Raw genomic sequence first — 60858 nt, forward strand, 5'->3', positions numbered from 1 at the left:
ATACTATTATTATTTTATTTTACACACGTGGAAAGTGAGGCACAGAGACGTTGAGGAACATACTCCAGGTCTACCCAGCTAGAAGCAAGGAAGCCAGGCTGGGAACCCAAGCAGACTGGTCCCCGAAACCAAGCCTCAGCAGGGAGGGAAACTCTTCTCCTCTTTGGAAAAGGGCAGAGAGGCTCTCATACAGATGGAAGGGGGTCAGGAAAGGGTCACGGTTCTGCGAACCTCAAAGAGTGTTGGGGTCCCATGGGTGGGCCATTGCATGAGCTCTCAAGGTGGGTCTTCCACCAAGTCACCCACCCCGAGCTGGCCCAGGATTCTAGCTTTCTCCAATTCACCTCTGCTGGTTCTCAGGCCAACTGGCCTCCTCCTCATGCCCGCTGGGGTATGACTGCAGCCCTTGCTGGTGGCTGTGGCTCCCAGGTCTGACCGTAGGCTTGGCACAGAGTGAGTGCCCGCGGTGTCACAGGACGGGGTCAGAAGGGCCCGGTGGTAGCAGAGCTAGTAGCATCGGTGGGGACTAGGAGTTGTTGTGGGGAGGGGGTGCCTCCCTTACCTTTGATGGCATTCATGACCCCCTTCATGGAAGGCCCATGTTCCTTCGGAGTTCCCAGACCCCGCAAATGGTGAACTCGCTCGAGTACAAACCAAAAGGCTGGTGGCTCAAGTCTACTGGAGATGCCTGGGAAGAAAGGCCTGGCAATCTACTTCCCCAAAAGTCAGCCACCTAGGCCAGCCAGGTGCAGGGTCCCAACTGCGCTCTGCTACGCTTCCTGTTCCTGACAGGGCCACACATCACACCCCAGCTGTCCCACTGAGGGCTGCTTCTCTGGCCACAGCTCCCTGACGTCAGAGCGAAAGAGGAAGACCCTGGGCAAGACGGATCGTGCAGCAACGCACTCAAACATGCGAACAATGGTGAGGATGGCAGGAGACAGGGCCGTGCTCTGCTCTGCTGTCCAGAGTGGCTGTGCGTCGAACTGACCCGACGACACCTAACAACACATCGCATCAGCGTGTTGAGGCACCTTGACCATCCGTGGACCACCAGCAGAAAGAACGCCTCAGTCTGAGAGGAACTATTGGCAGGAGGCTCCTCCGACACAGGATGACGAGACTTCGGCTTACAGACTGCACGTGTCATCAGGAAAGGCCAGTCCCTAGAGTGGACCATCCTGTTTGGTAAAGGGTAGGCAGAGTCAGCAAAAACGAGAGAAGGGCTCCATGAGGTGAGCTGCCACGTCTGCGACAGTGGACTCACGTGCCAGTGGTCAGGACAGCGCCAGACTGAACAGTGTCACAGTCTATGGTGCAGGACGCCACTGGGCACGGGAGGACCAACAACTGGGTTTGTATTTCAACCGCGTGGCTGTGTGGCCTTGGACAAGGCACGGCCATCCCGCTCAGCCTGCCGGCCTGCCCTGAATGGAGAAGATAGTGGCTTCGTCTTGCAGGGAGTGGGGTGGCGATTAAATGAGGCTTCATAGACAAAGGCCTTCACCCCTCACCCTTATTCTATTCAGAGGCTCTATTGTGAGGATTAAACCAAGCAGGCGCCCTGGTGGTGCAGTGGTTACAAAGGGGGTTACTAACTGCAAGGTCAGCAGTTGGAAACCACTGTTCGCTCTTGGGAGAAAGACGGGGCTTTCTACTCCCATGAAAAGCCACGAGCTCAGAAACTCACAGGGGTAGTTGTCCCCTGTGCCATAGGGTTATGAGTCGACATCACCTTGACAGCAGTGAGGCTGACATTGGGTCAGCGCGTTCTCGGCCTGTGGGACCCACGTTCTTTGGACTTCCACTTTCCCATCCTTAAAATGGGCACGTCGGTGTGGCACAAAGGTTAGGCTGTGCTCCTGGGCATCTGCGCCTGTAAAAACGACAGCCTGGGAAACTCTCCGGGGCTGGTCTAGTCTGTCATTGGGTCAGTCGGAGTCAGAAATCAATGGCACCCAACATGGAAGGGCTACATGTAAAAGGCTTAGCACAGCACCTGGCACTCAATAAGTGTTGGCTATGACTGTGCTGTGACCACCACTGTAACTGCACGGCAAATGTGAAGTTCACAGGTTCATGAACTGATTTCAACTCCGCTCCTGCCTGGGGCTCCCGGCCCAGGGGTTGCAGAGCAGCTGAGCTCATCCCTGTGCTGTGAGTTCAAGGCAGCTTTGACACCGCCCCCCTCCCCCAGCCTTTGGCAGAGCTGCCTCCACTGGCTTTCAGGAAAATGTCAGTCCTTGGCCTTTTCAAATGGCCAGCAAGATGACCATCCATCTGGACGTCATGAGGGCTCTTTGAGCAGAAGCAGGAGAGAGATCCATCGTCTCCATCTTCCGGGACACCTTGTTCCCCTTTTTGCCTTGGCTGCCAGGCATGATGTAGCCAGATGCTGTACCCCATGATAACAGTAACTGGGGAGCATGCGAAAGCAGGCATCTGCCCCTAGGCTCACTGCTGTGTTGCCACGGACTGCTGGCTGCAAACTCTGAGCCACCTTTCCTCAGCTGTAGAGAGATGATGCTTTCTTCCTCGAGGTGCGGCTTCCTGTGGGCTGGGTGAACTCAGTACGGGCCTTCCTCTTTCTGAGCTTCAGCTTTCTTTTTGGCAAAATGGGGATTATGGTCATGCTGAAGGCACAAACAATTAAAGCCCTTGGCTAGAACGGAGTTCGAGTCCACTCAGTGGTCTCTCAGAAGAAAGGCCTGGCTAACCGACTTCTGAAAATTCAGCCATTGGGAACCCTAGAGGACAGCTCTACGCTGACCCACATTTGGCTGCCAGGAGCCCACTCAAGAGCCACAGGTGTGACTTGCCTTGCTCCCAGAATGTGGAGAGGAGGGCTCGCCTGGTCGCCGCTGTGTGGTTCACACTAGGCAACCAGGCACAGCAAACAGCGTCTTTCCCCGGGTGAGCACCCTCTCTTGGGAAGGCTGGGTCTGGAAATAGGTGGTTTCTGAAGTCAAGACTTGCTGGAAAGCAGATTTTTTCTGGAGCAATTTTAAACCCAAGCTCTGTGGTTTGACTTCAGCCTGGACTCCAGCTTCATGAAGTGGGTGGAGAAGCTGGGAAGTTAGAGGGTCAGATACTTTCACTTCAGTGCCCGCAGTAGGCACCTCCCGCCCACCCCCACCCCACCCTCAGCTCCTGCACACCCTTCAACCAGTGCACCTGACGGCTCACAAGTGCGTGGGGCAGGCCTGCCGGGACGCGCCCTGGGGTAGAAACGTGGGGAGCCCTGCCAGGCCTCCCACTGCCCGCTGCTCTGAGGCGCTCTGCCAACACAGCACAACCAAGCTCAGCAGCCCCACCCAGGGGCCCTTGCCACCCAAGCTCAGCCCTGGTGCCAAGGGTGGGTGGTGGCATCTGCAGGATTCTAGATGTGGGTGAGGGCAGTGCCCAGAAGTTAAGCCCGGGAAGGGTTATGACCAGAGGCCTCTCTCTGGGCCCCAGGAGGCCTCTGGCTCCTGCCCTGCCCCCCTCCCAGGCCTCAGTGAACCATTTAGTGTCCCCTGGGCCTGGTTCTGAGATCCCCCTCACTCCTCTCCAGCCCCAGGGCCTGGCAGCAGGCAGAACTGTTTTCCTTAAGTTGGGGGAGTGAGGTTTGGAGACAGACATGCCTCCACACCCATCCTACCTCTGCCACTCTGCAGTCAAGACCCTAGGGCATGTGACCTTAGGCCCCGCATCCTCATTTGGAAAAGGGTATGAGACACTCATCCCCTTGGATATGGTCTGACGGTTGGATCAGGGAGGCAATTCAGATGTGCTAGGGGCCCCCATGCTGCAGCGCCCACCCTATCCTTTACAGTCCGCCCCTGTGCCTGAGACCCAGGCCCCTCACAGACAGACAGATGTATCTGAGATTCCCAACTAGCCCTCAACCAGAATTTGGGGGGAAAAAAACCTGTTTTCTTTCAAAATTCCCTGCCATCCAATCCATTCTGACTCATAAAGACCCGACAGGGCAGAGTAGAACTTCCCCTGTGGGCTTCTGAGACTGTAACTCTTTTTAAAATCATTTTATTGGGGGCTCTTTCAGCTCTTATCACAATCCATCCATCCATTGTGTCAAGCACATTTGTACATGTGTGGCCACCATCCTTTTCAAAACATCTTCTTTTCTACTTGAGCCCTTGGTATCAGTTCCTCGTTTCCCCGCTCCCTCCTCTACCCTCCCTCTCTCCCTCACACTTGATAATTTATAAATTATTATTTTTTATGTCTTACACTGACTGATGTCTCCCCTCACCCACTTCTCTGTTGTCCGCCCCCAGGAAGGGGGTTATATATAGATCAGTGATTGGTTCTCCCTTTCTCCCCACCTTCCCCTTCCCCTCCTGGTATCACTACTCTTAATATTGGTCCTGGATTAACCTATGCTTCCTGCTCTTATCTGTACCTGTGTACATGCTCTGGTCTAGCCGGATTTGTAAGGTAGAATTGGGATCATGAGACTGTCACTCTATGGGAGTAGAAAGCCTTGCCTTTCTCCCAAGGAGAAGCTGGTGGGTTTGAACTATTGACTTTGCGGTTAGCAGCTCAATACATAACCATTATGCCACCTGGGACGATAGGGGTGTCAAAAATGGGGTGAGGGGCATGACCCTGGTGCAGGGGGGACGGAGTAGGCCATTTGGTACAATGGAGGGAGGCTGTAGTTCTTTCAGGGCCAATCAAGCTGATGAGCTTCAACCATAATCCTCTCTGGGTCTCCATGGGGGCTGCAAGGGCTCTGGGACCACTGATCTTGAAGACGCCTGAGGGGAAATGTGGTATGGGAAACCCCTCCCCATCCACTCTTCCAGGGCATGACTCGGCTTCTCCTTGCACCCTCCAGGGTCAGCCATCCCAGAGCCGTCTGCCCACCTTCGAAGACCAGCTTTGGTTCCCTTCCACGGTGCAGTGCCCAGAACCAAAGAGACATCCCCCAGAGTGCTTTACTCAGCGTACACTGGAGCACCAAGCCCCTCCTATGTTCTAGAGACTATACTTTATGAATGCATCCCTGATAGTTTATTCTTTCTCCCCACCCTGCTGGCAAGGATAGGGTGGTTGGCTACTGACCATGAGGTTTGTGGGTTAACCCACTGCAGAAAAAGAAGCCCTGCAGGTCTGTTAGCATAAAGATTCCAAATCCAAACCACAGCCCTCAAGTCAATTTCAACTCATCGTGACCCGACAGGGGACAGTAGAACCACCCTGTGGATTTCCGAGGCTGCAACTCTTTTCTATTTCATTTTATGTGTTTTTTAAAGGGGCTACTGCATGAATTACTTAAAGTTTTACTGGTACTGCATTACAAGGTTGTGGCATTAGGAAGGTTGAGAACCACTGACTAGACGTTTCATTCTTGTGTGGACCCTGCAGATGGATTTGAAGCTTCCACGGTCATCCATAGCCTTCTGCAAAGCTAGTGTTCACAACTTAAGCGCTGATGTCATTCCCTCCTCTGGATTTGGATTTTAGTATTTACAATCCTGGATCACACCATCTGGCATGTTTCTTCAATATGGACTTAGTTAACACAAGGGCTATACCCCATTATGGAAGCAGACAGCCACATCTCTCTCCTGTGGGTCTGAATTACCGACCTGTACTTAGCAAATACTTTTAAGCACTGCCCCACCAGAGTTCCTCCATAAAGGTTGCAGTCTGTCAAACCCTGTGGGGCAGTTCTACTCTGCCACCTTGGGTAGCAATGAGTCAAAATTGACTCAACACCACCCAACAGCCACCACTCATATAACTAGTGATCATGCCAGGACTCAAGATGGTTGTCAACTAAAACTCATCTCTTCACATTTCCTACTCCTTCGTTTCTTCCTTCACTTCTCCCCTCCGTTCCTGTCTGCTCCCAGCACAGAGCATGAGTCTCTGCAGCCAGCTGTTGCCACTAGGTAGTAAGTACCTGCGTAGAGTGGAGTGCACAGAGAAGTAACACCCTACAGCTCCTGCATCCAGGATGTGATGGTGGGGACAAGATGCAATGCACAGGAACCTCTGAGGGTCGAGCCAATAACACAGATGTCCAAATAAGGCAACCCAAGCAAAGGCCAACCCTATCCTCCCCCCCTCCCCGAGAAGATGCACAATAAAGCTGAATAGAACGAAGTTTAAGAAATGGAAATGAAATAGATGTCTACTTGTAGTATTTAACTCACTACTTTAGTTCAAACAAAAAACCAAGCTCATTGCTGTTAAGTCGATTCAGAGTCATAGCGACTTTATAAGACAGAGGAGAATTTTACCTTAAGGTTTCTGCGGGGTAACTCTTGATGGACGTACACAGTCTCATCTATCTCCCATTGAGTGGGAGGTGGGCTCAAACCACCAACCTTATGGTGAGCAGTTGGACATTTTGCTGCACTCACCAGGATCCTGTAGTAATATCATTTTGTTTTTTGAAAAATCATTTTAATATAAGGTGCCATTGAAATGGCTCCTAAAAGGTAAGGATAGCAAGACACCGTCTTACATGCTGTGGGCAAGTCCCTGGAGAAGGACATCATGCTTGGTAAGGCAGAAGGTGGCAAAAGAAGGGTCCCCCCCGCCCCGACTCCTCACAGTGTGTCTGATCACAGACTGCCTTGTATTGCCTACTTATTTATTCTTAGCGTGGGCACCTTCCCAGTTACTTAACTTCTAACCACAACGTCCATGTGCGTTTGGGGCGCCCTGGAGGCCAGCACTGTTGAGGAAGGAGCGGAGGTACAGGTGAAGGGGGGCTTCCAGCTGGGAGGTTGGGAGGTTGATGCAAACAGGCCCTTTACAGTCATTTTCAGAGCAGCCCACTAAGTGGGTGGGCTGCACATCCCACCAGTGCCTGCCTGGGGTGCACGAGGCCCTAATGTTCTGCAGGTGCAGAAAAGAGCAGGGAAGGCTTCCTGGAGATGGAGGCTCTGAGGCGACTGTGAAGAGGGAGACTTCTCTAGAATGAACTGGGCGATACAAGTACCAGTTCCCGGAGTTCCCGGAGCAACCAGGCCGAGAGGGTCTCTGCTAGCTACTTCCCCTTTGCCACATAGCTCCAGAACATCATTGGCTCTTACCAGAGGGGAGAGCTGGGACACCTCTCTTTCCTGCTCTGAGCCTCGGTTTGCCCATCTGTCAGCTGGGGAGAAAACACATAGTTTACAGGTCCTGAGCGATACGCGAACATAGAAAAATAGAGGAAGGTCAAAGTGATTTGAAATTGTCATCTTGGACCAACTGAGCCCCATATTCCCATGTGTAAAATGGGTCCCAGTGAGCGCAGGGGCTAGTGGGTATCACTCTGCACCGAGTTGGTTCCGGTGCCTCGCACATGCCTGTAGGGGGTAAGGTGCTCAGAGAACACCTGAGGAGTAGAGGAATGAGTGAGAAGGTTGTGTTACCGCTTCTGCCGTGAACTCTCCAGCTCTTTCCACAGAGGAGTCCTTCCTGGTTGGCAAAGGACACTCACATACCCCACCCCACCCCACCCCCGAACGTGCCCCTGAAGCCCTGGAAACAAAGTCGTCCCATCACTGTCTGGTGTTTTCTCCGTGGCTTTGGCCGTTATATTCTGTTGTCACCACCACGACAGAGCTTCACGGGCAAGGACCTTGTCCGACCTTGATTGCGGCATCAACAGCACCTGGGGCAGAGGACATAGTCAACATTGTAAGGAACGAGTGAATGGCGGACTATCAGCAGTTCCATCTTCCCAACCTCCCAGGCCCATGCTCTCTGGAGGAGAACAGACTCCACTCCGACCCGCGGCCAAGCTGGCCGTGCCGGCTTCCAGCCCTTTACACGGCCTGAAGGGATCTGCTCGCAGTGTCCGTCCCTGCCTCCCTAGGGCTCCGCGAGCACCCGGGCTTGGAACTCCCCCGCGGCCCAGCGCCTCTCAGTGGGTTGGCGCCCAGTAGGCCTTCTCTGAGCCTTGAAATGAAGGCGTGCGTGCCCGGGGAGCAAGCCGGCGAGCCTGGCACCCCGAGTGCCCGGCTGCCCCGCGCGCTTTCCAGGCCCGGGCGCACGAGCGTTCCCCTCCCGCCGCCCGGTGCAAACTTTCAAAAGATGCCGCGGCCGCGGCCCCGCCCCTGCACGGTTGGAGGCTGCGGGCGGCGGGGGCGGGGCCGGCGAGTCCCGGCCGGTGGCTCCGCCTCCTCCCGCCGCCGCCGCCCGCAGCCTTCCTCCTGCGCCCGCCCCAGCTGCCGCCCGCCGGCTCGCCCGTGCAGCCGCGATGCCCCGGAGCCCGACCCCGGCCCCGGCCCCGGCCCCGGGGCCTCCGCGCAATTAGCCGCCGCCCGGACGCAGCGATGGGCAACACGGTGCACAGGACGCTGCCAGGTATACCGGGGACCCACGCCCGGGAGGCGGACGCAGGGGTTCTCCGCTTCCCGGCGGCGCGCCGGGGACTCCAGGGGACCCTGCCCCTCCTAGGAGCCGCCCGTACCCTGCGGTCTGAAGCCCCCTGTGCCTCTGGGACCCCGGTTCTGCGCGCGCCCAGCGGTTGGGCATTGCGCTCCGGGAGGGCGGGTACCGCGTCCCGGTTACCTTGGGGACCCCGTCCTCATTCTTTTGGCGTTTGCTCCGTGCGTCAGGGGGCCACGGGGGCGATGCTGCGCGCCCCCTCGCCTTTGTTCCAGCCCCAGGGCGCTGAGGAGGGAGCCCGGGGCGCTCTGGGAGGGCGGGGGGCGGACGGTGCGGGCGGGGCGGGGGGTGCCGTGACCGGAGCCTGACTGACTGACTCCAGCTTCCGACGGCCAAGAAGCCTTGTGCGGAGACTACAGCTGCCGTTGCGGGCGGGTGCTCGCAAGAGACCCCCGTTTGCAGGCGCCGGGCTCCCCCGCAGCACATGCTCTCTGGCTTGGCCGCGTTCCCACGCGCATCCCGGGTGCGCCCCCCTCCGGTGTCCGCTCAAGTAGGGGCTGCCCAGCCCTGGGAGTCGCCCCTGTAGGGTGCATGGTCCCTTAGTTAAAGCCATCTCAGGACTGGTGGGACTGAAGTGCGGGGAGACAGAGCCATGGGGAGGTGGAGGGGTGCGGGGAGGAGGCCCTAATAGAAAATACCTAGTAATTCGGCTGCAGATCCACTCCCTGCCCTGCCAGGGCTTTGCATCCATACCCCAGTGTAGTATGCTAGAAGCTTTGTAGTCAAGAAGGTGGTGAAGAAATGTATCTCTATTCCACAAATGAAGAAATCAGGGGCTCAGAAAGGGGAAATGACTCACCCAAGGTCACACCGATACAGGCGAGATTACACTGGCACCTCTGTGCTACTGCACACCTTCTCCCCACCCCCTGCTTCCCCTGGTCGTCAGGAGAAGTATTTTGGTTTAAGGCTGGGTTGCTTGTCTTATCCTTTGGGCTGGAGGGGAGAAACGTGTTTGTGTTTAAAGCAGAAAGGCCCGGCTCAATGGGGAAGCCAGCCAGCTGCGGTGTGGTGTGGTGTGTGTGCAAATTTAGCAGGAGGTGACAGGCAGACAAGCACCCCTTCTCTGTGGTACCCGGGTAGGAGAAGGACCAAAGAGACATACATCACCCCTCTCTGCTCTCACCTTCCTACAGAGTCTGCCCGCCCTTTCAGGAGTTTAATTCAGTTGTCAAAAAATATTTCTTTCTTCCCTCGGTGGGCATTGATGTGGACAGGTGCTAAATCCTGCGTCCCAAGGCTGGTTTGTGGAGGAGGAGCCAAGGGCTTCTCTTTGAACCTCTGGACAGTTTTAGGGACCACTGCACTGGAACCTCCACAACCTCCGAGTGGCAGAGTTATTAGCAGAGGGTCTCCAGCTGGTCAGAGGCAGAGGTAGGATTCCAACCAGGTCTGCACAAAGCTAGTGCCCTGAATGTGGAAGGACAAGGGGGGGGACGGGGGGTGTAGATGGGGACACCATCCCACTCCCTCCCCATCAGAAAGTGTCAAGGAAACTGACCAATATGGCCTCAGACTTTCCCCAGCCTGAAACTGGGGCCCTCTGGAGGACTTCTTAATTAAGAATTGTCTAAGCAATTCTAGCAGAATGCCTTCTGCCACCTGTGGGGCAGTCTTGAGGTGGTGGATGAAGGGACAGGTAGCTGGGTGGGCTAAAGAGGACAGGAGATTCAGTTAGTTTCCATCCTACCTGGTCGCACTGTGAGGACTGGGTGCCCTGAGCCGGGAGCCTCGGATTTGCAGTGGGTACCTGTGGAAAAAAACAAGGGTGGGAAATTCAAATTTGCTACTGGGGCTTGAAGCTGGCATTGAGTGATGAAGGGCACGGAACTGGAATTCCTGCACCCCGGGAGGGTGCACATGCCAAGAATATGAAGGATCACTGATTCCTCTCGGGCCTGGGTCATTAGTCACACACACACACACACACACACACACACACACACACAATGTTGTGTTCACCTCTGTGCTCAGCACCTGCTGTTCCCCACACCTGGAATATCCTTTCTGGTCTAGCCCATCTCTTGGGATCCGGGAAGACCTCCCTGGCACTCACATACCCAGCCCCATCTGCCATGCTACCCCTGGGGAAATCCTAAGTCCTTGCTCGTCCCTCTGACTGCTCTACTGTCCCCACTCACCTTGGAGTGCCTTGAGGACAGAGCTTGGTCATGATCATCTCGTATCTCTGGTTGCCCGCCATGGGGCCTGGGGCCTGGCAGGGGCTCAAAACCCAGTGGTGGAGCCCGATGGGTGCCTGAATCTTAGGCTGAAGGAACGCGTGGCTCCGTCTCGGCCTGTAGAAATCGCGTGCCTTCGTTCTCAGGAAAAGGACACATGCGTGGGGTTTGTTCTGCGGGACTTGAAATAGAGAGCTGGCATTTGTGAGCACCTGGCTTCGATGCCAGGCTTGTCGCCTGTGTGCCTGCATGTACACGCCAAGCACACGTCTCCTTAAGCCTCCTGTACTTGCTGGTCCCTCTCCCTGGAATATTCTTCCCCTAGATTGCCACGTGGCTCTCTCCCTCCTCCTCCCTTCAGCTCTCTACTCCAATGCAAGTCCTGCCATGACCCCTGTCCTCAGCACTCTCTGTCGGTGCCACCATATGTCTGTCACTTCAGGTATGATGGTGTCTGTCTGGTTTCCCACTTTATTGTCAAAGGCGCCTGGCAATGCTGTCCATATAGCATTGGACTGCTAAACACAAGGTTGGCAGTTCAAGCCCACCAGTCACTCTGAAGAACCAAGATGAGCCTATCTGTTCCCATAAAGATGTACAGCCTCGGAAACCCTGTATGGGTCGCTATGATTTGGAACCAATTCAATGGCAGTGGGTTTGCTTTGGTTTATATACTCACCAAACTGAACCAGTGGTCAGTATATAATGCATAGCTAGTACATAAATGTGGAAGTCTTTAAATTCTTGAAATGGCCCCACATGGTAGGCACTATCCGTCCCCATGCCACAGATGAGGAAACCGAGGCCCAGAGATAAAATGACATCTCCCAGCTCAGAGCGCTCACTTACGTGGCAGCAGCAGGATTTAGCTCCAAAGTCCGGCATTTTCCCCCTGCCATCAAATGGGCCTCCATCCCATGGTTGGTATAATGTTGATTGTGTGGTATGCTATTGAGTCCAGTAGGGAAGGGCTCTATGATTGTGGGGAACCCCTGGACAGCCCTTGTGAGGTCCATCTGCAAATCTGAACGAGTGCCCTAGACACGGAAACGTGGAAAGGTCAGCATGGGAACGTGCATTTGCTAAGCACCTACTGTGTGCTGAGGAGTCCTGGTGGGAGGGCGATTACATGATCCACAGGGTCGGCAGTTGGATCCACCAGCAGCTCCTCAGGAGAAAGACTAGGCTTTCCACTCCCAGCAACTGGCGGCCAGTCGCTATGAGGTAGCCTGGGCTCCGTGGCAGTGAGCACTGTGCCCTTGGCCGCGTCTCCTTTCACTTGCAGTTCAGTCCTGCAGAAGAAAGGTGCCATCTGCCCCGTTTCACAGGTGAGACTGAGAGGTGAAGACACTGGTCCAGACGCTCAGTTAGGCAGTGACAGAGTGGTCTGAGCCCTCATACCAGATGAGCCTTTTCTCCCAAGCCCACTCGCTCTAATCTGGGTTCAAACACATAAAAAAGGCTTTTTGGGTTTTGTTTGAATATGTTGAGCAGAGACCGGGAAGCATTCCGAGTCCACAGACTCAGAGGGAGGGGCTCCAGGCCTTTTCCCGCCAACATGTTCCAATCCCTTCCCTCCGCGCCTCAGGGCCTCCCTGGTGGCTCTGGTTGGTGAAGAGGTTGGCTTCAAACTGCAGGCTGGGTTTAATCATTAAGTCGGCCCACGCTTGACCAAGTCAACAGCACGTTCTGTGACATCAATAACCGGGCGGCCTGGAGCTGTGTTGATCCTGCTCTGGCCCGGGGGCCTTCCCCTTACTGTCTTTAAGTCCCCCTAAAAACCCTTGAACCCCCATTCAAATCCATGGCCAGCGAGGTGAACTGCCCTTGTGGATTTTGGAGACGGAAAATCTTTACGAGAGCAGACAGCCTCATCTGTCTTCTGCAGAGCGGCTGTTGGATCCAAACTGCTGACTTGGAGAGGGCAGTCCAACGTGTAACTCACACGCCACCAGGCCACGGGGGCGGGGGAGGGGCCTGTAGGTATCCCAGTTTTCCAAGGAAGCAAACTGAGGCTCCGAAAGGGTGCAGGGCAAAGGCACACACACGGGTCGGGGAGCACACGACAAATACTGAACGCGGGGTGCAAGGAGTGCCCACTTGCCCTCTCTGGGATGCCCAGATACTCTCCCCTGTAGGGTCCTTTTTCTCTCGAGTGTGGATAAGGCACTTGTGTGGGTCTTGGGAGAGCCTAGGTGGCACCATGGTGATGAGTTGAACTGCTAAGGACATGGTCCATAGTTCAAAACCACTAGCCACTCCACAGGAGAAAAACAGGGCTTCCTGCTTCCACACAGAAGCTCACGGGAGCAGCAATACCCTGTCCTGTGGGGGCTCTATGAGCTGGCATCTCCTCGGTGGCACTGAGTTGGAGTGGGTGTTGGGCCTTGGTGGGCCAGCCCTGGCTCCCTGCCTGAGTGGTGGGTGGGTGGATGCAGTCATTGTTTCCTGACTCAGTGGAGACCTGGGGGGTTGGGGATGGGGATGGGAAACAGGGATGCAGACAGACCTTTATCACTTCCCCAGCCAGTGACAATGGCCTTGTTCTTGGTACCTCCTTCATCCAGCTACCAGTTAAAGTTACTTGCCTCACCTGTCCCATCTGCCTCCCTCCCACCAGGCCTTGAAAACTGTCTTTCATAACCTCCACTGAGCCTCTCCAAGTGGCACAGCCAAGAGGCCTACCTAGGAGACTGCCAGCAAGGTGTCAGGGGCCTGACTAGTCAAGTCTCGTGGGATCACCCCCTCCCCCGAGAAGATGCTGTGCAGGAGCTGGGGTGGAGGGCTTGGGAATAGGGTGGTCTCACCATCCACGGCAGTGGGACACAGGGAAGGGGCTCAGCCCAGGAACAGTGGAGATGTTCCCTGTGCAGTCTGGAGCCAGAAGGAACTGGGCCCGCCCTGTTTTAGCCTCTCCTTGCGCCTGCCTCCGCTCCCTTCTCTTCCCTGCTCCTCCTCAGGGCAGAAGAGGAAGCTCAGGGGGAGCAGGAGTCAGGGGAGGCTTCCTATCCGAGGTGACAGCCGAAAGGAAGTTCACCTGAATGTTTGCCCCAAAAATGGCATCTCCTTCTGCTTTTAGGGTATTTCGTGGCACAGGCAATCCACAGCTAGGCTGGCCTAGTCTCCTTTGGTTTTTGCTGCCTGATTTCACTTACCTGACAATGATTGGCACCTGTTGTGTACCAAGACTGGGGGTGCCACTGTGAAGGAGACAGAGCTGCCTTCCTGGAGCTGGGGGAGCACCCAGCATGCTCTTGGTGGGACCAATGTAGAGATCATAGGAGAGCAAAGGGTGCTGTCACCCTGTGCCTCAGAGTGTGTGTGTGTCTGGGGGAGTGGGGGCCACTAGGGCCAAGTGGTCTGTGGTACGTCATGACTATGCTTTTAAAAGAACATTTTCTAAAGGACACCAACCCAAACCAAACTCTGCCGTGGAGCCGATGCTGGTTCGTAATGACCCTGGTGGAAGAATGGGTAGAACTGCCCGGTGAGTGTCTGAGACTGTAACTCTCTGCTGGCATAGATAGCCCATCTTTCTTCCTGGGACTAGCTGGTGGCTTTGAACTGCTGACTTTGCAGTTAGCAGCCCCACTACACCAGCAGGGCTCCTTCCTGTAAGACAGAACAGAATGATTGTCCTGTAGTAAGGGTAATTTTGCTTGGTAAATTTGAGTTTCCGGCATGTGTGTGTGTGATGTAAAGTGTATACATTACTTTGGTTGCAGCAAAGTGATTGAGAGGTGGGAGGCCTCTCACGGGCCGGCAGCAGCAGGAGGTCTGGGTCAGGGTCCCGCACATAGACTTTGCAGTCAGGTTGTGTGGTGGGGGGCAGGGCTTCGCTGTTGGCCAATGTTGTGCTCCTGGGTGAGTATTCACTGTACCTCCGTGTCCTCACTTGGGACAGCTGCCACCCAGGTGGCAGTGGTGAGAATGAAGAGGAAGAAAGCCACAGAGCGTGTTGCACAAGGCCCAGGGCCAGAGCTATGGTGGAGACTGCTGTTGACCCAGTAGAGAGAGAGGTGGAAAGGCCTGTCTCCTGCCCTCTGGCGGAGCCAGGGCTCCGCACAGGTGCAGTTCCCCACCCAGCCTTGAGAGGCCCTGCCTGGCTGGCACTGGCCTCCCACCAGGGGGGCTGGGCTGGGAGACACCGTGTCATTTGCATAGACAGTAGGGAAGCTCCAAGGTTCCTTCCACCCGTCCTGGTCCTGTCCCGCATGCCTGACTTCCGGTGGGAAGGATTTGTTTCCAGATGGCATTTGGGCTTTTCATCTGTTCACCAAACCCCCAGACCGGGTGTCTGTCCGTCGGGGCTGTGCCAAGGGACACAGCCTGCCTACAGGGACTCAAGTTTCAACGGTGTCTCCGAGGCATGAAGAGAGGCACCCCAGGGGTCCCACTGGATGGGGAAATGCCGAGCAGAGCAGGTGGAGGTGGCAGATCAGTATTCTCGCAGCCAGACATGGGCGTGGATGTCTCAGCTGCCCCGTTCCCCACCGGGATGATGTGTGGGGTTTGCCAGCAGGCGTGCCGTGTTTTCCCTGGACCCGGCGGAAAGGACAGTTCAGAACAAGCTGTTTAATCTTCCCCACGGACAGGAAGGGTTTGCTCTTACCCTCTTTTGGACCAAAGGGCTTTCTGTACTTCGTGGTGCTCTGCGAGGCCCTGAAATAGAAGTCCAGATCCCTGGGCCATGCGTGTGGTTCTCACGAAGGCTGCCTGGACACACCACCGAAAGCGGCCGAGCTCCAGGCCCCGCAGCCGGGTTAGCCGCTTCATCCTGTGCACATCTTGGGACAGTCTCCCCCCAAACAGTCACCCCAACTTACAGAGGAGGAAATTGAGGCTCCGGGGCAAAGAGCTCTGTCCTAGGCCAGGTGGCCAGGAAAGGGAAGACCGGGAAATTAAGTCCAAAGCCCCTGTTCTCTGCCCCCTGGGGGTCTTCCTGAGGCGCCCCTGGCTGCTGCTGCTGCTGTGCCATCGGTTCAGAGTGCAGGGGCGGGCCTCCCCGGGGTCCAGCCACCCCTCGCGCAGTCTCTTTGCCCCATGAGGAGGAATAGCTTCTGTCCACAGTGGCATGTCGCCCCACACCCCACGCCAGGCCTGTAGCTCCCGCGGGATCATCCTGCACCAAGTCCTCTTCATGGGCAGGCCCCAGGAGTATCCACCACCCCTCCCATGCTGTCAGTGCCAGTGTGGCTGAGCTCGGGTCCTGGCCCTCCCCCAGACAGTCTGGACAAGCCGCTGGCCCTCCCTAAGCCTCGGTTTCCTCATCTGCAGAAAGCTGATGACACCATCTCTCAGGCATGCAAGGCATCTGAGATAGGATGTGCTGTCCCTCAGCACCTGTTATGGTTCTGTCTTCATTGGACAGACAAGGCCCCCGCTTCAGGCACGCGGCTTCAAGGCTCGTGAGAGAGGCAGACAGACAGACAGACAGACACAGACGCATAGCCATCGCCAGCTTGTGTCATGCAGCAGGTCTGCGCCAGACACCGTTCTAAAAAGGTGCATGCGTTTAATCCTTAAGAGAAGCCTTATAAAATAGTACTGTTCTTAGTCCCATTGAGCAATCAAGAGAGCAGAGGCACAGAGAGGGAAAGTAACTGGTCCAAGGACACAAAGCAGGGACCATCCAACCTGATGCTGACTAGAAAGGATGTCTGTGTGGGAAGACTCAGACTGCCCTGGGCGTGGGGCAGGGGAGGGTCACGTGAGGGCCATGTCACATAGTTGCCCATGAATTAATGTTCCCATGGTGACACATTATTATAAACTAGATGGTTCATACCCACAGAAATGCACTCTGCCTCGGTTCCAGAGGCCAGAAGCCTGAAATTCTGGGGTCAGCAGATTTCCTTCTGGAGGATCTCAGAAATCTGCCATTCTCTTAGCTTCTGGTCGTTTCCTGCAACTCTTGGCATTGCTAGACTTCACTCTGCCTCCGAGTGGCCCCGGGTGCCTCTCTCTGTGGGTCGTTGGATTTCAGGGCCATCCTAAACCCATATGCCTCCGTTCTGACTCGATTCCATCTGGGAAGGCTCAGATTAGGCCTCATTCACAGGTGCCAGGGGTTGGCCTTCAGCACATCTTTGGGGGTGGAGGGTACCATTCAGCCCACTGCACACTTGAAGCACCGGGACATTTAACAGGAACCTGTAAGCGTCTTGAAATGCTGGCACATTTTCCTTTCAGTTCTTTCGACGTTGATCGTACAGCCCGTTTCTTGGCAGGACAGGATGGCGCGCTTTCTAGACAGTCTGTGGGCTGGCTCTGGGGACCCCAGCTGAACACCCTCCAAAGTGTGTCTCCAGCCTCAGCCCCCGGTTGAGGCAGGTTAGGGGACAACCAGTTTCTGAGAACTTGCTGCGGGGGGCGGGGGGGATGTGAAGGGGGGCAAAGCATCTCAACGTATCAGGGTTCCCTGGAGCCCAAGGGCTGCCTGCAGGTTATTGCAGGGCCATTGCTGGAAACTGGGGGAGCTGACTTGTGGAAGGGTACTGTGAACCAAATGCAGCTACAGCAGCATCTGGCTATCACATAGAAGCAAGTATCAGCACGGTCAAAGGAAGAACTTCCTAATGGTGGAAGCTGTCCAGGAGGAGAGTGAGGAATCTCCGTGTCACCGCAGTGACACTGGAATTGAAGCCCAGCCAGGACTGCACATGGACATTGTAGTCAGCTAGCATACCTGGTGGGAGCACCTGGATGAATTATCCTGGAGGGTACCTTCTGACTCAGGGAGTGCCTATAGGGCCCTTCTCCACCTTTCCCTTAGAGCACTTCTTCTGCCACTTCTGCTTGTTGGAGGGTGTTCATAGGTAAACACCCATTGTACAGGTAAAGAAACGGAGGCACAGAAAGAGGGCGTCACCTGCCGTGGCCCAGACTGAACTCTTCTCAACCCCTTGCACCCTCCCCCCACCGCTCCCCACCCCCACCCCCAGCCCCAGCACCTTTCCTGCTCGGCCACAGGTGTTCCTATGGAAGTCATCCTTGGACATGGTCCCAGCCCACCCTCGCCCCTCCTTTCCTTTCCCTGTTCTTCTTTCAGGAGCGCAGGCCAGCTCAGAGCTGCCCTCTTGCCTCACCTCTGCGCAGTGGTGAGAGTTCTTTAATGAGTAAGCCATTGGGGAAAGGACAGCCCACGGCAGCCTCGTTCCTCTGGGAGAGTAGGCAAGTCAGGGTGGGGCGGGGGCGTCTGGGGCATCGTGGCACTTGGCATAATGCCCACGGCTATTTAAAGGGGTCCTGTGTGTCCATCCTCCACATTGCACAATGTTGATAGCACAGTACATCCCCGGCGCATGCTTTCTTACCTGGACCCTGGGATTTGTGAGCACACACACAGAGCCAGTGTCCCAGGGCTCCATCGGCTGGTAACTTTCCACCCAAGAGGAGGGAATCCTCGCTCCTCAGAAGAGGCAACTGAAGGGCAGAGTGGAATTTCCAGGTCTCGGGGGTATGGCCCGCAGCCACCTATCAGCCCTGGAGATGTTCCCTGGGACCAGACGGGGCTGGGAATCAGCAGGTCCATCGGTAGATTGGGACACTGTAGGGCTCACGAAGGATCACCCAGGGACCACCCTGTCACTGCCCTCCAGTCAGTTCTGACTCATAGCGCCCCCGCTGTGGGCTCCGGAGACTGTAACTGTTGACGGGAGTAGAAAGCCCAGTCTTTCTCCCCTGGAGCTGCTGGTGGATTCCAACTGCCGACCATGCGGATCTCAGCCCACCTTGCAATCACTATGCCACTAAAGCGCCTATAGGGCCCTTGTCTAGCGTCCCAGGAGGGGGTGGGAAAAGCACTAGTGTGGGTGGCAGTCCTGAGCCCGCAGTTCCAGCCTGTTTAAGCTTTGTGGTCCTGGGCAAGTCACTTTCCCTCTCTGAGCCTCCACTTCCTCATAGTTAGGATGGAACAATGTTGGCACCTCCCTCATGGGATGCCAAGTCCCTGCTCCCTAAACGTCCATTCACTTTCTTCCTTCCCACTTAGACACCTGGAGTCTGCACTCCCTAAAGTGATGGAATGGGCGGGGCAATCGCCCCTAGCTCTGCTCAGCAAGGGGGCTGGGTGAGGGGCTGGGGTGGGGTAGATTGGTAATTCTCCCAGTGGCTGCTGGGAAGCCGGGAAAGTCATTGCAATTGCACACAGAGGTCAAGAGCTTGCACGGGTCTTGCAATCAGCTCTCTGTGGACCCCTGACTGGCTGCTCTCCAGCTCCCTGACTTGGGGCCAGCCCCACCCCCTCCCTGCACCTATTACTCTCATCTGAGAAATGTGTTCAGGGGCCGCAGAGGGGCCCAGCGAGCCATGGACTTGGACTCTGCCCGAGCGCGACTGTTGGAGGCTGGGCGGGTAGTGCAGGGTGGCGATTTCATCAAGGCTCCAGAGTTTGCATTCCCATGAACCCTTTCCCTTGCGGCTTCCTGCAGGGGCCGTGGGCCACACTCCCTGAACTGACAGGGGCTGCAAGCACTAGGGGCAAGAGGAACCAGCCCTGTGTGGTGGGCCTGGTGGACAGACATAGCTTCCTTCAGAGAAGAAGCTGGTGGAAGAGGCAGTGGGGGCTCAGAGTCAAGTGTGAGGCACTGCATACTGGGTTCCTTCCCTACACAGATGAGGGCCACACTTCGCTGGAAGAAGCTACCATGGAACCAGGCTGGTATGGGTTCAAATGCCAGCTGTACCTCTTCCCTGCTGTGTGGCCTTGGGCAGCTCTCCCAACTTCTCTGCGCCTGCTCTCCTCTGGCAGTGGGTCTGGTAACAGGCAGACCTCCAGCACTGTTGGGAGGATCCCACGCAGACCCGTGGGTGGAGGACCAGGCTCTTTGCATGCCCTGTGGGAGGTCTTCCCCCCATCATGCCCCACTCACCATCATCTTTAGACCTCAGGGACACTTGGCACTGGTCTCCCCCCCCACCCCCCCGCCCAAATCAGTCACCGGCTTTCCTTTTTTAGATGCGTTGTTCATCCCAAGTTCTGCCACATGTGGCCTTTGAGCAGTTCAAAACAAGCCGATTGATGAATTCCACCCCCCCACATGCCAGCCCCCAGCCAGTGCTTCCTTCCAGAGACCAGGCCAGGGTGCTGCTCACCCTCTCTCCCAGAAGGGGCTTTAGCAACTAGCCCTCTGAGTAGCCTTTTCTTGCAAGTGAAGGTCAAGGAGAGACAGTGGGGAGGAGCAAGGCAGAAACAGAAAGGATACCATGCCACCTCCGGCTCGGCAGGGTTCTCACTGTGCCCTCCCTGGGCCTCAGTTTCCTCATCTGGGAGCTACTGGAGGGGGTGGCAGGCAGAGCCCCTCTGGAAACCAGCAGCCGTCTTGCCCAGCTGCTGGATTGGTGAGCAATATCTCCTCAGTTCCAGGAGGGGGCGGTGCTGCTCACGGGAGGTGGTGCCACCTGCCCCAGCACCCACTGCTGTTGACCCTGAAAAGCAGGACCGACATCTGGCAAAGGCCCTGCAGGTGTGCACCAGGGTCAGGTGAGCAAGTAGCCAGGCTTCGGGACCCCCAGCTGGCCCAGGGAGAGGTCATGCTCAAGGCCAAAGTGGACCCCACTGGCCTATCACTTGGCAGCTGCCCAGGCTGCCCGGAGCAACAGGTGCCCACCAGCAGGACTGTGGTAGCCTGTGGAAGTGCCATTTGAAAGCTGGGCTGCTGTCAGTGGCAGAATTCTGACTCTTTGTGGGAGAGAAGGAGCCCTGGTGACAATTGGGCAGTTCAAACCCACCGGCCTCTCTGAGGGAGGAAGATGAGCGTGTCAGTTGGAACCCACTGAGGCAGTTCTCCTCTGCCCTATAGGTCGCTGTGAGTCAGAATCCACTTGATGGCAGTGAGTCAAGTCAGTGCGTGTGCGGGATAGCCGGGTTTGGTTCCCAGCCCGTGCACTTCATGTGAAGCCACCACCCTCAGTCAGTAGAGGGTTATGTTGCTATGGTGCTGAGCAGATTTCAGACTTGGAAGAAAGGCCTGGCAATCAACTTCCAAAATTGAGAGGTGAACGTCTCATTGGAATACAGTGGTCACGGGGATGGTTCAGGACCGGGCCGCATTTTGCTTTGTTTCATTTCATTGTGCATGAGTTTTATGTTATGAGTCAGAGCCATCCTGACAGGCGCCAACTAACAGCAGCAATGGTGCCAGGTCATTTTAACAGCACAGTTCTAGGGGGAGAGACAGGAAGATTCGGGGAGAAGCAATCTTCGGGGTCCCATTCTACTCTAGTCCTCTGATGGCCCCGGGCCTTCTCCAGCAGCAGCCTCACAACAAGGTCATTGGGACTTCTGGGAGCAGCCCCAGCCCCCGTCCACCTCCACGCTCCTCTGTCCCAGGCACTGTTTGGGTCCCAGGGACGTTCTGCTGCTGACACCTCCTAGCCTTGTCCTTGCCCTTTCCTCTGTCTGACACACACAGGTCCCCATCGTACACCATGCTCCCAACCACTCCTCCTCAGTCATCGCCACCACCCAGCCTCCTGTGTCGATGATTGCACAGTCCTGGCAGCCTCAGGTGCCTGTCCCCCCTGGTCGTTCGACCCGAGAGGTCCGGGCTGCTGTCTGCTGTGCCCATACCCAGGCCCCTGCCCCTAGTGCTGGCCCTGGCGGGGGCCCAGATGCTCCATAAATGTCAGAGGCAGGAGGAAGTGATGTCTTGGGGAAGGAATGAGGACAGGCTCCCCCACCCCTCCCCTAACCCTGGGAACCTGTGCCTCTGAGGCTGGAGTTTCCTGGTTCCTTGTATCAGGGAAGAGACCTTAGCCACGGGGCCAGCAGAGGAGCGGAGCTGGCCTGGGAATCCCGGCGGGTTGGCCAAGCACACTTGGAGGGGGTGTGGGCACGGCCTCACCACCTGGGAACCCGAGAGGGTCCACACTTAGGCCTGGAAGGAGCGGATTCTCCCCTCTCCAGATGCACCGAGGGTCCTGCCCTCCTTCCCCCTCTCTTGCCTGCCTGGACCACCTCGAAGCTGTTGACAGGCCTGCGGGCCTTTCCAGTCACACCAGGGTGACCACATTTGATTTGCAAAGCCAAGAGGAGGGGAGCAGGGCGGCAGTTTCCAACTTCCAACGGCTGGCCCATTTCCACCGGGTGCTGGCTGCCCAGGCATCTGAGACTGAGACCCAAGCCCTGCCAAGCCGGCCTCTGCCTCCCGGTGCATGTCACTGCCCCATTTGGAGGGCATACGGGTGGGTTGGTCCCCCCACCCCAGGCCATTTTTAAACCCACCAATGAAAAGGAGACCCTCGTTGCCAAAGGAGATTGATACCTTGGTCTGTCTTTGAGTGCAGGGAAGCCTTGCCAAATACCAGCCCTGCCTTCCCCTCTCTAAACACACACCCACCGCTGCTTCCCAATGGCTGCCTGCACTGCTTTGAACTTGAACTTGGACAAATAGCACTTGAACCAGGGCGCACAGCCTGATAACGGGTGTTATCTGGGTGTATGAAAGCCCTGACGTGTGTGTAAGATGGTGCGTATGGGGGTGGAGATGCTCTTGGGGACCCCCTCCTCTGTCAGAGGCTATACTGTGGTGGCGTGCAGGTTGCTAAGCTGCTGGATGCCAAGCTGCCAGTGTCTCATCGACCCACAGGGCCAGCCACATGGGCAGGTTTCCGAAGAACTTCCAGACAAAGGCAGATTGGGAAGAAAAGCCTGGCAGACCTACTTCTGAAACGTCGCCTACCAAATTCTTCTGGATCACAATTGATTCTTGTCCAGCAGAGGGCCGGAAGGGGAGCTGCCTCGGTTGGCAAGTCCACAGTTGTTGCGACCAGGGGGCCAAGGGTGGCAATGCCCGGGAAGGTGGCCCAGGACCAGGCAGTGCCTATGTCTGCTGTATGGGAGTTGCCAGGATCAGCTCACTTGACTACAGTGACATATTTCCGGGGAGAGAGGTTTTCTTGGCTTCTTTATAAGGCCCATGATCCACTGCCACTCCCCTTAAAGGGCTCCAGGCCGTGGAGAAGGGATGGCGTAAGGCTGAAGAGTCCAACTTTCCAACTTCTGTGCCGCCCAGTGCCTTGGGGTCGGGTGAAGTCTGCCCTTGCAGGTGGGTTCTGAAGATTAAGCCCCTGGCAAGGTGTGTGCCTGGCAGGTTCCAGAGGCTCCGGAAGGCTTTACACACCCTCCTGCTGGAAGAAGGGGCAGACTAGACCATTCCCCTTGTTAGCAGCTCCCTTTCCCAGTGGCCAAGAATCAGCCAAAATTCTCAGCAAGAACACCATCTGCAGAGTGCAGCATGCCAGCAGCTTCGTCTCGGCAGCCAGGGACACTGTGGCGGGCGCGACCTGCCATCCTCCGCAGTAAATGCCATTGCCCGAGGCTCTTCCTAGAGGAGAGGAAAGGCCGAGCTGGGGAGGTGGGCAAGGATTGCTCAGGGGCAGAGGTCACAGGGCGCATTTGGACTCTGCTATGACGGACTCATAGCATTTGGGCTATGCTATGCTATGGATGCTGTGGGAACGCCTCCCCAGGGGCTTTGAAGAGGCCCGTGTTCTTTCAGGTCACAAACCCTCCGCGGGAGAAACATTTAGAAATAGATTGCCCATCCAGCACAGGCAGGTGTCTGTGGCCTCGGAACGAACACTCTCCTGAAGCAAGCCCACTGCCCTCTAATGGGTCCCCACTCACCGCCAGCTGCAGGACCCCGGGTGGCGGGTGGGTCACAGGTCGGCCGGCACTCGCTCCGTGGGAGAAAGACAGGGCTTTCTGCTTCTGCAAAGATTCACAGGAACATCTTTGGAAACTCACGGGGGCCATTCTTCCGGTGCAAGCGACTCAATGACAGCGGGCCTGTTTTGTGTCCAGCACCAGGAATAGAGTCCCCGGGAGGTGCACAGCGTGGACACTCCTGCTGCTAAACGGGATACTGGGAAGTCTGAGTCCACCCAGAGGGCCCTCAGAAGAAAGGCCTGGCCATTTACTGCCCCACACTCAGTTGACGTGAGCCACAGTTGACGCGTCATAAGTTAGTAATGTAACAAAGAAACTCAACCTTACTGACTCCTAGTGACCCTGTATCAGGACAGGGGAGAACGGCCCCATGGGCTTCCGAGACGTGACTCTTGAAGGGAATGGAAAGCCTCGCCTTTCTCCCTTGGAGTGGCCAGTGGTTTTGAACTGCAGACCGTGCGGTTGGCAGCCCACCGTGTCACACTCTATGCCACCGGAAGCTCGTTAAATAAAGGGGCTGAGTGTTCATGAAGTGCCTATCCTGGGCGGGCACTGTGTCTGCTGACCTGGCCTCATTTTCACAGAGCGATGATGAGTAACATGTACTCGCTGCCTAGGTCTGGCCTGGGAGCCAGAGAGATGGTGGCGCACAGTTCAAGATGCACAGCGAATCAGTGACGAAACCACAATTTCACGGCAGGTCTGTTTGATCTCAGTCTGTATACTCTGCAGCCACCTTGTAAATTGAGATTTCTTTAAAAAGGAGGAAGGGGCTTGAAAAGACAGAGCTGAGGGGCTTACCAGGGGTGAGCCTTTATGTTCGCAATGGGAAAGGGCTGTGAAGATGGTTATCACCGGCTGCAAACCAGAAGGCAGGAGGTTTGAGTCCACCCAGAGGCACCTCAGATGAAAGGCCTGGGGATCGACTTCCAAAGGATCAGAGCCATGGAAGCTTGCAGGAGCCCAGTTCTACTCTGACAGAGATGGGACTCGTCAGAATCGACTCAGCTGCAGCTGCATGGGGAAGGGCTGAATGTTTGCTGAGCACCTACTAGGTGCCAGAACCCCAGCAGCCCGAGACCTGGGGAATGTCCACCATTCACAGGGGAGCACGCTGCAGCCTTGGGAATGAAAGCGACTTGTCCAAGCCCCCTCGGACAAGCACAGGCTTGAGGCGAGAACCCGTGAGGGGACTTCTACAGCAGCTGAACCTCAGGGCTCCCCAAGGTGGCAGTGTCACATTGACCTGTCTTCTAGGCAGGACAGAGCCCCCTGTCCACTAGCCACCCACAGCCACTCATCACTCAGCCCGAAAGTCTGCCCGGAGTGTGAGTCTGCCTTTGCTCCCTTGACACTGGAAATGGGGGCCATACTGACATCTGGTCTTGGTGGGGTGCCAGCCAGACTGGGGCAGCCTTCACCTAACCCTGAGGGCAGGAAAGGGTGATGGCAGAGGTGTCCATTCAGTTCCCATGCACAGAAACCCCCGACTTGGCCTGGGAGGCCCTGCCCCCAATTCTTGGCCAGAGAGAGAGACAGGGAAAGCAGGGGTTAGAGGAAGTACCCCACAGAGCCATCCAGGGGTTCTGCCTTTCCTAGAAGTGTCCCGGGGTTTGGACCCTGCCAAGGTCGGGGTTCCCATTCCGCAGTGACCATGTTTGAATCTGCCCTGCTCCCCGTGGCGGGAGCACCTGCGGCTGGGAGCGAGAGAAGGTGAGCTGCCTTCCAGTCAGCCCTAATGCGGGGCCACCTGTGCACAACCACATGGACTGCTGCCTGCACCTGCAGAGTCCACACTGCAGTCATGCTGCCAGTCCGTCTCACCAGGGGTCCCCCTCACCCTCACGGGCCCTCCACTTTACCAAACGTGACCGATTCCTCTCCCCTGTGGTGACTCGTCGGGTTTTCATGGGCTCATTTTTCTAATTAGATCACCGGATCTTTCTTCCTAGTTTGCCTTAGTCTGGAAACTCCATCGAAACTTCTCCACTGTGGGTGATCCCGGAAGTGTTTGCAACACCAGTCACATAGCCTCCAATATCACAGCCACACACAAAGCACCACAGTACGCCGGAACAGTGGACGTGTTTGCCGGGAGGGAGAGGGACGTGGGGGGTGGAATATTCCGTACTTAGGACGAGAGCCAAGCTCACTGCCCTCGGGTCGATTCTGACTTGCTGCGACCCTGGAGGGCAGAGACCACCTCCTGTGGATATTCTGAGACAGTAATTCTCTACAAGTAGTCCAAAGGCTCGTCTTTCTCCCCTGGAGTTGCTGGTGGGGTCAAGCTCCTGACCTTGCAGTTCGCAGCTCAGGGCATAACCCAGACACCTCCAGGGACACCCCCAGGCATGGGACAGGCTCGGGGGAAATGCTTTGGACGTGATGCTGAGTTAGGAAAAGAGAGGGCAGGCTGCACAGTCGGTGTGTGCACCCATTACCATGTAGTTAGAAGTGCCCACTTCTGGGGGAACCTCGGGCTGATGAGCCTTAGAGCTCCAGTCTGGGGTCAGAGAGAACATCTCAACGCTGCCCCTGGCAGCTGCAGGAGCATCTCTACTGGCTGGAAAATGGAGGCCGCGGTTTGTCCTAAGGATCCGCTGCCATTCTGTCTGGAACATCCCCAGCACAAACACCCTGGACTGACCAGCCCACAGCGCGTCGCACCTGCAGCTAAGGGTGGGCAAAGACCCTGAAAGATACAAGCTGGGGTGTGAACGTGGGGTGATGGGGGATCATTTGTCTCCTCTTCCCAAACTTCCCGTAGTATGGCTGCAGCACCCACGGCAGTCCTTGAAATCATAGCGCCCTGACGGCTCAGACCGGAGTGTCCTGCGAGGCTCTCGGACCCGTCCCGACTCCTCTGTTTCTTGGAGAAAGCACTTTCCCTGAAAGCAGCCGCTTGTGTACAGCGGGGGGTGGCTTATTGTACTTTCGTTTTAAGCGCCTTCGGTTTGTGTAAATACACATCCTCTTAGAAAAGTTTCCCCTGGTTTTCTTACTCTCAGGGCTCTGGAGTGGGGGGGGAATAGGGGGGGGGATAAGAGTGTTTATTCCTCATTCCCCGAAGGAAGCCAGATCATGTAATCAAGATGAAACAAATATGTAAACTCTGCCGGTTCCTTGAATGAGTGTCCCCTGACATATAGTTGGTTTTACAGGAAACGTCCCCTTAGAGTAAGTAGCAAGGCAGTGTCTCTTACCAGCCCAGCCTTCACGGACAGGCCGGCCTTTAAAGAACAGCTGTTTGGGATTCCCGAGCCGCTTTGGGAAGAAACTCTCTGACTGGGAGCTAAGATTGGGGGCAAATAGAAATGATGTCAGGGGGTGGCGGGAAGTACCCAGTCAGGTGGGCCTGAGGTCTGGGATGCTGTGAGGGGCTTTTGACCCGCGGTCCCAGGGAATGGTTTGCTGCCGAATTCGCAGGCCGGAAGAAACCTTGGGGAGAATCTTGTCTATTAAGCGTAGGAGGCTGGAAGTCGAGTAACTTGTACAAAGCCGTGGAGTCTGATGGTTCTGATGGTTCACGCCCGAGAAATATTTCCACCACGTGTTTGATATTTGTTCTTCCCAAAGGGCTCTCCACTGGCTCCTCCTCTTATCCTGTGGCTGGGGAGCTGGCCCAGGGTGTCTCTCTCCCTGCAGCCAGACTCCTTCCTGGGAGGCCTTCCCCTAGCAGGGAGGTGGGCTGCGGAGATGCGGCTGGCCCTGCTGGAAAGTCCCCTCCTCGCTCCCTAGGATTTCAGCCGCATTGGGCTGGTCACTGGCCCTTGTACTTTCACCTCTGCTGCCCAGACTTAGAGACCCACCCATCCCACACCACTCTCCTGCTTCTTCTGATCCCTGACCCTTGTGTGTTCTCACAGCCTGGAAGTACCCCACCCCCACCTGTCTGTCTGCCCACCTCTTCTCTCTCAAGACCTGGCATTACCCCCCACCTCCACCACTGGTGCAGAGCCCTGCGCCCACTGTCCTTAAGGTGACCCTGCACAGGCTTTCCAAAACTCTACATCGCTAGCAGAATCAGAGCAGTTGGTGGGTTTGAACTGCCAACCTTGCTTATCCATAGCACCCCCAGAGCTCAGGAAGCCTGGCCTTCACACTCCAAAAACAAAAATACCGCATTGCCATCAAGTCAATGCTGACTCATAGTGACCCCTTGTGGGTTTCCGAGTCTGTAACTGTTTACGGAAGTAGAAAGCCCAGTCCTCCTCCCTTGGAGCTGCCGGTGGTTTTGAACTGCTGACCATGGGGATTGCAGCCCAATGTATAACCACGATACCACCAGGGCTCCCTAAACTCCACACTCACTGCCATCTAGTCAGTGTGGACTCACAGGACAGCGTAGAACGGCCCTGTGAGTGTCTGCGACTTCACAGGAGTGAAAACCTCGTCTGTCTCCCACAGAGTGGCTGGAAGTTTCAGACTGCCGCCTCTGCAGTTAGCAGTCCATCTGTAACCACTACATCACCAGGGCCCCTCCAGGAGCCTACAGGGCTAATGTTGAGGCTTGATTCAGGAGCTGTACGGCAAGTGGTCGCCCAGACTGTGTCTGGTACGTAGCCGGGAGGCCACCACTCAACACGGGCTGCAAACATCAGAAACCAGCTTAGCCTGGCAGAGAAGCAGAAGAGGGCGTCCCTGGCCGACTAGTCTGCAGTGCTTCGGTTGGGCAGGCCGGGGTGTGGTCAGCCCACCAGCTGGGAGGAAGTTGGATTTCTCCAGTAAAGCTGGGCACCTAACCCCCAGAAAAAGGGCCGCAGGCGCCCACATGACTAATCCTGTGGGCTTAGGAAAACGAAGGTGTGCTCTTTCGTGATGGGCCCGGAGTCACTTCCTGAGGAGGATGGCTTGTGTCTCTGAGGGGTAAGACAGACGGCTGCCCTGGCAGCCGAACACTGCCTCCCTGCCTGCCAGGCTCTCCCCTTCCCACAGTCCTGTCCCTCTCCACTGGAAACCTTCAATAGCCCATCTCAGAGAAAAGAGGTTTGAGAGCCAGAGCCGAATGGTTTTTAAAAACACAAAACACTGTCTGATTTCCTCTCCCCGCTCACTGGCCTGACCTCATGCCCAGCTCACACCACACTGGCTCTGCCTCCTTGCTTCCCAGCCTCCCTAGGCCCACGCCCACCCTAAGCAGGGCACCCCCGATTCCCACCTCCTGGAGTGCTCTCCCTACAGGTCCGTTCTCTCAAGGCTCACTTCCTGGCCTTCTTCCCGTTGCCGGTCTCTCCAGGAAAGGGACTCTTCCGAGAGAGCCCATCCTTCCCGCCCCTGAAGACCCTCAGAGAGCTAAGAGAAATGCCACACGTGTTGAAGAGAAGACTATTTTCTGTTTCTGAGGCAAGGAGACCAAACGCAGGCCTCCAGCTGTGGTGGGAGGCTCTCTGTGGGTGCAAGGCGCCTGCGTTTCTTGGCGATCTCCTGTGTGGGGTCTCTGGCTCCTCTTTTGCCCTTGCTTGCTCGGTTTCTTTCATTGCTTAGAAGAGACTTAAGACACACCATTCCCAAGTGAGACGAGAGCCACGGGTCATGGGGATTAGGCTTGGCTGCTCTCTGTCATGCAGCTCGTGCGGGTGGGCTGATGTCAGACTTGCCTTGCTGGTGGAACAGCTCCATCAAACTGGAGCCTGGTCTGCCGTGGTGACCAGTCTGTCCACTGCCCCGTGCATACTGGTGCTCACTGAGTGTCTGTTGAACGACTGAACAGCCCAAAGCCCTTCCGTTCCTCTGGGGCCGGATCCCTGTGTGGTGGCTTCTGGAAGGCAGCAGCTTCCCAGCTTGACTTCCTTCCTCAGTGACCAGGGGTCGCTTCCCCCCAGGTCAGGGGAGGGGAGCCACGACCTGGCCGCCATTGTCACTCACTCTTTTCCTGTTCCTCGCCCCCATGAGCCCCCAGTGTGCCAGCGCACAGTGTACCGTGTGAAATGGGCCCAAGAGGGGCATCCCTGCCGTGGCCCTTATTCTTCGCCCTGGGTTGCCATTCTTCTCTGGAAACGACAGGTCGTTGTGTGCCTGGAGTCGGCTGTGATTTGTGAGAATTTGTCATGGGAAATTGGACTGAGCTGTTCCTGTGGGTGCACAGGGGGGCTGATGCAGGAATGATCCACCTGACACCCCGCAAGCAGCCAGAGGCCACCAGACACCGCCTCTGGGAGGGAGGGAGGGAGAGCCCATGGGAAGGGTGAAGCCACCCACCTTGTCATTGGTACACTTGGGTTCATGGCTAGCTGCCATCTCAAGATTGCCTTCTAAGACATGAATCCCACAGGACAAGGGTGTACATTTGGAAACACCGGCCTTGCTTGCTAAGCATGCCCGCATATAAAGCTGCAGGTAAACGGGAGAGGAAGCCACAGAAGCCTGGCATGGCTTTCCCTTTGATCCTCAGTGTCAGCATCATGGTTATGAATTAGCCATTAAGGACAGCCACCACTCAGCTACCTGTTTGTCATACTACAGTGGCTGGCATGTTGTTGCTGTGAGGCTGGAAGCTATTTCGTGAGTATTTCAAATAGCAGCAGGGCCCCCCAGGGTGGACAGGTTTTCAGCAGAGCTTCCAGACTAAGACAGACAAGACAGAGGACCTGGCAAGAAATGGCTGCAAACATCCATTATTTATCACAATGTGAGGTGTACAAAGCTTGAATCTCTGAACATTAGAAATTGTCGAAAACGAATTGAGTGTTTGAGGACAGATATTCTAGGCATTAGTGAGGTGGAATGGACAAGTATTTTCCATTCTGAATTGGACAATCATTTGGTTTATTTACTCTGAAGCAAAATCTCACTATCATTCAACAACGGTCGCAGCAGTACCTAGATGGGAAACTGCCAAAAGTTCAGACTGGATTCGGAAGAGGATGTGGAACAAGGGATATCTTTGCTGATGTCGGATGGATCTTGGGTGAAAGTAGAGAATACAGAAATGTGTTTACTTGTGTTTCATGGACTATGCAAAGGCATTTGATACTGTGGACCATAATAAACTGTGGATAAACTTGAGAAGAATGATAATCCCAGAACATCTCATCGTGCGCTTGTGGAACTTGTACACGGATCACGCGGCAGTTGTGGGAACAGAACAAGGGAATACTGCATGGTTTAAAATCAGGAAAGGTGTGCATCGGGGTTGTATCTCAATATACTTGTTCAATTCATGTGGTGAGCAAATCATCAGAGAAGGTGGATTAAATGAAGAAGAATATGGCATCAGGATTAGAGGAAGGCTTATTAGCAACTTGCAAAATATAGATGACACAACCTTGCTTTCTGAAAGTGAGGAGGACTTGAAGCACTTGCTGATGAAGATTAGGATCGTAGTCTTCAGTGTGGATTACAACTGGAATTCTTCATAAGTGGACCAATAGGTCCTCACAAGGGGACCAACATCATGATAAACAGGGTTGAAGTTGTCAAAGATTTTATCTTGCTTAAATCCACAAGCAAGGTTTACATGGAAGCAGCAGTCAAGAGATCAAAAGCTGTATTGGATTAAGTAAACCTGCTGCACAAGAGCTCTTTTGAGTATTGAAGAGCAAGGATGTTACTTTGAGTCTTGGGCCTGACCCAAGCCATGGTACTCTCCACTCCATCACATGCCTGGGAAAGTTGGTCATTGAATCAAGAAGTGATGCATTTGATTTGTGATGTTGGAGAAGAATATTGAAAATACACTGGACTGCTAAAAGGACAAATCGGTCTGTGTTGGAAGAAGTAAGGCCAGAGTGCTCCTTGGAGACAACGATGGCAAGACTTCATTTTACATACTTTGGACATATTATCAGAAGAGACCAGTCCCTGGAGGACATCATGTTTGGGCAAGTGGAAGAGCAGTAAAAAGGGGAAGGCTCTCAACAGGATGGATGGACGCAGTGGGCTCAGACACACCAGCAGTTGTGAGGCTGGCGCAGGACCGTGCACGGTTTCCTTCTGTTGTGCATAAGGGGTCACTATGGGTTACAGCCGGGTTTACTTTGCTGGGAATGACAAATTTAAAAAGAATGGTGTCACATCCATCATCAAAAAGAAATTTCAGATTCTTCCTGAAGTTTAATACTCAGTGATCGGAATAGAGTAGGTAGATAGATAGATAGATAGATAGATAGATAGATAGATAGATAGATGATAGATAAAAGGAAGACCAGTTGATACAACTGTTAGTCAAATTTACTCACCAGCTACTTAAATTAAAAATGAAGAAAGTGAAATTTTCACCCAACTCCTTCCATCTGAAATCAACCAAATATACAATCAAAGACTCATTGGTAATTACTGATGATTAGTATGTAAAAGTCGGAAACACAGAAGGTTTGTTATTGGGAAAATATGGTCTTGGTGATCGAATAAACAACAACTATTACATGACAGAATTTTATTTTACCAATGACCTATTCATTGTAAATCCCTTTTTCCAACAACATAAATGGAGACTACACACACGGATCTCACCAGATAAAATACACAGGAATCAAATCAATTACATCTGTGGGAAGAGACCAAGATGGGTGTCAGAAGAGACTCTGACCTTCCTTGCTGTTGAACTGAGAGTCGATAAAGTGAGTGGATGAGACGATGAAATAAAAGAGCTGGGCAGAAGATCTCAAAGGGTGGCTCTGGAAGACAATGGGAAAGCATGATCCTGAAATGGGCAGAGAACTGGAGTTAAAAACCAACAGGGAAGAACACACTCAGCATTGCTCAAGCTGAAATAAATGGGGAAACAAGTCCAGCATCAAGATGCAGTACTGAAGGATTCTGTGGGCAACATATTGGATGGTGCAGGGAGGATCCAGTAACGATGGAAGGAATGCACAAAGCCACTGTGCCAGAAAGGATTGGCCGCCGTTCCACCATTGCTAGAGGCAGCGTCCACTCAAGAACCAGTGGGACTGAAGGAGGACATCTAAGCCCACTGGAGCCAGGTGTTGATGGAATACTAATTAGATGTTTCAGAACCAGATGGAACACTAGGAGCCAAGACATTGGTCTTTTTTTAAGATCATTGCCGGCGGGAGGCATTTATAGGCCTTATAACATTCCATCATCAATTGTATCAAGCATATTTGTACATATGTTACCATCATCATTTTCTAAACATTTACTTTCTATTTGAGCCCTTGGTGTCAGCTCCTCTTTTTTCCTTCCCTCTCCCACTCCCACTCTCGTGATCCCTTGATAAATTATACATTATTATTTTTTCCATGTTTTTTATTTCCATATCTTACACCGACCGCTGTCTCCCTTCACCCACATTTCTGTTGTTCGTTCCCCTGGGGGTGAGGGGTGGGAGTGGGTAATGCGTCAATCTGTTCCCTCTTCCTTCTCTTCTCCCGCACCTATCCCTTATCCTCCTTGCATCGCTACTCCCATTTCTGTTCCTGATGGATTTATCTGACCTGGATTCCATGTGTTGTGAGCTCTTATCTGTACCAGTGCACATACTTCAGTCTAGCCAGAACTGAAAGGCAGGACTGGGGTCATGATGGTGGGTGGTGACGAAGGCTCAAAGAACCAGAGGAATGTGTGTTTCATCAGTGCTGTACTGCACCTGGTTGACTCATCTCTTCCTTGTAACCCTTCTGTGAGGGGATTTCCTATTGTCTACAGATGGGCTTTGGGTCTGTGCTCCGACCCCCCTCATTCTCAACCGTGTGTGTTTTGGTCTTTTGGTGCCTGTCACCTGATTGGCACTTCATGATCGCACAGGCTGGTGTGCTTCTCCCATGTGGGTGGGCTTGTTGCTTCTCTGCTAGATGGCTGCTTGTTTAACTTCAAGCCTTTAAGACCCCAGATGCTATATCTTTTGATAGCCGGGCACCATCAGCTTTCTTCACCATGTTTGCTTATGCACACATCCGTCTTCAGTGATCATGTTGGAAGGGTGAGCATCACAGAATGCCAGGTTGTTAGAATAAAGTGTTCTTGCATTGAGGGAGGGCCTGAGCAGAGGCCCAAAGTCCGTCCACTTCCACAATGTATTACCATAGAAATATATGTTATAGACCAGTGCCTCTATTTTAATGAATTAATATATTGACGTAAGTGCGCACCTATATTTATACCTCTATCTATAGCTTTGTTTCCTAGATCTTCCCTCTGTTTCCTTTTACCTTCCTCCTTTCCCACCATCATTCTGCCCTCCTTCTGCCTCTTAGTAACTCCTCTCAGCTACATTGCTGTTGCTCCAACACCCCCAGAATCTCTACATTCTCCTTATGCTGCTTTCAGTGCCCTCGTTGCTCCCCTGTCTACAGTACTGTGTGCTCACCCCTTTCCCTGCCTCCTCCTCCCCCAGGTCCTTCGGGACCTGTCAGTCCCACTGCTCTCTCCTCGGGCTTGCTTCCCAAGCCTGTCTTATATTTGTAGGCAAACCAAGAGTGACAGAGACAAAACAAAAAGGAAACAAAAGGTTGTCTAAAAAGATAAAAAACAAAAAAAGAAACTAGCAACAACAACAAAACGAAAAAGCACACCTAATTCCAGGTCAGTCTGCTGACCTTTATGACTACTTCCCCACCAGTTCTGGGGGGTGGAGGGGGTTCCAGGAACTTCCCCTCCTAGTGTGAAGCCTATTTTGGGGGGCTTCTCAGGGTTTTGTGGCTTGGCTCCCTTCTTAGTTCACCCCATTGTGGGGGTGATTAGACCACACTCATTCCCCACCGTGTGCCCCCAGTATTGTCTTCTGTCATCATAGCTCCAGCGAGGGGACATCATGTCTCAAGCTGTGGTCGGCCCTACAGCCCTCTCTGTGCCTTAGCAGCTCCGTGCAGGGACGTCGTCCTCAGGCCTGGGTGTGCCAGTGTGGGGTCTAGTCCCTCGCTCTCTCTTTTTCCTTCTTGGCTTGTTGCTGCGTGGGTGTGGTAGGCCGACCCCTCTCCCCAGCCTGTAAGTTTAGTGTTGTTCTCTGTAGCACATGCTTCTAGAATCCAGGACATTTTAAAACAGCTATCTGACTAACTGATTGAAAGAGATCCATATTTGTGGGCATTTGAGAGAAAGGTGACTCAACAGGATGCAGACATTATCAAACAACACCATCAATACCACGCACAAGGAACGCTTTGCTAGCGGTCATTAGAAACGGCCGCAGCAGCACACGGACAAGGAGTAACCAGAAAGTCAAGCCAGATTCAGAAGAGGCCGTGGACCAGAGGCTAGCACTGTTAATGTCAGAGGAGGTTAGAGAGTACTAGAATGCAGAGAATACTAGAAAGATCTTTACCTGTGTTTTTTAAGTGATTTTGTTTTTTACGAGTTTCCTGGCATATATTTCACATGTCATACAATTCAACAGTTCACTCTTATTAGAGAGAGCCACCTCCACAATCAATTTTAGACCAGACACTTGTTTCTTGTATTTATTGTCACCAACTCCCAAACCTTCCTCACCGCACCCCACAAGAAACCATCAATGGGGTCACTGCCTCTGCAGCTCTACCCATCCTGGATTTCATGTGCAGGAGAACATAGGACACAAAATACAGAAGGAAACCCCCTACTGGGCGCCGCATGCTAGCGAGGCAGTTCACATCCTGGGCCAGAGGGGATTCACGAGAGGCTTACGTAGTCCATGTGACCCGCTGCCATCCACAGCCTTCTGAAAACCAGTTTCACAGTTTAAGCTGTAATACCATTCCCTCCTTGGGGGTTTTGGTTTTATTATTTAGCATCCTTGGATCACACGGGTTAGTGCGTCTTTTCCATGTGGATTTAGCTGACACCTCACTTAGATGGCTGCTTGTTTTTAAGACAAACCTTTAAGCCCCCAGACACTATTCTCTCTGATACCTAAGCACATCTGGTTCCTTCACTGCATGTTACTATAGCACACTCATCACTTCAGTGATCTTTTCATGTCATAGGACCTCAGTGTTCTCAGATTGGGACTAAAATGAAGTGTGAGCCCCAAATCCATTCATCTATCTGTGGTTTATATATGTCTCTGGTTCACTTTAGAGATATCGTTATCATTTTATGTGAGAGAACATTATCAGTCAGCCTTCTGGGGCATTAGTTGACCTGTATTTTTATTGACTATGCAAAGACAGTGTGGGTCATGACAAATTATGAGAACATTTTTTAAGAATGGGAATACCAGAACACTGAATTGCACTCATGCACAACCTGGATCTAGAACAAGAGGCCAAACAAAGGGATAATGCCTGATTTAAAATCGGGAGTCAAGGCTGAATCCTTTCGTCATCCTATTCCGTTTGTATGCTGAGCAGACGAACTGTGTGAAGAACAGCATGGCATCTGGTTTGGAGGAAGCCTCGTTAACGTGTGATCCGCAGAGGACACAGCCTTGCTCGCTGACAGCAAAGGCTCCAGAGCATTTACTGATAAAGAGCAAAGGCTCAGCTTTTAGATGGGATTACACTGCAACATAAAGAACGCAAAAACCCTCACAACTAGACCAATAAGCAAAATACACGGAGAAAACGTCAAAGTTATCAAGGGCTTCATTTTACTTGGTCCACAAGCCACACCCATGGAAGCAGCTGCCAGGAAATCAAGTGATGTATTGTGTTGGGCCGATCCACTGCAAAGGCCTCTACCAACTGCTCAGAAGCCGAGCTGCCACTATGAGGACTGAGGTGTGTCTGGCCCAAGCATTTCCAGGTGCGTCTTAGGCATGTACAATCTGGACAGGAATCAGTAGGATGAGGTTAGGCCCTTGAGTTACGGTGTTGGCGAAGATACTGCAGGAAGCATGGACTAGCAAAAGAATGAGCAAGCCTGCCTGAGAAGAGGCACTGCAGGGGTGTTCCTTAGAAGCAAGGTTGGCGATGCTTTGTCTCGTGTCTTTGGACATGTTATCAAGAAGGGCTCATTCCTGGAGAAGGGCATCATGCTTGGAAACGTAGAAGGCCGGGGGAAAAGACAGACTGACCCAGTGGCTGCAACAATGGGTTCAAACAGAGCAGTCGTGAGGATGAAGCAGAACCAGGCAGTGTTCCGTTCTGCTGTATATATAGCTACGGTCAAACAAAGGGCCCTGGTCGGGGTGTGGGCTATGCATTGAACTGCTAACTACAAGGGCAGTGGTTCTAGCCCTCCAGCTACTTTGTGGAAGAATGTTGAGGCTGCCTGCTCCTCTAAAGACGTAAAGTCTTGGAAACCCGACAGTGCAGTTCTGCTCTTTGCCACTGAGTCAGTACGGACCAGAACTATTGACTTCTGGTGGAGAGAAGTGTGTGTGTGTGTGTGTGTGTGTGTGTGTGTGTGTGTGTGTGTACAGGTCAGCAGATTGATGGCTCCCAACAACAACATTAAGGATACACTATGCACCTGTTTTTATTCTGGAACTTCATCCTCATTACCTCTTAACCACTGTGTGAGTTAAGTCATGCCCCTGTTTTATAGTCAAGCAAACAGGCTAAAGAGGGACTATGCCTGTCCCGTGTGGAACCTCCAGGAACTGCCAGCGAGCTGGCATCCCAGGTTGCCTTTTCCACCCCAAGACGACATCCTGCCTGCCTTGCTTTTGAACATACATTGCACAGAGAAAAGTAACCAAATACCTCCACGGTTCCCCACGATTCCCGGCTCCCTGCCCCTTTTGGAGGGGACCCTGCAGCCCAGAAGCCAGGTCTGGAGGCATTGGATTGGGTTAGAGAAGTCATTGGAAGGCAAGCCAGCTGTGGTGCATAGCTCCCAGGTCTTGGTTGCACGGTAGTGCTGCAGCCTGCCCGAGCTTCGTTTGCTTGTCTGTGAAGTGGGTTAGTGTGGGTGAAGCGGCTTCACTGGGCTCATTGGAAGTGGCTGCCAAAGAGTGACTCCCTGTGGCCCAGGCTGGAGCCTAGTCAAGTTTTTCTATTCTCAGTCTTATTGAAACAGGATTTAATTAAACTGATTATTAAGAGACGGCGGGGGCCTGGAGCGTTTGGAGGAGACTAACCACCTGTCTGTCTCTCCAGCAGACTCCAGCCCCCCGGCGCGCCTCCTGACCACGCGGCCGTGCTGCGGCCCCGGCCCGGATCGGCGGCCGGTCCTGGGTGAGGCGCCACGTTTCCACGCACAGGCCAAGGGCAAGAACGTGCGGCTGGACGGCCACTCGCGCCGGGCGACGCGCCGCAACAGCTTCTGCAACGGCGTCACGTTCACGCAGCGGCCCATCCGGCTGTACGAGCAGGTGCGGCTGCGCCTGGTGGCCGTGCGCCCCGGCTGGAGCGGCGCGCTGCGCTTCGGCTTCACGGCGCATGACCCGTCGCTCATGAGCGCCCACGACATCCCCAAGTATGCCTGTCCCGACCTCGTCACGAGGCCCGGCTACTGGGCCAAGGCACTGCCCGAGAGCCTGGCGCTGCGGGACACCGTGCTGGCCTACTGGGCGGATCGCCACGGCCGCGTCTTCTACAGCGTCAACGATGGCGAGCCGGTGCTCTTCCACTGTGGCGTGGCCGTAGGCGGCCCGCTCTGGGCGCTCATCGACGTCTACGGCATCACCGACGAGGTGCAGCTGCTCGGTAGGTCTCGGCCGGGCAGGGCGGGCGCTGGGTGGCATGCCTTTCTTCGGCACAGACACTTAGGGCGGTCTTATTTTGCCAGGCATCGTTCTAAACGCATTACGCACCTTAGCTCGGTGATATTTGTCACCGCAGCCCACCCTTCCCATTTGATCTCGGGGCTCGCCGAGGCGTGGAGATGGAGAGGTGCAGGCCCAGCAGTGCAAAGCCAGGGTGGGGAGCCCATGCAGATGGATGCACACTGCGGGCCCATTCGGGGACTCCTTGACCTGTTTAATGGCACAGTCACACGTCCCCTTATGCACTCGTCCACCCATCCGTCCTTCAGTCCATCCATGCCTGCCCATTGGTTCAGCCTGTCCACGTGTTCACTCACTCCTTGATTCGTTCACTCCGCCGTGGACTCGCTTGCTCCTGTATTTCCTTACGGGCTCATCCACTCCCTCGTACTCAGCTGCCCAACCTGTGCCCTGTTTACAAGCGTCCGAGTGCCTGGCTGGGCAGGCTGTGCGAGGGCAGATGTATCAGAGCCAGCCGCGCCGGTAAGGTGCTCACAGTCTGTTAGGGTGAAATCCTGGAGGTGAGAACTCATTGGGGGAGAGGCTTACTACCTTTTTATTGAGGCCTCCTCGTCTTCCTTTCTTTTTAAATAGTTTCAGTGGCATATGCTTCACAGATCCTACCGTGCAATCCATCGATCATATGGAGAAGAGTTGTGCAGACTCCATCACAACCAATCCATTTAGAACTTTTTCTTCTCTTTCTCACGGTTGTCACTTCCCCGTCCCCCCAATGCCATACTCCCCAGCCGTGCCCCTCTCCAGTTACTGTCTCCTTGAAGCGCACAGACCTGAAGGGTGAGGAAGGAGTTTGACGGGTTTACAGCCCCGCCATGACCCCCAAAAGTTCCCTCCAGCCCCTTCTGTGGAAACCGCCTCTGCTGGAAAGCTGGTCTGGGGTTCCACCATCCGTGTGGGCAGTTCTTGAAGTTACATCACTGGACTCAGACAGTGCATATGCATTTGCGCCTGGCTGCTTTCGCTCAGCCTATTTTGAGAGAGTCATTGTCATTCGTCAGTGGTTTGATCTTTTCCTTGCTGAGTAGTATCTCCTGAGAAGTCCCTGGCTGGTGCAAATGCTTAACGCACTGACAACTGCTAACCGAAGGTTAGAAGCTCCAATCCACCCAGAGGTACTTCAGGAAAAGGCCTGGTGATCTCTTTCTGCAAAACTAGCCATGGAAAGGAGCTCTTAGCGCTGCCCAGGCGATCACTGTGGTCACTTTGAGCCAGCGTGACCAGCGTCAACTCCATCCGAACTGGCAGTATTCCATGATGTGACGTGAGAGCTTGTATGAACCTTTGGGCTGCTTCAGAGTTTTCCATCCTGCTTCAGAGGTTAAAGGCCTGGCATGGTCTCCTCCCTCAGCCCCTCGGCCACCTGCCCACCACAGCACCAGGCAGGAAGGGACTTAGGCAGCTGGCCTGTGTTCCTCCACGTCCCCCCAGAAGTAGGAAGTCCACAGAGCTTCAAAGCGAGGAGTCACTCAGGCCCTCATCCCAAGACCCTCCAGTTGCCAGCTGCGTTGCCGGGCCAGGTGACTGAATCTGTCGGTGCCCTGCATATTTGTCTGTAAGCAGGTGACTGCAAGGTTACGTGAGCTGATGTATGAAAGGAATGCGACCCGAGGCTCGAAACACAGGGACGAAATTCTCAAAGAAATCACTGCTAACACGTAACATGTCTCAGTCTGTCTGTTCACGAGCCGCAGCATGTGACCAAGGGGAAGCCTGACTGGGGCCTCTTAGCCATGCCCCCACGCTCTTTCCAGAGAATGGTCTTGGTGTGTCCCTGGCTCTGCTGTCCCTCATTCCTGGAGCTCTTTACTTCTCTCCAACACGGCTCCTTCACCTGCTCCCCAGACAGCCCGTCTCTGGATAAGAGCCAAGAACCTCAGCCACTTCATAATCAGCTCCAGTGGAGTCAGAGCATTTTGGTTTTTTTCTTTTCAAAAACACAAATGGGAAGCAGCCTTTGAAGACATAGTGAAACAGAAGAAACCTGGAGACATGGACTCTTCCGCTTTCAGGCAGCGTCTCATCCACTTGGTTACTTGGCGGCGGTCCCTTGGCCCCGACCACATCCCTCATGCCATGGTGGAAAGGGAAAGGCAGCTAGTCCACGGGGACTTCAGTGCCTCGTGAGGTAGGAGGAGGGGGGAGTTTCTGGGCTTTCCTGAGCCTCTGCTTCCTTGTCTGCATAGAGGCCCCATCACTTGGTGGGCAGCCCCCTGCAGGGCCACATGCACAACAGTGGGGACACTGCCCTGTCTGCACTGTGAAGGGAACCAACTTCATGGCACATCACAACCATAGGACGAGGTGCACAGTGGGTGTACAAAGCGGGAGGTGAGCAGGCAGAGCGCACTTCAGATCATGGATGAATTTCACTCCCTTCTGTATGCCTCTATGAGTTATCTTTTCAATCTGGATCTAAAGAGCTTGTATTGCTTTGGCAATCCGAGCAGTACGGCTGTTTTCCTATCTGAAGGATACCTGAGTGATTCAAGCAGCAGTTTCTGGCACAGAAGCATGGTCAATGTTGGTTTCATCTTTCTTTGGTTACAGCCAGGTAGAAGGGGGTTAGGGGGTTTTGTTTTGTTTTCTTTCTCCCACCTCCCAATGATCAACAGTGATTTATAGGCAGCAGGGAAATGTGGCTAATACATAGGAGAAGAAAGCTAAGTAGTTGTGACTGGATTGTTCGAGTCTAGACAATCAGTATCCTGCTGTCCCCGCACAAGAGGAGGCCACTTGAGAAGCACAAAATGCCTCAGTGAGTTTGGTCTCTCCCGGGTGAGCGGTGTTGTCCAGGGTACCTAGTATGATACATTAAGATAGCCAGTGCCCATGGTACTCAGAATCCTCTGGCCTCCTTCTCACCAAGAACCAGCTGCGAAATTCCAGAATAGACCTGGACATACCCTGGTGGCCCTCATCCTCGGTCACTGCTTCCCAGACACCACTGGGTGAAGCCCGGCAACCAGCAAACCATCTGGGATGTGGCTGCTCCTATAAGTGGTGACCCTGGACTCACTGTGACGCATGCTTACCAAATGCTGACTGTGATCCATGGGGCTTTCACTGGCTAATTTGGGGATGTAGATCACCAGGCCTTTCTTCCTAGACTGTCTAAATCTGGAAGTGCCACTAAAACCTGTACAACATCATAGCAACACTCAGACCTCCCATGGCAGATGGCTGGTGGCAGTGCATTGGCTGGGAATTAAACCCAGGTCTCCTGCGTGGGAGGTGAGAATTCTTCCACTGAGCGACCCACCATTGCATCGCATGGCATCTGGTTAGGGTGGTCAAGTTTAGAAACCAAAGCACAGGTTGCCTAGTTAAATTTTAATTTAAATAAATAATTTCTCAGTCCAAGGAAATTGTGCTGCCAGGTAAGCACTGGACTGCTAACTAACTACAAGGTGAGTGGTTCAAGTCTACCAGCCACTCCTCAGGAGAATGATGAAGCTGTCTGCTCCTATAAAGATTCATAGCTTCAGAAAACCTAGATAGGATCCCTAAGTCAGAATCGATTTGATGGCAGTAGGTTATATCCCATGTAATATTTGGGACACACTTATACTGGAAATGTGTTGTTTACCTGAAATGCAGTTTTAACTGGGTGTCCTGTATGTCATCTGGCAACCAACTCTCTGGGGAGCATCCTCTCGACCTCTGCTGGTACATGTCTGGCTCCATCATTGTTCCCAGGTGAGTGCCCCCCACTGGTGAACTGAGCCGTTTCTGAACCCAGGTTTGGCTAGGTCATGTGAGTCTCTCAGGCTCAAGGCATGAAGACCTCCGCTTGATCTGCTTTGCCCAGCAAGCCCTTCCTTTGTAGGGCTTGTGTGTTCTGACCTCACACTGCCTCGATTCCGGGACCTGCGAGCCCTCGAAGGCTTCCTCTTTGCCCAGGGTGGGAGGCAGGTCATTGAACCCGAGGCCAGAAAAATTGGGGTTGCATGTGACAGAAGCCCAGTTGGATCTTACCTAAGCAAAACAGAAGAACTCTGTGACGGACTCACTTAACTCCTTGCCGGCAAGCCCATTCTGATTCACCGCAACCCTACAGGACCGACCAGAACTGCCCCTGTGGGTTTACAAGACAGTAACTCTTTGCAAGAGTAGAAGCCTCATTTTTCCCCCTCTGGGTGGCTGATGGTTTCAAACTGCTCACCTTGTGGTTTGCAGCCCAATGAGTAACCACTATGCCACCAGGACTACAAGTACTCAGACCTTCCAGGGAGTGGCTACCAGTAAGCCTGGCTTTGAGGCAGGCCCAAAGATCACCTGGAACATCTGCCTCTCTCCATTTCTTTCTCTATCTTCTCTGTTGGCATAGTCCTCAGCCCAGCACCCCCTTTGGGCTGGCAGAAAAAAACACCAGCACCTCCAGGCCCACTTCCTTCCAGCTTAGCAGACCCAGCAGAAGGAGAGCGCCTTCCCTGAAAACCAAAAATCCCACACTCGGTGCCATCGAGTCAATGCTGACTCCTTCTGACCCCCTGTGGGTTTCTGAGACTGAAACTGTTAGGGGAGTAGAAAGCCCAGTCTTTCCCCATGGGGCTGCTGGTGGTTTCCAACTGCCGCCCATGGTGGGTCACAGCCCAGTGCACGCATAACCACTCCACCACCAGAGCTCCTGAAAGACCTGGATAAAGGAAAAGTGGTCTCGCGGATCTGCTCGGGTCACACACCATCTCTAAGTCCATCGCTATAGCCAAGAGGATGACATTAACTGACTAGATTCAACAACACCCCACCATTGCCATCAATCCCCTCCCCCTCCAGGGGAGCCCGTGCCTGAGAGCAGAGCTGCACACCTTCTATTAGAAAATCACCAGGCCTTGCTTCCAAGGGACCTTTGCATCTGTTCAGATCCCAACATTTTAGTAGCCTTCACGGGCTCGCATGCAGTGCGGTTGCCGAGGTCTGTCCCAGACCGGCAGACCGTGCCCAGCCGCCCACCCTGACAGTAAGGCACCGGTTGTCCTTTTCAGCCTGAAGCAAGCTCCCATCATGGTGGCTGGGTAAGGGCCCCTGTGCCTGGCACGGGGCACCGCCTGCTGTTAGTGCACGGTTCTGCTATGGATCCATCGCAGGGGCCCGTAGGAAGGCTGGCGGATCCCCACTTGGCAGGTGAAGTCACGCTGCCCGGACTGGCTAGTGTCTGTCTGCCCTGGCCAGTAGAAGGTGGCATGCGGAGAGGTGTGGGCCTGACGCCCCACAGGTCTGGGATTACCTCCAGCATGCCTGACCCAACATTGCATGCCCCCTCCCCTCACCCCCAGTGCCTCCCTACTCTGCCTCCCCTCTGCAGCGTGGAGGAAAGGGCTCTGCTCCTCCCCCGCCCTGTACATGGACATTGCTTCAATACTGAGTCGCCGGCCGCTGCCTCCCCCTTCTCCTGCCTCACTGGCTCCTCCCCGCAGAACTGTACCCGTAAACATAAAGTCTTCCCCCCTGGCCCCCCACACACATACAGAGCTGTCATCCCATTCCCCAGCGCCCCATCAGAGTCCACCTTCTCAGAAGTATCCTCTTATCCACCTGCTCCACTCCCTCTTTTGAGAGACCCTGTCGGGTGTCTGGCCCACCACCTCACTCAGCCTTCAACTCCGTGCGCCCAAACCTAGAGCTCCCTCCTCTCACTTCCAGCACTGCGGACCTTCGTGGGGTGGAGGTCTGCTCTGGCCACTCCTCTTCTTTGGCCTCCTTGCTGGCCCTCCCCCTTACCCATCCACCCCCCCACCCCCTGTCTGCCCCTCCTATGTGAAGGCCCTGGGGGGGCTGTTCCAGGCTCCGCTCTCACTTCTTTTAGGCTGATGTTAAACTGTGTGATGCACAAGTATGTGGAGTATGGGTGTGTGCTTTAGCACATGGTCACAAAGTCAGACCACTGCTCTCTATTTTCCCTGATCCTCCAAAGGCCTGGAGCCCTCACTGGGCCCCCAATCCCATCCCTTAAGCTGCTGGCTCCCAATTCCATATCCCTGGCCCTGCTGCCACTCTGAACCCCAGCCCTCCATACCCCACCCACTCAGCTTCTCCTCCTGGCTCTGAGTCCCCACATTGGGCACACTTGGGCAGAACTCCCACCTGCCCCCCATTCACGTGGCCCCATCCGATTGGTTGATCAGTCCGAAAACTGGGGCAACATCCTCGAGTCTCCCCCTGTCACCCCACGGCCATTCTGTCTGCAAGGCCAGTCGTCTCTTCCCCTGGGACCTGTCCCCAATCAGTCCTTTGTAGACAGTGAAGTGACGGGTGGACCAGTTCCTTCTGTCTCCAGTTCATCCTCATGTAAAGACGGCTCCTCTTGGGATATATATGCCGCTGGGCTTCTGACCCCAGATAATTCTGACCTAAGAGAGGGTGGAGGCGGGGAACTGGAAGGACAGGGCGATCCCAGGCCCAACACTGGGCCCCAGAGGTAACTAGAGGAGCCTGCCCCAACCATCCTGGAGCTGCCGCTGTGTGAGGGTGCTGGGGTGTTGGAGGGAGGGAGGCAGGGAGAGAAAGGGGTTTCTGATGAGCCCTCCCTCCCAGGGGCCACATAAGGGGCCCTGAACTTGAAACTCCATGAGCCACCAGCCTGAGGCTACATCCAAGTGCTGGGCTGCCCAACAAGGGTTGCAAGGGGGCGCTTGGATTTTAGAAGCAGAATTGCTAGTGGTCAGTGGGGTCTGACCTCAGAGTTGCAACGCCTGGATTGGAATATAGTTTGTCACCCCTGCCTACAGAGCCCATGTCACCTCTCAGAGTTCCCGTTTCCCCACCCCACACCCCAACTACAAAGTGCCTGTTTTCAGAGCCTCATGGAAGAGTAGTGAAGATTGGACGAGGTTAATGCATGTTCATTGCCAGCCTCTGGTAGGTGCTGAAAGAAGGAGGAGTGTGTGCTCTCCAGAGGGGTTTGGAGAGAAGCGCCTTGGAGAGCAGCTTACTGGAATCCTGCCTCCATCCGGTGGCTTCTCCACAGAAGAGATATGCACCTTTGAGCAGGGGGCTCTCAAGTGTCAGGCCTAGGCCAGCACTGGGCCACCTGAGCCTCTTTTCTTGTGGACAGGGCCTGGTGGGAATGAAGTGGGGAGAGCCAGCTTTTGCTGGCACCAGGCTAAGTCATGTCATGTTCGTTGTAAGGCCAGCCTACAAACCCAGCACGCCCGGCAGCCATGGCGGTCCTCATGCCCGAGCCCTGTGTCACCGTCAGAGCAGCCTTTCCTGACCCCTCACAGGTCCGACTTCTGACCAAGTCCCCCTTTTACACTAGGAGAGCTCCAGCCTGTCCCTCCCAGTTGGGAAGGTGGATTCCCTCACTTCATCTCTTGGTGCCTGGGTGCCCCCGTGTTAAGATGACCCCATCTTACAGGGCTGTGTAGGCTGGCCCCCAGAAGAGCTTGGATGCACACCAAGATGAACTTCACCAGAGCTGGCCTCTCTGCTGGGGTGGGCCAGGAACACAGCCCAGGCCTGTCTGTCCACCTCTGCTCACCCGGTGCCAGCTCAGGACTTTTGAGATTTTGCAGTGAAGGAATCGTGTGGGAATAGTCCATGTTTGCAGCGCGGTACTTCCCCTGCCCTGGGTTGCACCTTTGCACCCCTGGAGGTCGTTTTCATAATACAAGGGCATCACTGTCACTCTCATTGTAAGGATGAGGATGCAGAGGCTCCCTGAGGTGACATGCTTTGAGCTCAGGCTACACAGCCAGGAAGGGCTTGACCAAAGTCTGTCCGCCTCCACAGTCCGTATCCCTAGAATACTAAAGGGTGGGCTCGGAGGATCACAGGGGCAAGGAGGAGGGGCACTGGGGTGGATGGCAGAGGCAGAGTGTGTTGGCGAGAGCAGAGCCCAGGGCCAGCTGAGACCAATGGCTTTGGGTTGGGCTGGGCAGGCCACCTCTGATGGGAAAGTGCACTGCACCGAGGGACAGAATCCTTTGGGCTCCCAGACACACCCCTGAGTATGAGATTACTCCCCAACTCCTGCCATATATATATATATATATATATATATATTAGAAAGAAGGTTCTCAGAGTAGTGTCTGGTTCCACCATGCAGACACAGTTTTACATAACAATAGCTGCACTTCCCTCCGCCCTTCTGACCTTCTGAGTTTTGTCTGGAGGCAGGGCTGCCCGTCTTGCCCCTTGTGGCTGAACAAGCCAATCTGTGTTTGAAGACGTACAGCCAGATGCTTCTTCAAATCAAGGATGGTGAGAGTACATCGTACATGATTGGGATGTGTTATCAAGACAGGTCCCAAACTCTAAGCCAAACCCACTGCCATCAAGTAGATTACAACTCGTAGCAGCCCTGTAGGACAGGGTAGAACTGCCCCTGTGGGTTTCTGAGACTGGAACTCTTTACAGGTGTAGAAAGCCTCTTGAACTTCAGACCTTGAGGTTAGCAGACCAATGTGTAACCACTGTACCACCAAGAGACCAGTGGCTGCTCAGTGAAAAAGAGGAGGACCTTCCAGAAGTGAGCTGACACAGTGGTGGCAACAATGAGCTCAAACGTTAACAGTGACGAGGGTGGAGCAGGACCGGGCTGCAGTTTGTTCTGTTGCACAGCCGGGCAAATGATTTGGAACTGACTAGATGGCACCCAACAAAAACAGGGTTGGTTGTTGAGAAGTACATTCCTCACAAGCATTACTATTGCTTTATTGGTCTGCTTGGTGTCTGGTGATCCCTGGGGCACAGAGGACCCGCCAACTGACTTTAGGGCAGTAAGCCTGGGCTTTTCTATTATATTGAATCTGGCCCTACGTGATGTTCCCATTCGGGCCAGGGCCTTCTGTGGGCTTGATCAGAGTGGTCATTAGTGACAGCTGGACACCATGTGGTTCTTCTAGCCACAAGGTAGTGGAGGGTGTGGTCTTTTTATTGTGATTTGGTTAGAAGTTTACCAATTGGTCTTTCATTCACTAATACATACCTGATTTTGTGGCATGTATTGCATTCCTCATATTCTTCCCCCGTCCTCCCTGTGTTTACTGTTTCTACCCACCTCGTTCCTCCCCCAGCCTGCCTCGGAGCTTTATCCATGCACTGATGCTGCCCTTCTGATGGTCCTGGGGGAGGGGCAGGTCACTGCTTCTCAGTGGGCTGTGCCTCCCTGGGGCTGTCCCCTCATAGGCCTGTCGCTTGGGTGAAGTTGAACCACGGGACATGCCCAGTTCCAGGCAGGAACAGTGAGGAAAGGTTAGTCTCAGGGTTCTGAAATACCCTTTTTAAAAGGTCCTTGTTTCACTCTGTTTGTACGCACACTTTTCGTGTGTGTGTATGTGTGTGTGTAATTTTAAAATCAACACGTTCGATTAGAGAAAAATGGTAAAATCAGAAAATTTCAAAGAAGCCAATTTAAATCATCAGTCACCCATGCATGCATTTCCCACAAAATTAGAATCAAAACTCTGTTTTGAATTGTCTTTTGTTTACTTGTTTAACGACACCATTTTTCTGCATTGTTAAATATTCTTTGATAATCCAGGTCTTATAAAATAGCACTTGGAATTTTCTGTTAAACTCTGAAGTATACATATTGCAGGGAAAAGTGATCATCAGGAAGCGCTGCCATCATCTCACACCTGAGAGCTAATTTCCATTCGCATTTTAGTCTATTACTTTCCTCAGGGCCATAAATAAAATGATGGACACAGATGCACACGGACACCTAGACATATTTGTTAAAGAACCACGTTGAAACGGCCTGACCCTCTGGCAGCTCCCTGTCAATGTACAGCTGCAACCATTCTTGGAGGACCATCAGCAAAATTTCACTTGCATTGATATGGATATTGTTCTATAATTGGAGCATTCGGTTGGTCACTTTTCTTTGGAATGGTACAAATCTGGATCTCTCCCAGTCAGCTGGGTAGTTTCTTCCCAATTTCGTGTGAAGTTTGGACCAGTGAGTTTCATCACCTTGTTGGAAGTTCAACTGGTATTCTATCAATTCCTGGAGCCTCGTTTGTGGCAATGCTTTCAGGGCTGCTTTGACCTTCCTCCATTCCCGTCGGCTCTTGCTCACATACTACCCCGTTGAGTGTGTTCTTTTTGGCTTTTTAACGCTACGTCTTTATTATAAGATTTTTTTCATTATAAGATTTTGCTTTGTCTTTTTGAGCTGAGCTTTGAAGTTTTCTGTTCAGCTCTTGGACGTCATCATTTCTTCCATTGACCTCAGCTACTCTGATGAAGAGCAAGTGTCAGGGTCTCATCTGACAGCCACACTCATCTTTTCCACCTTTCCTGTCTTTTTAAAGACCTTTTTCCTTCTTCATCTATGATGTTCTTAATGTCATCCCACAGCTCATCAGGTCATCATCAATGTTTAATGCATCAAATATGTTCTTGAGATGTTCTTGGCATTCAAGTGGTTCAGATTCAAGGTCATATTTTGGCTCTTGTGGACTTGTTTTTTTTTCTTTTTTTACATTTTATTAGGGACTCATACAACTCTTATCACCATCCATACATATACATACATCAGTTGTATAAAGCACATCCATACATTCCCTGCCCCAATCATTCTCAAGGCATTTGCTCTCCACTTAAGCCCCTTGCATCAGGTCCTCTTTTTTTTCCCCCTCCCTCCCCTTTCCCCCTCCCTCATGTGCCCTTGGTAATTTATACATCGTTATTTTGTCATATCTTGCCCTATCCGGAGTCTCCCTTCCCCTCTTCTCTGCTGTCCCTCTCCCAGGGAAGAGGTCACATGTGGATCCTTGTAATCAGTTCCCCCTTTCCAACCCACTCACCCTCCACTCTCCCAGCATTGTCCCTCACACCCTTGGTCCTGAAGGTATCATCCACCCTGGATTCCCTGTACCTCCAGCCCTCATATGTACCAGTGTACAGCCTCTGTCCTATCCAGCCCTGCAAGGTAGAATTCGGATCATGGTAGTTGGGCGGAGGAAGCATCCAGGATCTGGGGGAAAGCTGTGTTCTTCATCGGTACTACCTCGCACCCTAATTAACCCATCACCTCTCCTAAACCCCTCTATGAGGGGATCTCCATTGGCCGACACTTGGGCCTTGGGTCTCCACTCTGCACTTCCCCCTTCATTTAATATGGTATATATATATACATATATACATATACACACATATACACATACATACACACACTTATATATATATTTTTTTGCATGATGCCTTATACCTGATACCTTGGCACCTCGTGATCGCACTGGCCGGTGTGCTTCTTCCATGTGGGCTTTTTTGCTTCTGAGCTAGATGGCCGCTTGTTCACCTTTAAGACCCCAGACACTATCTCTTTTGATAGCCGGGCACCATCAGCTTTCTTCACATTTGCTTATGCACCCATTTGTCTTCAGCGATCCTATCATGGAGGTGTGCAGTCAATGATATGACTTTTTGTTCTTTGATGCCTGGTAATTGATCCCTTCGGGACCACTCGATCACACAGGCTGGTATGTTCTTCCATGTGGACTTTGTTGCTTCTGAGCTAGATGGCCGCTTGTTTATCTTCAAGCCTTTAAGACCCCAGTCACTATCTCTTTTGATAGCCGGGCACCATCAGCTTTCTTCACATTTACTTGTTCACCCACTTTGGCTCCAGCTGTTGTGTCGGGAGAGTGAGCATCATAGAGTTCCAACTTAATAAAAGAAGGTATTCATGCATTGAGGGAGTGTTTGAGTAGAGGCCCAAGGTCCTTCCGCCACCTTAATACTTGACCTATAAATATAGACACATAGATCTATTTCCCCATCCTCCTATATATATTTGCATGTACATGTCTTTGTCTAGACCTCCATAAATGCCCTTTGACTCCTAGCTCTTTCCTCCATCTCCCTTGACTTTCCTCCTGCCCTACTACCATGCTTCGTCGCCACCTTTCCTGTCTTTTTAAAGACCTTTTTCCTTCTTCATGTATGATGTTCTTAATGTCATCCCACAGCTCATCAGGTCATCATCAATGTTTAATGCATCAAATATGTTCTTGAGATGTTCTTGGCATTCAAGTGGGGCAGATTCAAGGTCATATTTTGGCTCTTGTGGACTTGTTTTAATTTTCTTCAGCCTCAACCTGTACTTACATATGAACAATTAATGGTCTGTTCCAGTCAGCCCCTGCCTGGCTTAGCTGCTGATATGGAACATTTCCAGCATCTCTTTCCACAAATGTAGTCAATTTAACTTCTGCGTATTCCATCTGGAGAAGCCCATGTATATAATCACTTTTTGTGATCTTGAAAAATGGTTTGTTTTAAATAATTTTTGTACAATCCATATAGACATTCATTGTGTCCAGCACATTTGTATATTTGTAGCCATTGTACATGAATGCCATTGTACATTTATAAATTACTATTATTTTGTCATGTCTCACATTGTCCAATGTCTCCCTTCACCCACTTTTGTGAAGTCATTGGTCTTCAAATTTGTAACATGCCATCTCCAGCTTCATTCTATCACCAAGGCCACAGTTTCCAACTACTGTCCTTCCTGTGTGTCAAACTTTCTCATTCCAGTTGCCAGTAGTTATCAATGCATCTTGACTGCATATTTGATAAATTCCAGACTGGAGATGGTCAGATTCTTCAACTTCATTACTAACTTTAGTGGTTGGTGCATATACATTTTAATAGTAGTGGTATTGATTAGATTTCCCTGAATTCTGGTAGACACAATCTTACCATAGACAACATTGTACTTTCAAGATAGATCTTGAAATGCACTTATTGACATTCCTCTTTTTATTCCCAGAATAGATAGCCATGGTTTTCTAGACAGTCAACACTGGTCTACTTCAACTCACCGATGCCTAGAATGTCAATTTTTATGTGTTCCGTTTCCTTTCAAAATCCCAAGTTTCCTAGATTCATACTTTGTACATTCCAAGTTCTGGTTCTTGATGTTTGTAGCCGTTCCTTCTCCTTTTCAGTTGAGCCCCTTCAGCAAATGATGGTTCCGAAGGCCTGCTCCAGCCAAGTCATTATGGCCAACTCCTCTCTGACAAGTCAGCCACTTTTCCACAGCCGTGCCTCCCCCACACCCCCACACCCCGCCAGGGGCTCATCTTCTGCCACTCTGGCAGCGTGCTGCCTTTATGAGGTCTTCAGTATCTGACCAGGTTTTGATTTGGCGCTTAAGTTTCCAGTGGCTAATTCCTCAGAAGTAGCTCCTTTGTCGTCGTCTGTTCTTGATCTGGAAGCCCCACTGAACCCTGCTCACTGTGGGTGACCCTGCTGGCATTTGAAATCCCAGTGACATAGCTTCTAGAGTCACAGCAACACATGGGCCACAGTGACAAACAAGACTGACCGTTGAGTAATAATTGTTGGATATAGGTGATTAGTTGTATTGTACAGGATGATAAATTTCCACTGGCAGACAGGTGAGTGAGGCAGCATCAGATACTGGATGATCCGCTTGCAATCTCTGCCCATGGGGGTGGGGTGTCTGGGTAGTAGGTAAGAGGCTTCCACCAGAGTCTGAAAAAGTATGTTCCAGATTAATTTTATATTTGGGAAACGAGAGGGAAAAAATCTGGTGATGATATAAATTACAGAATGGTACATTTAACAAAATCTTGGCAGGAGGGGCCTGGTTTGAAGAGTCTGAGAGATTTTGGTTCAGGCTTTGTTTACTATGGTTAAGACAAATATTTTTCTTATTGCTAAGCTAAACCATCGTCAAAACACCTCTAATAACTGGGATGTTTGGATTTTCCCAGGGCGGTTCTCTTATCACTCAGTCTCTTCTGAAGAGACTATCAATAAAGGAGTGACAATGAAGGCTGCTTGCCAGTTTGCTGAATTGTGCGAGCACTGTGGTGGGTAGACCTGCACCAACCAACCCAGCCTCCCTGCAAACATCTAAACCATAAGACCACTCTTCCCTGTCCCTAAAAATAATTCCAAAATGTAATCATGACTCTCACTTTGCTGAAAACATCCCCTTGGTTTTCTGGTCTAGAGAATGGGTCTGCCCCTTGCAGAAACCTCCTTCGGTGTTGACTTTCAAATCCCCGATGGCTCAGGTGTTGTATTCTGTGTGCTGGGCTCAGCAGAGGGAGCCCCAGCGGGTCCCTGCCTCGGTCCAGAAGCAGCATGTGCTATGCAGCTCTTGGACTCGGCCACTTAGGAGCTGTGACCTTGGGCACAGTTCCTGGCTGCCCTGTTCAACTCCCCACTTAGCTAAATGGCCTGTCCTAACAGTGCCCAGGCATCACAGGACTGTGGCAAAGGTTGAATGAGCTAGTGTGTGTGTATTTAGAACAGTACCTATCAAAGAAGGCCTTACATACGAAGTTTCTTGGGGAGCCAGTTGATAGCATGAAGGCATGAAAATCTAGGGGGAGAATACGAAAAGTGGGGGAGGCGGAAAAAGGTAGGCAGAGAAGTCATAAAGGGAAGTCAGAGGGAGGGGAGGGGAGGGGAGAGAAAGCCTTGTGTGCACAACCGAATGCTGAGAGTAGCCCATGACGAGTCAAGGCTGTGCCTAATTAACCAAGTCCGCGCAGCTGCGGTCCTGGGAGGGCCCTGGGGCAGCGCGCAGGTTGAAGACAGGAAAGCTTGGCCGTCGAATTCACCGAGGCTTCTCAGAAGAGCCGGCAGTCTCCCTCTGACGACTCCCAGCCACTGAAAACCCTCAGGGGGAGGCCAGGGGTGCTCTGAGACACTGAGGCCACGCTGGTTAGAAGCGGGGTGGGGTGTGGGTGTGTGTGCACACAAGTACACAAATGAAGCGAGTAAAAGGTGAGAGTGCGCGTGGCAGGCCATCAGGGGGGAGGCCGTGCTCGGCACCACGCTCAGCTCTCAAGGACACCCCGTTGTGTCCCCGCAGAGAGCGCCTTCGCCGACACCCTGACGCCAGCGCGCCTCAGCCAGGCCCGCTTCAGCGCCTGCCCGCCTCCCAGCAGCCACGACGCGGCCAACTTCGACAACAACGAGCTGGAGAACAACCAGGTGGTGGCCAAGCTGGGGCACCTGGCGCTGGGCCGCGCCCCGGGCCCGCCGCCCGCCGACGCCGCCGTCGCCGCCATCCCCTGCGGGCCCCGCGACCGCCCGCGGCCCGTGTCGTCGCCCGCGCTGCTCGAGGCCGACCTGCGCTTCCACGCGACGCGCGGGCCCGACGTGAGCCTGTCGGCCGACCGCAGGCTGGCGCTGGCGCCGCGCCCCGACGGCGGCCGCACGCTCGTGTTCTCCGAGCGCCCGCTGCGGCCCGGCGAGAGCCTCTTCGTGGAGCTGGGCCGCCCGGGGCTGGCGGCGCCCGGCGCGCTGGCCTTCGGCATCACGTCGTGCGACCCGGGCGCGCTGCGGCCCGCCGAGCTGCCCGCCGACCCCGACGCCCTGCTCGACCGCAAGGAGTACTGGGTGGTGGCGCGCGCCGGGCCCGTGCCCAGCGGCGGCGACGCGCTCAGCTTCACGCTGCAGCCGGGCGGCGACGTGCTCCTGGGCGTCAACGGGCGCGCGCGCGGCCGCCTGCTGTGCGTGGACACCACGCAAGCGCTCTGGGCCTTCTTCGCCGTGCGCGGCGGCGCGGCTGGCCAGCTGCGCCTCCTGGGTGAGCCCCGCCCCGCCCCAGGCACGAGAACCCCCACCCCACCCCCCAATCCCAGGACCCGAGGCCTATCAAAGGAGCACCCCTGAACCCAACCCAGCACTCCCCAAACTCCAACAGGCATCTGCTGGCACTGGGGCCAGGGGCGGTCGGGGGGGATGGGCATGTGGGGCTAGGAGAGGGACGACTCGCGACGCTGAGTTTGCGGAGTCCCTGGGCCCCCCAAGTGCATTTTTGAGTGCCCAGGTGATGGTGATGTCAGAGCCTAAGTAACCAGCATGCCCCGGGGCCTGGCAAGCTTCGTGTAATGTCTTAATGGTCAGTGCCAGTGTTCTTTCCAACGGGACCTGCCACTCCCCGAACCACCACGGAGGCCAAGACTTACAAGTTCTTACTGGCCCGGCCTGGAGTGTGAGGCAAGGTGGGGAAGTGCCCCCATGGACGCCCCAGCGCTGTTTCTGAGCACGCAGGAATGGACGCGGGGCCAGCAAAGAGCAGGCGCCCGCCGCACTGCTGAGCTCTGTCAGGGAACTTTCGGGGCTCCCTGCTGGATAGATAGGGAAGCTGGGTGGCAGAGGCGAGAGCAGGGAGTGGCAGAGTGGATAAACCCTTGCACTGCCCCCTGATGGGTCCCCTTTGGGTCTCAGGCACGCTGCAGTCCAGCCCTGCGACCACGTCTCCGTCAGGATCGCTCAGCGGCTCCCAGGAAGATAGCGACTCCGACATGGCCTTCAGTGTCAACCAGTCCTCCTCTGCATCTGAGTCATCCCTCGGTAAGGGAACCCTCGTGTGGTGTGGGGAGAGGGAGGGGGTGGCCAGGGGCTGGTGCTGCCCTGGCACCCTTGGCGGTGCCAGCAGGCCTCCTAGACAACTCCGGTTGGCTGCAGCATCTCAGGGACAGGGTGGCAGTGTATCTGGACGCTTGTGGGTAGGGGAACAAGGAGTGCAGCGAAATCAAGAGAATCAAAATTGATCCCTCCTAAATGCACCCTCCCACGAGCTCCCCCATAGAAACTCTGTGTCCTGGGGGCTGTGTTAGCCCATCTGAGAGCTCCGCGCAAGCACATTGTTTTCCTTTCCTGCAGTGACAGCCCCCAGCTCCCCGCTGAGCCCCCCAGTGTCCCCTGCGTTTCCCCCGCCAGAGCCGGCAGGCAGCAAGAACAGTGAGTGCACCGTCTGCTTCGACGGCGACGTGGACACGGTCATCTACACGTGTGGACACATGTGCCTGTGCCACACCTGTGGTCTGCGGCTCAAGAGGCAAGCTCGGGCCTGCTGCCCCATCTGCCGGCGGCCCATCAAGGACGTCATTAAGATCTACAGGCCGTAGCCCAGCCCGCCGATGGGCCTGACCGGAGCAAGGTCACCTTTCTGAAAGCACCCCCCTCCCAGGCCGGGCAACCACCATGACCGCCAGGGAGTCCAAGGGCAGCGGCCATCTCGTGTGCTACTCCCCATTGGCAGGCAAGGCCTGACAGTTGTGGAGATGAGGCCCAGGGGGGCCTGAGCCCAGAGAGGGCTCAATGTGCTTTGTCCCCAAAAGGCCAGCCCAAGGATGAGCTCAGGAACTGCCTGGCCAGTCACCCTGCCGCTTGGTGGCTTTTCAGCGGGAAACGGCGTGCTCTGTCTGTGCAATGCTTTTTCTGGGTTTGAGTTGAGTCTGCGGGGGAGGGAGGGAGATAGAGAACACCAGACAAATAATAGAGACTGTGCGAGTGAGAATGGATGGGAAAGAGAGAAAGAATCCATGGGTATTTTCTACAGGGATCCCGGCTCCAGGAGGCTGTCCTACCAGGAGGAATGTGCAATCGGGAGCGCAGGTGTTAGCGTGACTACAAGTGACTCATGTCCCAGGGACATCACGTGGCTGGTTTTGAATGTACGAAGCCTGAACCTAAACAGAACTCCCTCCATCCATATAGAAAAGGACACTTTTCAGATTTTCCAAGGGGGGGCAAAAATAACTCATTGTTTACAGCTCTGAAGCAGCGGCTCCTTGGGGGGAAGGTGGGTGGAGAACATAAAATGCTCTCCTCATTTCTTACTCGGTCTTTGGGAGGAACTTGTGCCGAGTGCCGACAGTGGGCCCGGCAGCCAGGGCCTTTCCTCCCATGCGCCCCAGGCAGCCAGCTAAGCTGGAATGGGACCGGCGCCTGAGTTTGTGACACGCTTCCCCTCCCAAGAAGAAGACCTGAGGCAGGTTCTCTCTTCCCAGGAGGGAACGAATCCGAGGGGCAGGTGACTCTGCACACTTCCGGCTGTACCCCCTGGGCCTAGCACGAACCAGGGCTGTGGGCATTCCTGGCAACCTGCAGAGGAGGTTGGGAGGAGCCAGGGCTCTGTTCTGATTCTCAGCTTACCTGCTCTTGCTAATTACAAAGGTGTTCACTGATCATTAAGATGTTAACTGATCATTGGTACCCGTCAAGTCAGTTCCGAATCCTGGAGCTTCCCTGCAGTCCGAGTAGCACCATGCGGCCAGTTTGGGGAAGTAGACGAGCAGGTTGGCCTCCTGAGGCTCCTCTGGGTAGATTCAGGTCTCCTGGTTTGGTTAGCATCCTAGGGTGTTAACGGTTTTGGAGCCCCACCCCCCCTGACTCTAGTAATTGAAACAGTAACTGAGAGTGTTGGCATTGTTTTCCTCCCGCCCCCTTTCCTGGGACCCAGCCCCTTCCCCATGCCTTGCCGCATCCCGGCAGACCCCTGGGCTCACGAGCTTGGCCAAGGCCAGTGCAGGCTCGGACTTCCTCTGCCCTGTATGGCACCTCTCAGAAAGTCCCGTTGCCTCTGGTTCTCAGTCCCAACCTGGCCCAGTGGACACCGGAACTCTGCCTACTTCTTGGCAAGGTGGGCACCACATCCTTACAAGCCAGTATGAAGAGCAGGCAACATTTGTATGACAAAATCCCAACCTGCTGAGGGAGACAGGAGTCCGTGCATACAACAAACCTTTTCTAGGAGCCCGGCCTGGCCTCCAGCTGACCGAGTCCAGTAAAGCCAACTGGTGCCCAGGAGATGCTGGAGGTCAAGGCCAAGCAGGTCATATCAGGCTGAGTGGCCGTGGTTTCCTGAGTCTGTCTCAACCCTTATCAACCCTGCTCCCTTGCCCTTGCAAGAGCCCCTATGTCAGGGTCTTTAAGAAGGTGCCGTGGGGCCAGCTCCAGCGTGTGGTGACTCCCTGTGGGTGTGCAGTGGCTGAATGTTCAGAAGTAGGTCTTTCTTCGGAGGTGCCTCTGAGTGGACGTGGACACATTTCGGTTAGCAGCCGCCCGCCCAGGACCCTTTCCTGGCTGCTTTGCCTTAGTGAATGTGCCCACAGTTTAATTTTACAGCACTGTCTTGGAGAAGCTGCTGGATCCTCCGGGATAATGAGGCACAAAATGGCCTCTTTGATTTTGGGTGCAGCGGTCTCAGCAGAAATTTGTTCTTTTTTTTTAATAAGCTAACAGCAAAGCCCTTTTTGTAAGCCCAGCTCCCTGTACCGATATACGTACAAGGCTAAACACGCGGAGTCGGTTACTGTCTGAGCCTCCTGACGGGCTCCGGCAGAGCTGTCGTCATTGCCCAGTGCGGGCTTCCAATCACACGGCTTCATCTGCACGCACTGTGTAATTGTGCTCGTTGTTTATGGCACTGCTGCTGCGTGACATTCAGCGGTAGGAAGTACAGGACGCCAGGTATCAGTGCAGGCGCACAAACATCTGCATGGCCAGGTTCGGGAGAGGGCACACGGGAGGGACCCGCATGGCTGCACTGGGTGACCCCAGCCCTCGTGATGCCCCTGCCCTGAGATAAGCGTCTGAGACGGTTGGGCGGCTTTCTCTGCCCAACTCACTGGCCAGCAGGAGCCTACCGTCTCGCCCCGTGGCCTGGGTGTAGGCCGAGCTGCCGGTGGGCCAGACCCAGGCCTGCTCCAGGCGCCATACTCTTTGCCCCCCTGCGACTTCGGTTCTCCAGGCAGCAGGCTCCCTGTTTGGATCGAGCCTAGTCGCCAGCTACGGTGGTCTCAGTGGCTGCCGGGAGGAGCTCCTCTCTCGCCTCTTGCCATTCCTGGCTGCCCCCTTGAGTTCCTGCCCAGGTGATGTACAGCCGCGGGCCGAGGGTGGACCAGGTGACCTAGCACCTGGGAAGGAAGGAGCCAGTGGCCTGCCTAACCTGCTCTGCAGCCTCTGTAAATAGCACCCCCTGTTTGCTGGGGTTAGGGGTGTGTAGTTTCTGAAAAGCAAACATGTCCCGATGGCGGGAGCTGATTGATGCAGTGCTGCAGAGGGTGCCTGGGTGGAGAAAGGAGAGGGAGCCCCTGTCCGAGTGGCCTCTGCCGTGTGTCTCGGCACTGGCCCTGCAGGAATCTCGCACGGCAGCTTTGGGTCACGTGGGGGCACACCTGAGGCACCAGTGACTATCAAACACACCATCCTGTGGACGCTCTTTTTTTAAGGCCATTTTAACTTCAAGATGCCACACTCTCATTCATTCCAAGTGGGAGATGCTAAGCTGTGCTGCCTGCAGTCAATGAAGTACAGTATTCTCCTCACTTGGCAAATGAGGAGACTGAGCTCCTGCAACAGGAGTGATTTCCTAAGAGGAAGTCTGGAGGAGGGGGCCCTGGGCCGGGTTCAAACCAGCAACGTCAGGTGCCACGTCCCAGCTTCCCACTGCCTGGCTGGTGCAAACCATTAAGTGCTCAACTAGCCAAAAGGTTAGGAGTTCGAACTCACCCCGAGGTGCCATCAAAAGAAAGGCCAGGCCATCTGCTTCTGGAAGGTTGCAGCCTTGAAGCCCCACACCCCCACCCCCGAGTCAGCAACCAGCAACCACCACTGCCTAGCCCCATGGCCCAGGAAGTTGTCGTTGTTCAGACATCCCTGGGCAGGCCCCGGTGCCTGTGCTGGTGCAGAGGGAGCTAACAGACAAGCAGGGTTCAAGGCCCAGGACCCAGCCCCTCCACTGTACGCACCTGGAAGACCAGAGGCCTTCCCTGCAGGTTCACATGCCTGAGGCCGCCACCTCCGGAGTGGCCGAGCCCTGAGGTCCTGATGCCAACCCCTGCCCCCTGTTGGCATGAAGTGTCCGTGTGGGGCCCCTGTTCAGGCCACAGCCCACATGCACACCTGTGGGTGCCACGGCAGCCAAGCCTCCAAGGCTGGGACGGGAAACCAGAAGACACTCTTGGCTTGGGGCCTCCAGAGAAACTGGGCTGCTCTCAAGGTAAAGTGCCCCTCTTCAGCTCTGTCTCCCGCACCAGGTGTCTGCTGGGCTTTTGACACTTGGGGGCACCTGCTCGCCGCCCTGATGGCAGCAACACCGTTCCACCATTCAGTGCCCACCGGCCAGTGCAGACTGCCCTGGGCACGGGGTTGAAAGCTGGCCCTGAGGGCGAAGACCCCCCAGAGCCCTGGGGCCAGAGGTGGAAATGAGTGTGTGTCAGGGCCTGTGCTGGGCCCTCCCCTTGTGTACTCACTGAAGGTGTGGGGACTGGAAACCAGATACCAACAGTCTCGGGTAGTGAAGCCACCACACAGACACACACACACTCACACTGAAGTTGTTGCACAAGCATTTGCTGAGTGCCCGCTAGGTTCAGGGTGCTGGGGGTATGGCCCAGAGGACCATGCCTCAGCTCTGAAGTCAGGAGTGGTGGTGGTAGTAAGAGTGCTGGGGGATTAAGGGCAGAAGCCACTGGGATTTCCTGCCTTGGGGGTCACCTAGGTGTCGCCCAGGAACTGCAGGCTTCCAAGGGTGCCTGTCCTTTAGGTCGGCCTGACCCCTGGCAGTGCAGTAGACTAGTCCTGAGTCCTGGGTGGTGATGACAGACACATGCATACACAGGAGGCACGTAGGAGAGTGGACCCAGCCACTGCCACGGCCTGTTGGCTGGCAGAGAAAGTGCCAGGCGGAGAGCCACGCTGTGCAAGGTCTCGGAGAGTGGGAGGTGCTCTGCCCCCTCCAAGACAGATGGCGATGCCCTCACTGCAGCAGGGGCGCGCCGGCCCAGGGGCACAGAGCCTCCTGGCACTTTCGGTCTTTTGTTGTCTTGCCGCTGTTTCCAAGTCCCTCATGAAATGACGTGTACAACAATCTGTCTGTGCCTTATGAAAGTGTGCACTTTTTATCCTTTTTAAAAAGCAACTTTAAGACGTTTTAAGTGGGCAGGGGACCGACATACATGGCCGTTTCCTCAGAATTGTGCTCATCTTGGAAACCTTTGTGTTAATGCCTGTCAGGTTGGAGTGAGGACGTGTATGCCCCACCCCCACGACCTGTGTACAGACCTTAAAAAAAAGTCTCATATTTTTTCTGATTGAGTACTGTGACCTCTCCAAACGCAGCCTACTCTGGGGATCTGTAATAAAGGTCTCAAGCGGGGAGGGAGCGGGCTGGGAAGGGTTTGCCCTGGTGTCCTGTGTCATGTGCTTTTGTGTGTGTGTGTGTGTGTGTGTGTGTGTGTGTTACGTGTTGTGATTTTTGACTATTTTTATCTGTTTCCCATTAATATAATTTTCCCGTTTGAAAAACAAATACAACTTTGGCTTGTTTAAAAACAAAAAAAGTCTCGAGTCTTTACAAATCACAGTTGCATGCACAGTGGGGTAGAGTTGGGGGTGCGGCATGCCAGCCTTGAGGGATCCACGGGCAGAGCATTGGGGCCCCGGAAGAGGGTTGCCGCGTTCACCAGGGAACTTACTGCGGCAAAAACACCGCAAGGAAATCATTCTGATCAAAGATCTGCTCCTTGCGTAAAGAAGCCCTTGCCCCATCATCTATAATAATAAAAAGACTGAAACAGCTCAAATGTCCAGGGCGTCTGGGGCAAACCTCGCGGCTGCAGATAGCCCTGGGCTACGCCAGCTCGGTGACCGAAGATTCCAGTAGCAGAAACCACATTGGCCACAGCTAGACCCACGCTCGGAAACGCTGCCTCGGCGGGACCTGGCCGCAGCCCGCACCTGCTCTGCTTTTCCGTGTCCCCTCTGACCCCAGGGTCCCCGCTCACTGCCTCAAGTGGAGTGCCCCTAGTAGCCACCTCCCGCGACAGGGCAGAACCGCCCCCCTGGGTTTCTGAGACTTGCGGAGAGTAGACAGTCTCATTTTTCTCTCAGAGCAGCTGGTGGTTTCCAACTGCTGACCTCTGGGTTAGCACGCTCACAGGGCGCCACACCAGCAGGCTTGTAAAATGGTGGCGAGGGTCTAGCTGCATCCTGCCTGGAGTGATTCCAGCTGATCTGAGAGGACCCACTTGGAGGATCCCCGGTAGCAACATGGTGACATGAGCTGCTAACGCCAAGACCAGGAGTCAGAAACCACCAGCGGCTGCTCAGGAGAAAGGCCAGGCTTCCCGGCTCCGTAAGGAGTTGCGGGCACAGTCATGGGCACGGCCGTTCTCTGCCTAGAGGTACGCTATGAGCGGAATCCACTCAACGGCAGTGCGTTTGGTTTGAATGAGGGACCAGTTTGGACCATGAGCCCCTGCCCTGTCCAGTCACTGACACCCAGGAACTATATGTCTCTGATTGGTCAAACCTGGCCC

At 54.1% G+C, this 60858-nt stretch overlaps 1 protein-coding gene across 2 annotated transcripts; it reads left to right on the forward strand.

Moving 5' to 3' along the window:
* Positions 1–8189: 8189 nt before the first annotated feature.
* NEURL1B (neuralized E3 ubiquitin protein ligase 1B) lies at positions 8190–59867 on the forward strand. Of its 2 annotated transcripts, none has more exons than XM_075541950.1 (5): positions 8190–8316; positions 37176–37724; positions 52614–53333; positions 53978–54103; positions 54416–59867. In XM_075541950.1, exons 1-5 carry the CDS (start codon positions 8286–8288, stop codon positions 54658–54660), a joined length of 1671 nt encoding a protein of 556 aa, XP_075398065.1. In that variant the 5' UTR covers positions 8190–8285; the 3' UTR covers positions 54661–59867. The 2 variants fall into 2 exon arrangements, with proteins under 2 accessions (XP_075398065.1, XP_075398066.1); XM_075541951.1 differs by having other exon boundaries at positions 37179–37724.
* Positions 59868–60858: the final 991 nt, after the last annotated feature.

This window comes from Tenrec ecaudatus, chromosome 2, assembly GCF_050624435.1.
Source record: "Tenrec ecaudatus isolate mTenEca1 chromosome 2, mTenEca1.hap1, whole genome shotgun sequence".
NCBI lineage: Eukaryota > Metazoa > Chordata > Mammalia > Afrosoricida > Tenrecidae > Tenrec > Tenrec ecaudatus.

Bases quoted from the DNA above. Each gene is read 5' to 3' on its own strand.
- NEURL1B (XM_075541950.1), top strand. From the start codon at position 8,286: ATGGGCAACACGGTGCACAGGACGCTGCCAG. The intron at 37,725-52,613 runs GTAGGTCTCGGC...GTGTCCCCGCAG, and splicing joins CGACGAGGTGCAGCTGCTCG to AGAGCGCCTTCGCCGACACC. The intron at 54,104-54,415 runs GTAAGGGAACCC...CCTTTCCTGCAG, and splicing joins TGCATCTGAGTCATCCCTCG to TGACAGCCCCCAGCTCCCCG.